This window comes from Nelumbo nucifera, chromosome 1 (assembly GCF_055504915.1).
Source record: "Nelumbo nucifera cultivar China Antique chromosome 1, China Antique-T2T, whole genome shotgun sequence".
NCBI lineage: Eukaryota > Viridiplantae > Streptophyta > Magnoliopsida > Proteales > Nelumbonaceae > Nelumbo > Nelumbo nucifera.
Genome location: NC_142649.1, coordinates 206,677,112 through 206,749,200, shown reverse-complemented (window position 1 = coordinate 206,749,200; position 72,089 = coordinate 206,677,112). Strand labels below are relative to the sequence as shown.

The following is a 72,089-nucleotide window of genomic DNA, read 5'->3' as shown; positions in this document are numbered from 1 at the left end:
GCAATGCAAGCTCTGGTTGACCATTCATCAAGTAGGAAAGAGCACGCCTTGCAAAGACAGTAGCCGAAGGCACGGACATCATGAGCACCAACTGCAATGTTGAAAAGAAACACAATTCAGAGATCAATGATCCAATAAATTTTAATCCACCAGAGAAAAATAAATCATGAAATTTAGAGGGGTAATCCAAAACACCTAAATCCAAATGGAGAAAGAGATTGATGCTAGAAAGGAAGCAGTCAAAAGAATCAAGATACAGAACATGTAAGACAATCCAGCGAACAAGAGAGAGCTGTGTTCTTCCTGTCGTTCCTGATCAGGGATCAGGTTGGTCATTGACAAGTGGTAGATAATACCAAGAAAAATGGGTATATTTTAAATAAGTTATATTGAATATTTGTCACATTATTCGCTGTGCTCATTGACAAGTGGAAGAGCTGTGTTCTTCCCATCTTAATATTTGTCACATTATTGTGTCTACAGGAAAAAGTAAATAGAATCAGGTTGTGGTGTCATTAAGTGCCATTGTTCTAGCTTCATGACTACAATTTTGAACTTCTACCCTTTGTACATGTAACAAATTGGTAACCTGAAAAATCTTAAACTGGATCCGGAGGTAATGACAAGACACAAATAAGAAAGAGATTCAATGACAAATAAATAAAATAGAATAAAATTCACCTCATGACACTGAAAGAAATGTAAAATATAAATACCTTTGAATAATAATCAATGGCACTCTTAAAATCCTTGTCTCTGAATGCAATATCCCCAAATTTCTTTGTATTCAACATCTCTTGCACTTGTTGAGTCCATTCTTGAAATGATAGCTTCATATTGGTACAACATTGCCACCAAACACCATGATATATGATTGTTAAGGCAAGAAAAACAATGAAATAATAAACAAACGTTTGAGAAGAATACAAAATTTTACCAAATCAAAAAAAAAAAAAAAAAACTCTGGCAACAACCATGTAAAGCAACTCCAAGAACAAATAATAAATAATGATAGCAGATTGTGTTTACAGCACAAAGGAGATGACAGGAATGTAGTCAATTTTACTCTATCAATTTTAAGGTCCATGATCATAATTTTTGTGTGTGAAGTGAAGCTTGTGAAAAGTTCCAAGTGTAGATTGGTTCTTACCTCATTTTCAGCACCCTCTTCATCCTTGTACCCCGTTTTTAGCAAAATATCATGCACAGCAGTAAGATCCATCCTTGCACATGCCTTTCCAAGTGGAGAAAGCATCGTTGGCAGTGGTGCTGTATTTTTTGACAAACCCATTAAAACATGTGATGCTACCTACAGATGCCCCAAAGGAGAACACATTAGGAAGTCTGAGATTTTAAACCAATATCACAAAAATACAGTGATTTAACTCAAGTTTCAGAAATATTAAAATTCTTACTTCTGTCTGCTTTTGAAGGGGCGCTACTGCTGAAAGAAGAAATTTTGTATTGGGTCGATCCCTTGCCTCAGATTGGAGACATCTTGAAGCAAGTTCAACCAGTTTGGTAGCATCTTCATTAGCATACTGCCCTTCTAAGGACGAATCCATCAACAACAATACATTTTTTCCCCTTATCAAGTCCAATGCCTGACAAAGAACAAATATTTAAAAGCTTCAAATAAATCAAAACAACACCAGTTACTGACTAGGAGAAGCTTATGACTTCAATGGAACAATTAGGAAAAGACAGGCATGCACTTCTTGAAAACCAAAACTATAAAGCACAGGATCATTCTTTTAATGGATAATTGAAAATCTTATTAAATTAGAAACAGAATTTATTTACAACATTCCAAAAAGCCCAATTCTTATTTACCAAATTTATGAATCACCTTGTAGTAGGACTTGAACATACAGGGCTACAACCTTCGTGTTAATAAAACAATGCTCTAACCAGTTGAGCTAACAGGGTTTTAAAATATTTTATTTCTCTGAGAAATTAGATATGATTTTATTTTTTTTCCCTTTCAAAAAGCAGCACCTTACTTCATTCAAGCACAGACCTTGCCTAACGCATTGTCCCTCGGCCTCTAGGAAATAGGAAGGACCCCCCAGTGCTTTAGTTGTGCTTCCAACTTTTAAAACACCACTCTGAAGTAGTTTCAAACTTCCACCGGAATTGAATTAATTCTGCTGAAGCTTTTCCACATTCATGGCAACAGAAGCAATTTTTCCCAGCTGGAGTTTAGGTTCAAACTTTGTTAACTTTTGGTCAAATTTCAACAAGCTTTACTGTTCAAATTGAATTATTACATAAATAGCATGTGTATTTCATCGAAACATGGAAACATGTCAAGTAAGATTTTGGGAAAAAAAAAACATAAGAATTTGTGTAAAAAAAAGTAAAATAAAAGAGGCAGGTTCCATGAGAAGACAGAGAAACAAAATGATCTGAACATCTCAGATCCCTGGTGTATGTGGATGGTTTTATAAATCGTCATCAGAACCAATACATGCAGAATGGCTTACTGCCATAAACCACTTTATACATTCTATGTTCTTATTTAAATAATTGTTAACTATGTAATAAGTCATGTGTATTGATGTCCGTGCAATATTCTTAGGATGTTTTGATAGTAGACAATAAACAATAAAACACAAAAAACTTATAACTATATCACTGCTTTCATATTTGTGAATAGAAGATCTGAACAGCATTCCAATCATCGAATCAATTAGACATTTCCCAGGCTCCTCCCACCAAACTTCGTTTATCAACTCTATCAGAACCTCCTCATTCACTACCTTCCACTTCAATAATGAATCTCATATCAGCCCATAAAAATTAACTCCCTACCATATTCACTGCAATTCGTAACCTTTCCTGAGTCCCCTCTTCTTACCCATCTTTATTTTTTTATCAACCAACCTATTGACTTTGATAATCAGATCACAATCTCCCCCCACTTCCTGAAGGCAAAGAAGCAAGCTTCCATTGAGAGAGAGATCACTAACCATTGCCGAGGTGTTAACAAAATTATGTAGATTGTAGCCACAAATTTTAGATGATTTGTCACTATTCAGCTACGTTTGGGGTCATGTAGAAATCCCTGCAAATTAGAAGCCAAGTAAGTTGTCCCAATCCCAATACAACCCCCATGCCTTGTTATCCTACTGCCCCAAAAAAGTACCTATGGTTAAAAAATATGAACCCTAGAATAATAACATGATAACTCCAATGAACCAATTGCTGAATCAATTTAAAAGTTAGTGTTTCACAAAACATTGTTTTTTTCATTCACATATTAAATGTCACAAACTAAAAAATGGTCACTTTACTAAAAACCTATGCTTTTTCAAAATGTAATGACTAAGCTTGGATCATCCACATTTTTTTGGTAATAAGGTCATCCACATTACCCCCCCCCCCTCCTATTCTCCTCCTTTTGTTTGACAACACTAGTACAAATGTATGGCATCAGAACAATTGGTTTGCAAATGTATGCAATAATGAACACTAAATTCAAAAGACATGATGCCCAAAAATAAAGAAATACTTTTTATTGAATTTGTTTCAGGTGAAGCTTTTAGCTGCGTCATTTTTTAGGGCTCATTTCTAAGCTAATGCAACAGCACAAGATTGGAGCAGCATTGTGTCAAAAATCAAAATATGAATCTCAAGAATAGATGGATCACAAAAAACACAGTCCTGACTCCTTAGAACCTTAACAGCAAAGGAAATAATACAGAGTAGAGTGCATCATACATGGCTTGGAGGGATGTGCTTTCCACTCAAAAGGTCCAAGAGAACTGTTCCATAGCTGTAGATAACACTCTCTGGGATAACTCTGCCTGCAGAAATTGACCCACTGAACCCAATTAACTGGACATTGTTCATAAATCACTATAAAATACTTCTCTAGAAACTATGACTGTATAGCATTAAAAGGGGAAAGAAAAATATTTAAAAAAAAAACTAAGGCTATAAGATGAACAAAACAAGTTAAGAAGTACCTCCTAAAAGATTTAACTAGACAATTACTTCATAAAGAAGTAGTGTAATTATAAAGATTGTTAAGACTTATAGGCACAAGTTTATTCTTTTCATCAGTTAAGACAATCAACAAAGTCAATATAATAAATTAATTCTGTAGAACACCCAAACCCATTATGAGATGATTGAAGGGGAGAAAGTACATATCCCATGACTGATACAAACATAAAACGACATCAGAAAAACAAATGTCACAAAACAAAAACAACCTTATCAAATGTATGCTGGGCCTGTGGCAATCAATACAAGCTCAAGTTGCCCCAACCCTGTCTTTGCAAGTGAATTGGCAACGATAATGACTGACCTAGGCACCAATCACTATCAAGAAGAGCCATTCAGCCAAGAAGTTGAAGCCCTCTGCTCCTCTAATATGAAGCCTAAAGAACCATGAGCCATCTGGAGACTGGCCAAGAGCCACCAAATCACCACTTAGGCCATGAATCAAAAAGCATAGGTCAGTTTAAAGTTGAGCCTATGAACTTTATGTTCTTTTCCTAATTTTTTCTCTAAATTTTAAAATTTTTTGATGTGGGATCTGGTCATTGTAAGTTATTAATTAGGTCATTATAAGGTCAATTTAAAGTTCCAACGTCATCAGTCAATAGGTTAGAAGTTATAGCGTTTTTCCTCTAAGCCACTGATCAGTAACAATTTCATAGCTATGGTGAAAAGTAATCTGAGCCACCCTAGTTACCTCTACACATATCTGTTATCTTTTCCCCTTAAGGAAGAATAAGACCATTATCCATTGTTACTTCAGGCTATCCGGGATAAATTGAGAAGGGTAGAATAGAATAGAAAATTGGAATTTTTTGCTCTTAGATATTGTGTTCTGTCCCTAGACCACACCTCTTCTTCTATTAGTTCCCCCTCTTTTACTATTTTGTTTTCTTATCTAGTTTTTTTTCCTCTTCAAGAAATTTGATCCAAATATTGATTGGAGCTGTAATTATATATTCCAAATGGCAACAACTTTGTTGATTTAATTCAGGTTGGGATAAGGCTCAGATGAAATTTCTTCCACCTTTTTTTTATTTTATTTAGTTTTTACAAAACCCTAAACTAGAAACTTTATCTGTATGGAAATTGTCCAACTTAGAAACCTCAGAAGACACTGTTAAAATCTCTTTCCATATCCACTACCCTCTATCTCATTCTGCCCCACATGCATGCTTCTTTCAGCCTGTTTTGTTTAATTCATCATATTTTTCAAGATATTAAAAAATCTTTCTTTTCTCACTCTTGAAAATTTTGCACAGGATATTTAGCATATTCTCTTCTTTGAAATCCTAAAATTTAAACCACTCCTTAGACTAGGCTAGTTGAGGTTTCCAAAGGTGGGAACTTGTTCTGGAGAAAAGGTCAAATGCACATCTAAGGGTCAGTTCGTTTGCTCTGAAGTCTGACATCTGAAAGTGTAATAATTATATTAAGAGGTATATTGGTATTGGTGAACTTTTCTTTCCTTTGAACTCCGGATGCAGAGAATGTTGTTCTGAATTCTGAATTCTGAAAACTATCAAATATCCATTTTGACCCCACATATGAGAGTTTTTGTTTGTCTTTTTGGGGGTATCAGTAAAACAAAAAGTTGTATGATTGCACTTTAAGAGATAAGAGGAAACGAACAACCAATTTTCTCTTAAAGTTAAAAGATTCCTCTTAACAGATAAGAGTTAAGAGGAAACGAACAGGCCCTAAGTAATCAAGTAGAGAAGATCAGGTTGGCACCTTGGGAACGCTTAGGAAATTGCATACAAATTCAAAAGGAATAACCTATAAATTTTGAGGAAGCATTACCTAATTCAAAAGGAATAACCTATTCTAGTTTACCATGCCTCTTTCACACTATTGTTTCCCATTCACATTCTTGTTTCCATCCTTAGATAATATACAACAACGAATCTAAGAATACTTGGAGAAGATTAAATTCATAATTTCATATATGAAAAGTATTTTTTCGTCAGTATATATGAAAAATGAATTCAGTCCAAGAAAAAATAGCATTCTATAACTATATTCAAATCAACCCAAAAGTTTCAATTAGGGGAAGGTATATACCAGTCCGCAAAAACTCTGGTGGAGTATATGCCAAGTTTGTACTGTAGCTTTTACCATCTCGACTATTCTTCATGAGGCCAAAACTAGATAAACAAGGGTCCCCATCCTAACACCATATAAAGTTAAGTTGGGAAATTAAATAGGTTAGATCACACCTAAAAAGATGTAGAAGAGCAACTGGTTTTAACAAAAGAAAAGGGGAACAAAAAGGAAACAACCATAGAAGAGCACAACATGATATGAAATCAAAGCATTTTACTTGCTAGAACAATCTGTAAACATTCTTAGGATCCTGAAACTGTTTTAATTTCAGAAACAAGTGGGAATTTTCATTTGCAAGGATGGTGATGTGATATTTGTGCATGAAGCACAAGAAATGTAAGCAGTCTTTCAGTATAATCCCCATAATGTGAGACAAAAATAAGAAGGAAAAGAGAGAAGACTAACAAAGTTTAGAAGGACATAGATCAGGATTGGGAAATTTCCAATATAAGAAACAAGTAAAGTTGGTAGTAGTTATCATAGATAGCCTCATATTAATAAAGCTCTGTAACTTCAAGAGAAGCCCTTGCCAAGCCCCAACATTTTCCTCGTACCTCGTCAAAGAGGACCCTGTAAGCATTCAGATCATGATATATTTTCCGGTTCTCCATATTGCAGTGATCAAGTGCTTGCGCAATATAATATGCAACCCTCACACGCATTTCCCATGGCAATGGCTGCTTATCCCCTACCAAGAAAACAGGCAAAATTTACAAATGGAAATGCAACAGCAAACAAAAAAAGAACAGACAGAGGTAAGAAGATAGAATTAGATACATGATTCATTTAGATCACCTAGAAACAAATTTCAGATGGCACAACAAACTGGTTTATTGCAAGTTGCAACTACGTGCTTCTTATATTTCTCAACTTGAAATCCCCATTAGTGAGTGATACAAGTATGCTAAAGTAGAATTATGTTAGTTGGGAAAGATGGTTTTGATAGTTACTCATAAAAAAAAGGAGTCCAAAACTCTGGATCTACTGCACTTGTGCAATTGCATTCAGCCCATTATGAGTGTCCCATTACACATGTGGCCTCATGTGCATGAGTATTTACACACGTGTAACAGGATACCTGTCATAGATAGAATGCAAGTACATGAAAGTTCAGCACAAACAAGTGCAACAGATCCCAACCCCCAAAACAGATGGTTTTGACTGGCATGGAACAAATTCTCCAAAGGCCATCTATCTTCTTCAAGTTAGGAAAAAAATTGTTTTTTTATTCATCCTCCATCTGCCAGGGGTATCATTTGAATGCAAAATTTTGAAAATGGCTTTATAAAATTTAAAGGGATCATCATAATTATTAACCAAATTCTAAATTTCCAAGTTCCAACTACTAAGTGTGTGTAAATGTGATATGCCTTACTAATAGCAATAACAAATCCAAATTAAATTTGGATCGATGAAAAGCACATCAAGTTAACCATCTTGGCACTAAAATTATATAATGTTATATTTGGCATTTAACACTACCAACACCACATCCAATAAGACTTGATAATACAGATGAGCCACTGGCATATTTATATGATACAAGTTCTTGTTTTCAATTTTCCATTGAGAACCAACCATTACACCGATTGCCAAAACCTCCATTCCACATTAAAACTAATCGCTTATTCTACATAACATGAAACTGAATTAACTTCCATGTTCCAGCATGAATAAGGTTTAACATATGCCAACATTAAAACCAATCATTAATTCATATAAAACATTTAAAAAATAGAAAAACTGAGACTGATGGTGTTCAGAAGAAATCATCTCCTGGATAAAAAGTAGGAAAAAAAATAGAGGCACGAGGCATACAATGGAAGAGGTGTTTAGACAACGTATCATTGGGCATGTATTCAGCTACTAGGAGGCGCTCATCTCCCTCAGCACAACACCCAATCAGATTTACCAATCTCTTATGTCGAACCTTCCCAACTCCCGCCGCTTCCGCCTGTGAATAGACAGATTTTAAAGACAAAATATATGAGAAATACAGGATTAATACTGAATGCACAGGGGAAAAAAAAAAAACAACAGAAGCAGCAGGTCAGATTCGGACGAATAAAGTAAATGAACCAGGAAACAAGTAAACTCACCACGAACTGCTGAGCGTCGGGCCATGACTGTTTGGAGAAGCGTTTCACAGCCACCAACCGATTGTTCTCAAGTTTCCCTCTGTAAACAACATTTGGAGCCTTCTCTCCACTCTCTGACACGATATAATTGCTACTAAATCCATTCGTCGCCGTTCGGAGCTCGGCCAGAGCAAACTCTTTAAATGCCGGGACTTGATCTTGCTCCGCCTGATCCCCATTAGCTTCACCAACAAACAAAGTCAATAACAAACACCAAGTATCAATAAAATAATCTCCAAAAAAATCAAAGAAAATAAAAAAAAAAAAAACAAAAAAACGAAGAAAAGGAGAACCTAGATCTGGTTTGTCAGCTTGTAAGGATTCTTCGTCAGGAGATTGAACATTGCTGGTCTTGGACTGTAAGCAGCCCATGTCTAGCTACATAGAAGGAGCTTTCTCTTAAACCCTAAACCACCATTGACGATTCACGAAATGTTCTGAAGCTCTGCAACAGCAACGAAAATTCTCTGAAGATTTCGGGTGAATGCAAGCTCTCTTCTCTCTCTGCAGTATACTAGTCAGCCCTTCTGCAGTTGCAGCAACAGCAGCAGCGTAGCAAAGAAGAACCTGAGAAAGTCGGAGAGAGAGCAAGAAAGTAAAAAAAGATTAAAAGAAAGAGAGAGACCAAAAGGCGAGTGAAAAAACTAGTCGGACTCGGAAGTAAAAAGGTTCTCGAGAGAGTACGGAAGAGAAGAGAGAGGGAGGGATCACATTCACATGATAAGTGGACGATGGAGAAGAGCACGTGATCGACGGGAACGGACGGAGATGGGGGAGTTGTGGTGTTTCGAAAAGTGGGAAATGAAACTCTGCAGTGTGTGTGTAATCTGCTGCAGCTTTTACTGTACAGTACATCTTTACTTTACTGTTCACAGGAGGAAATTGAATGAACAAATGACGACGAGATGCTCTCGGGTGTATTACACTATTCATGGTCCCATTGTTTGCCACACCAACTAACGTTTTTTGATGCGCAGGTGCCCCAGACATCTGGCTCACATGAATTGTGGGTACCACTCCGCCCGCCCCCAGGCCCCACCTAGGTTCCCGGCGCATTACTCATTACTCAAGTCTAGCACTTTAAGTCAACCAATCTGATTAAATACCCTCTTTGATTATAGTGTTCAAGATCCGTGCCCCTTTTATCCATCGTTCGAATAAATAACATGAGACGTGTTACACGATATGGTATGGTATTGGTATTAAGGGTGAAAGTCGGGCGGGTCAAGCCGGGTTTATGGTCAATCGAAGCCTAATCTTAAAATTTGGATTTTAGTTTCGAGTTTAAGGTAAGTTTGATCTTCTCAATTCGAGCCAGTTTATATTATAATTTGCTATATTTGAGTTGGATTCAAGTTTGGATTGGTTAATGAATTTATTTTAAAATTATATATATATATATATATATATATATGAATGTATGTAGTTGAATTAAATCTCAACCCAAGTCCAGTCCAAAAACCAAAATCCAACCCTAGATTGGTTCGAGCTCGATTTAGGCTGCCCAAATTACACCACTATATGATACAGTTGTCAACAAGTTGGATGTGGCATGTGTTTTGCTCGATCCAATCTCAGTCCAAAGCAATTTCAAACTGACCCAATTCCGTGACGAGGGACTAGCAGACCCGACCCGGCTGCCTCTCAATTCATACTGCATATACTACTCAATATTTCAAAGCTGCAATCTCAACGGGTCGGGTTCTATCCCAATAGGGTCAGGTCAGTGCAGATTTGTCACTTAACGCGATCCACACATTCCTAACTGGTTTTTCTAAAATTACAGATTTATCACTTTGGCATGACCATTAAAGCTTTGTTTGGTTTTAAGGAAAAAATAGGAAAACCTTTACAGTATAGGTTTAAAACCACTGTACTTTATTATACGAGAATGAACTGGCAAATATCTCTAGCTATGCAGTTTCGGACTTTCGCTGATGTGCCCTATGCAAATAGGCTGATACTGACTGATAGAGTGCACCGATTAGGTTATTTGATACTCACTGAGATGATGCAAGCACTTTAGAATTTGCAAACAAGAAGACAAAAGTCAATACAGGGACAATTTTGTCTTGAAATATTTAATTTTCTTTTCGCTTACATAATTTGCCATTTTTTTAAACGTATCTGATTTTGCCAATTAAGTAAACTTTAATTTATACATTTCAATATTGTTATCAAAATTCTAGATGAAATAAATGACTAAAATCAAATCATTTTGGATGAATTTTCAAAATTTTAACTGAAATGGAATAATAGATCCATCAAAAAATATTTGATATTTCGTGTTAATAATGCAAAACCAGAATTTTGCAAAATTTCACTTCACCAACAATACTCCAAACCACTGTTCCATAATGACATCCTTGCAACCAGCAAGGGACTGTTTGATAACAATCTATGATGCCAGAAGGATATGATACCGAAAATGAAAAAAAAAAAAAAAAAACTTTTTTCAGCAATTTTTTATGAATACCATCTCATCGATTACTGCTTTGTTAGGAGTCTATTGATGGTTATAGGCTTTTTTGAGTATCGTATCTACCTAAATTTATAGCCAAACCCTAAAGCTGCCCTAAGAATCCAAAATACGATCCATGGGGCATTAGGTTTGACCCATTTTTTTATGTTGCAGAGGATATGGACCCCTAGTGCAATAGACCTTCACCGACAAATAGGGGTGGATTTGAGTGTTAGGCTCGAGCTCAATTCAAGGTAGAGACTTGAGTTCGAGTTCGGCTCGGTTCAAAGCTAGCAAGTTTGACCTTCATTTGGTTCAAGTTCGACTGCAAGCCAAGTTTTTTTTTTAAAAAATAAAAATTACACATATAAAAATATTTTATATTTTACATACAAAAATTAAGAATTATAGAAAATATTTATTATTATACATATAAAAAATAAAAAACATATATATAAATGTTTTTATTTTACATACAAAAAAATAAGAATTATAAAAATTATTTACTATTATACATAAAAAGTAAAAATATTATATATAAAATGTTACTATATTTATATATTTATATGTATATGTATGTATATAATAAAAAATTATTTATTTATTATAGTAGGCTTGATTAGGCTCGCAAATTTCACGAGCCGAGCTTCACTGTGCTCGAACTCGGCTTGATTAACAAATGAGCCTATATATCAGATTTGAATTCAGCTCGAAGTAGGGCTGTTCATAAGAATGCCCAACCCGACCAAACCGACCAACCCGGACCGACCCAACCCGAGTCGGCCGGGTTTTCATCAGTATCGGTCGATTTCGGGTTGGGCAAATATATAAACCAATATATTGGGTTGCTTTCGGTTTTCTTGTGTGAAAACCGAAACCAACCCGACCCGAACCAAACTAGTCTTCTACTAGTTCGGTAGTTCCTAGTTTGAGTAGTTTCCTATTTAACTATAACTAGTCTTCTACTAGAACTAAAAAGCCTATTAGGCAATTACAATTTGAATAGGCAATCTATCCTAATTTCTAACTTTCTATAATCTTTTACACCAAATAGGCAACCCATTAGGCAATTACAATTAGAATTCAATTAGGTGTCCTTTTGTACAGGAGCAAAACCGAAACCGACCTAACCCAACTCAAACCGACCAGGTCGGTTTGGCCTATCAGTGGGGTGGTTTCGGTTTCCACCTCAGGTAACCCAACCAGGTCGGGTCAGTTGGGAAAACCCCAATAAACCGACCCAACCCGATCCATGAACACCCCTAACTCGAAGCTTGGTTTTAATCAAATTGAGCTCGAATAGCTTGTGAGAAACTTGGCTCGTAGTCAACCCTACCCACAAACCATAATCATACGTAATGAATGGGTCAAGTAATGGTCTTCAGATGGCAACCAACTTACTTTTCCACGTCAGTTCAATTATATGGTAAGTATCAACCCGGCACTTCATCCCCCCTCCCCCATTCTTTATATAATTGCTTTAAAAAACATAAAGAAAATAAAATGGCTATTATTATATGTAAAACCGTGGATGAGAGGACCCACCCCAATTAAATAGAGGTCTGAATAAATCATGTCAGCCCTCCACCCCGGCAAAACAAGAATCATTCAAATGCAATACAAGTTTCAAAAATAAAATAACTTTTGCCTTGCATGATTATTTGATTAATATTATAACTACAATCATTGTCATTAAAGGAGAATCATTAGGAGAAATAGTAATAAAGAAGCTAATGGTGGTAGAAAAAAAAGAGGTTAATGTTGAACAAAGAAAAAAGAGGTCATAATGAAGAGACTTTGGGACAAGATAGGGGTATTGATAGAGCCTTATATCAAGTATAAAAATAGGTCAAAAAGGGATCATGGATAGATTAGTTGGTCTTTTCTTTATGTTTTTCTCATTTGTTTATAAAATATTAGGGTTCCAAATGATGTATAATTATCTAGGGTATTTATTTTAGTGAGAGGTTGGTTCCATCTGAAGCCTTAGTGCACCTTTAAAGGAGTTTAGTGGGATCCATTTGCTTTGGTAATGCTCAGCCATGATCACTACCTTACCCATTTGCTTTGGTTAAGCCATGCTCACTTCCAAATTTGCTTGAGTTTTATAGGTTTTTTTGTTGGTTCTTTGGCACATAAAGCCTTTTTTTTTTCTTTACTTTCTTATTTTAAATAGAATTGATGGTTGAGTCCTTTTTTTTACCACTGACTCAGCTCACCTCACAGCCAAAGAAGCTAAGTTCTTTCTGGTTGACTCTGGTTGGGTGGGTGGATGATCCTTTTGACTACTAATGAAGCATTTGAACTTCAATCTTTCCTATTTTGGTTTATATTGATAGCTAATTAGAATGGCTTTCATTTCCATAGGTAAATCCGTAAATCATCTCACCTTCATAAGATTCTTTTGATAAAACGCATTCTAACACATGGCCTAGGGTTTTTCCACACCCCCTCAGTTGATCCTTTGCATTCTATCAACAGCCAAAGTTCTTTGCCTCTGGTATACAATTACCCATCCACACTGAGCTACTTCAATTCAATAGTAATCTACAAAACAATGCAATGACTAAGGTTGCCCTATTGGTATTAGAACAAACCATTAACAATGATCCACATTAACCCTGTAATTAATTTGAAGGTTAATGTAAAAGTTCATGGTTTATTTCTTGGATATAATTTCCTCCCTGTTAAACCTTCCATGCATGGGTGTTAGAGTTATAAGCAATTTTGAATAGCAGAAGAGGCCAAATGTGATTAAATAAGAATAATATATAATGTTCTTCAATTTACACACAAAAGCTTTGTTATGCATTTGTTTTCTTTGTCATAGTAGACTTAATTAGGAGTGCAAGTCGGGCATCTGATTTGAACAATTTAGGCTGCATTGTTGGTCTTGGACCCTTGAGCCAAGCCTCCTCAAAATTAACAATCACTTAACAAGCCTGCCCAAATTGCACCCCTAATTTTGATTTTATTTTCCCTAACCACCTCTAATAGATCTACTTAAATAGTGGTTTTTTCATAACAATGTGTAATGTATTATTTATGGACTTTCTTGTTGTGCAAATGGAAGGTCTAGATTGGATGCAATGGTGGTCATCGTCGTGTAGTTTAGGCTCAGTTTGGAAGGAGTATAAATACAAATGTGTACAGTGCAAATATATACAAAATATAAGGTTTTGTACTCTACACATTTTGTATTTATACTCCTTCCAAACAGAGCCTTAGGCTATGTTTGGTTGCAGTGCAATTATATTTGTACTAGTACAAATGCATGGAAGTGTAAATGAAAAGAATGCAAATTCTGATTTAATTTTGTTTTGGGTTTTACTTTATTCTGGTTCAGGTCTTATTTTACTTCATTTGTATTGCAGTCAAACAAAATAAGGTAAATTTTGAAATAAAAAAATCATAATTTTCACCAAAATCATTTGCACTACCATGATTTTGCATCAATGCAAATAAATTTGCATTAAAACCAAATGCAATGCAAATTTATTGATGAAGCTGATTGAATCCCAAGGAATAAATACAAAGTATGCCGAAAAAGTTGCTTGATTTCACATACAATTTTGATTGACAACATCTCTCTACAGGGGCGGGCAGGGGGTGGTAGAGGGAGCCATGGCCCCTCATGCCTTTAAAATCCCCACAATTTCTATTTACATCAAAGCACCCGACATCCGATCTATCCAATTATCTTGGATTCAGATGATGTATTTATGTAATCGAATCAGATTTGGATGTTGCAATCTACATCCGATTAATAATCGGATCGGATTCGGAATTGGCCACATTTTAATATATAATATTTATATATGAATTCATGTATAAAATAAATTCAGTATGTTATATTTACATTAATTTATTATATATAAAAGTTGAAAAGTAATTAATTTTTTAGTTATTCTGATATTTAAAAAAAATTAAAGTAAAGTCAGATTAAACCAGAATCCAATCCGAATCCATTAAGATTCAAATTTGAATTCGAGCTCTTCCATCATATTCAAATGTGGGGTTTTAGTAATCGAATCGGATACAGATTTTGCTAAATCTGATCCAAATCCGATCCTAATGAAGGGTGATTTGGCTTGACCTAGCGAGAATGGGACATGTGGACACGACCTGACTAAGGAATGACAGCTCAGCCTAGCAAGCCTAGTTCGCAACTTTGAGCTCGGGTATTCAGCCACCTCGGCCCAAAACTCACCACAACGTCGGGGCACCTCGGCATCCAATCCAGTTCGGAACTAAAGAATCGAAGTATCAGCTCGGGGCTAATAACCCGAATCGGCACGTAACCGACTCCAGAGGTCTCTCCAATGGATTCCGAATCTCTCGAGATCACGATGAGCTAACGGATCCCAAGTTATTCGGGATCATGATGAGCTAACAAACCTCGACTTTTCCGAGATCACGATAAGGACTCATCTCAGCTCCGCCAGAGTCGGAAGTGAAACGATAAGCCTTATCTACGTAGTGCTCATTCGGAAGCGGAACGAACCCTATCTCTACATCCCGGAGATCCCGGAGCTCTTTCATGAGATCCACGACTACTCTAGTATATAAAGGCGGGAACCTCAAGGCAAAGGTACGCATGATTACTCTACTCTCTAGCTCTCTAGCTCTCAAGCTCTCAAACTCTCAAGCATTCAGCTTGCATTACAATGTACTAGCTTAAGCATCGGAGTGACCTCACTGGGTTAGCCACCCCGGGTTCTCTGATCCACTATCTTGCAGATAGATCCAGCTCGCTGCTCGATTGGAAGCCAGATCGCCCTCCAGCTGGGAGTAGTTAGATCGCCCTCGGGTAAATTCCTAGGTTATATAGTCAACCGACATGGCATCGAAGCCAACCCGGATAAAATAAAAGTCATCATAAATATGAGACCACCCCGCAAAATAAAAGAGGTTCAGAGGCTGACTGGCCGGATAGCCACCCTAAGCCGCTTCATGTCCAAGTCGGCAGATCGCTGCTTACCCTTTTTTAAAGCCATAAAAAAGTGTAAGGACTTCGAATGGACTGAAAAATGCCAGCTCGCCTTCGACGAGCTGAAAAGATACTTAGGTGCCGCCCCAGTTTTAACTCGACCTGAGAAAGGGGACGTATTAAAGTTGTACCTCTCCGCGAGTGACGAGGTGGTCATCTTAGTACTAATCAAAGGAGTAGATCGGGTCCAACGACCCATTTACTATGTTAGTAAAGTTTTGTCGAACGCAGAAACTAGGTACCCGGAGATCATGAAATTAGCGTGTGCGCTAATCATCGCAGCTCGCAAGTTTCACCCATACTTCCAGCCCACACTATCATCGTCCTCACCAACAAACCTCTGAGGCAGATTCTGCTCAAACCCGAGGTGTCTGGCAGATTGACAAAGTGGTTTATCGAACTAAGCGAGTACGATGTTCGGTATGAACCTCGGATGGAAATCAAAGCCCAATCTTTGTCCAATTTTGTAGCGGAATGCACATTTAGTACCGCGACCCCTGAGCTGGCCGAGCTCGAACACACGATGAGAGCTGACCTGGGATGAGGAGCCTTGGATTCTCCATGTCGACGGCTCGTCCAACTAGTAGGGAAGTGGTGCAGGATTGATTCTGTACGGCCCGAACGAGGTGAAGCTGGAATACGCTCTCTGGTTCAGATTTGTGGCATCAAACAACGAGGCAGAGTACGAAGCATTGGTCGTCAGGTTAACCCTAGCAAGGGAAATGAAAGCAAAGCACCTCGTCATATGCAGCGACTCATAGCTAGTAGTCAATCAAATCACCGGTGAGTACGAAGCCCGTGACCCCACCATGGATGCTTACTTGGCCAAAGTCAGAGAGATCCTGTGCGGCTTCATCTCCTACTTCATCAGACAGATTCCGAGGTCCAAGAACGCTGAGGCCGACGCCTTGTCTTGATTAGCCAGCACAAATAGTAACACCATGCGGACTGTGTACATAGAGGACTTACCTCGAACTAGCATTCTCGGGGGGGCAGAAGAGGTCGCTCCCGTAGCACAAGTGGAACCGAGTTGGATCGACCCACTCGTAAGTTATTTGCATCACGGGACCCTACCTGTAGAACGCAATGTGACCCAAAGGGTAGAGCGCTAGTCAGCTAAGTACGTCCTTATAGACGAACAGTTGTACAGAAGGTCTTTTATGCTCCCCTACCTGCGCTGCTTGCAACCCTCAGAGGCTGAGTATGTACTCCGCGACACCCATGAAGGCTTGTGTGGTGGACACTTGGGGGGCAGAGCTCTCGCATAGAAAGTGTTGCGGCAAGGCTATTAATAGCCCACGATGAAGGTAGATGCACTCGAGCTTGTCAAGAAGTGCGGCAGGTTCCAGAGACACGCCAACATTCACCATCAACTTGATGCTGACCTGAAATACCTCACTAGCCCATGGCCCTTTCCCGCCAGTAACAGGACAGAGAAGGTTCTTGGTCATAGCAGTTGACTACTTTACAAAAGTGGGTGGAAGCTGAACCTTTGGTAACGATCACAACCCGCAACATATAGAGTTTCTTTTGGAAAAACATAGTATGTCACTTCGGGCTACCTCAGGTACTCACCTCCGATAATGGAAAGCAGTTCGAGGATATCAAGTTTCAAAACTGGTGTGCCGAAATGGGAATTCAGCAAAAATTCACCTCGATGGCACACCCACAGGCGAACGGGAAAGCAGAAGTCACTAACAGAGCGATACTTTGCAAACTGAAAGCTCGCTTAGCTCAAGCCAAGGGGTTGTGGGTAGACGAAATGCCCAATGTCCTTTGGGCCTACCGAACTACCGTTAAGACCACCACAGGTGAAACCCCTTTCAACTTCACTACGGCACAGAAGTGGTGATCCCAACAAAAATCAAGGTGCCCACACTACGCTTGGAGGCTTATGACAAGAAGACGAATGATGATGAGCTCCATACCAACCTAGACCTGGTAGAAGAGGTACGAGATCTGGCTTACATTCAGACTACAGCTTACCAACAAAGAGTAGCTCGGTACTATAACGCCCGGGTCAAAAAGCGACACTTCCGCGTCGATGACATAGTTCTTCAGAAGGTTATGGTACCTGAGTCTGGCATTGGTAAGCTCGGACCGAATTGGGAAGGTCCATACTGAGTAAGACGGCTGTTTGGGGAAGGCACGTATGAGCTCGAGACTTTGGAAAGGAAGAAGGTACCTCGAGCATGGAATATGACAACCTGAGAAGATACTACTTGTGACCACCGAACTGGTAAAAAAGGATCACCGAACTGGAGAGAGGACTGCAAGTCACTCATAGAAGCCTAAGGGCCATGGTGCCGAGCTGACATAAGACCTCGACACTACGACAAGTCCTAGTAGCCTCTTTGGCATAGGCAGATAAGTCCTAGTCGCCTCTTCGACATAGGCGGACAAGTCCTAGTCGCCTCTTCAACATAGGCAGACCAGTTTTCACGCCTGATGCATAGACAGTTCGAGTACAAACCCTACAACGTCTAGCCCACCTAAGTGTATAACAACAGGTTAATCCCATTTAAAGTCAGGCCCGATGGCTTGGCACTAAGGGATAACCAACACCTAAGCGAGTAGCCCGTGTGCGGACAGGTCGGGTATATACCCTACAATGTTCGCCCACCTCGGCATACAACGATACGAAGTTATCCCTACTTGGAGTCCAGCTCGTTAGCTCGACAATTCGGGGTAACCTACACTTGAAAAAAATTCACTCTTACTTGGTCTAGTTCGCCAGTTCGGGAGTTATCTACATTTAGAAGAAAAAAAAAAAAGAAGAAATTCTTGCACAAAGATTGCAAAAAACATTTGTATTTCATTGATATGGAGTTTCGAATACAAAAAAAAAATTACAATAGACTGAGCTCGGTGTATTATAGAAGGGGGTCCAAGAAAAGAAGCATCTAGTCACTTCGGGGCTCCTCATCCTTGCTGGAGGCTTCGACAAGAGGATCTGTCTCCATGCGACTCTCACCAGCACCGGTCTCCTCATCTTCATCAAGCAGGTCGCCATCACTTTCTACTTCAGAGTCTGGATCCTGGGTAGCTTCGACGGTCATCTCCTCTATGATCCTCGAAGTGGTTATGACACTGAGGTTGAGCTAGAGGAACTCACGTCAGGTCAGCCACCTGCTAAGTTTGAATCCTTTGCGGTAGTTCGCCATCCCTACCTTGACCATCTCTTTCCGGTACTCCGCTGAGGACTTGTACTCTTCAACAGCCTTAGCCTTGGCCTCCTCCATTGCCTGAAGAAGTAGCTCGGTTCGCTCCTTCACAAGAGCCTCAAGGTTCTCCACCTCCCTCTTTAGTGCCACCTCTCGCTCCTCGAGCTCCCTCTTCAAGGCCGCCTCACGCTCCTCGAGCTCCTTCTTCTCCGACATCAGCAATGTGAGTAGCTCCTTCTTAGCTCGCGCATTGTTCTTCAACTGGCTATTTACGTTGCGGGCTAAGTTCAGCTCGGCGTGAGCTTTCCGGGAAGACTCCTCAGCTCAGAGGGTCCGCTTCAAGTTCACCTCGGACTAATAAGCCAAGGCATGGATGGTGGAATTCACCTGCCAAGAGAAGAAAACAAGCGTCCGTATACAAAAATACAAGACAGATTAAAGAAGACAAGCCCGAGAACTTACCACTATGCAGTGAGTAGCTGCTCGGGCTCTGAGCTGAGCAACTAGCAGTTCAGCTCAACTAGCAACCTCCTCAGCAAATATTGCACCCTTGCTCTTGAGAAGGCCGAATTTCGGAAACAAGATACTCCGAACTGCGTTGCCGTTGCCCGAAGAAGCGGCGGCTGCCGGGACGGGCTCCGAAGACATAGCCTCCTCGGGCATGCGGGGCGGGGAGGGATTGCCCAAGTCCTCTTCGACTAGATCTATTACTGGAGGTTGATTAGTAGTTGGCTGCTCAGGCACAGGAACGACAGTTGGTGGGTGCTCAACGCGAGCCCTCTTGGTGGCTCTCTTCTTCTTCCCCTTCTTCATGCTCCCGAAGAGTTCGTTGGTGGGGATGTCCATGATAGCTGCGATAAAAAAAAATGAGCTATCAGATACAGTACCGAAGTAAAACAAAGAGAAAATACAGCAAACAATGACCTACTAGGACTCAGACTGGCCTGCACGAGCTTCTCCTCGGTTACGAAGTCTTCGAACTTCAGGCCGAGCTCCGCCCAAGATCGGAGTGCCTCCCTTGTCTTCAGGTCCAACCTAACATCGGGGTCCTGGATGGCTACCGTCCAATGAGTCGGGAAAGGCCACCCCTCAGTGTTGCGGACCACGAAATAGCGCCTCTTCCAGGCTAGGACCTTGTTCGGGAGCTCGTGCAAAAGTTTGAAGCCAGAACGAGGTGACAGATAGTAAGTTCGCCTGTGCTCGGGCAGAACACAAGACGAATTCTTCTTTATGTAAAGGATAGAAGAAAAAATGTCAAGGTCAAGGGGAAGATTGTAGTTGTGGAAAAGTGAAATGGTCCCTACGACATTGCGGATGGAGTTTGGGTGTCACTGATTTATGGTGATATTGAACAATTTTATGATCTCGACTATGAGAGGGTGAAGTGAAAGGCGAAGACCAGCTGCAAGCTGTTCCTCAAAGATCACGATCTTGTTGTGACCGTGTTCCCAAGGGAAGTTACCTAAAGGGATGTTATAGACGAGGTCGTTGGGAAGTCTGTATCGGGATACTAGGGTTAGGAGCCTGTCCGCCGTCATTGTCGATGGGCCAAAGTTATCTGGCAGCCGGCCTTGATGTGAGGTGGAAGCCAGGTTACCTGAGGCCTCTCACTCCCACCGAGGTGAGTTCACCTCGGGAGGACCGTGGACCACATCCTGGCTCGAAGTAACCTCCTCGGTGGGACGAGGATCTACAATCCAACCCACCTCGGCTCCAGCGGATTCACTGCTCCCATTTAAGAGACTATCGGAACTAAAACTAGACATGCTGGAAAGACGCGGAATCGAAAAGAAAAAGCAAAGGAGGACTCACCAAAAGAAAGACCGAAGAAAGGAAGGCGACCTCGGAGAGACACCAAACTAAAAGACTCGAGCGCGACCTCAGATTGTGGATCTGCGAACTTGTGGCAATGGAAATGAGCCCCTTGGCCCCTATTTATAGCCAGTGTATCCAGGAATCAACGATTGAGATCAACACGATCCAACGGCTCCTAAGAAAATCGGTTGCACGACCCCCGAGGTTGAAATCGATTTAGCGCGTGTTTTGGCGTCCGCGGAGTTTATAAAACGGTGTGATGTCCGCGGGTAACTTAGACGTGACCTGGGTTACTCCTGGTTGAGCTGGGTGGTCAAACAGGTCCGACCAACGATTCGCCCGTCAAGCCGCCTAGACCTTGTGCCAAATCCACCTGGACTCGTCATGAACTCCCCGCGCCGGGTTGAGACCCCTGGCTCGGGGAGTGGGGGGCAATTGATGAAGGGTGATTTGGCTCGACCTAGCGAGAAGGGGACACGTGGACACGACCTGACTAAGGAATGACAGCTTAGCCTAGAAAGCCTAGTTCGCAATGTTTGAGCTTGGGTATTCAGCCACCTCGGCCCAAAACTCACCTCGGCGTCGGGGCACCTCAGTATCCAATCTAGTTCAGAACTAAAGAATCGAAGTATCAGCTCGGGGCTAACAAACCGAATCACCACGTAACTGACTCCAGAGGTCTCTCCAACGGATCCCAAATCTCTCGAGATCACGATGAGCTAATGGATCCCAAGTTATTCAGGATCACGATGAGCTAACAGACCCGACTTTTCCAAGCTCACAATAAGGACTCATCCCGGTTCCGCTAGAGTCGGAAGTGAAACAATAAGCCTTATCTACGTAGTGCTCCTTCGGAAGTGGAACAAACCCTATCTCCACACCCCGGAGATCCCGGAGCTCTTTCGTGAGATCCATGACTAATCCAATATATAAAGGCGGGAACCTCAAGGCATAGGTCCGCGTGATTACTCTACTCTCTAGCTCTCTAACTCTCAAGCTCTCAAGCTCTCAAGCATTCAGCTCGCATTACAACGTACTAACTTAAGCATCGAAGCGACTTCATCGGGTTAGCCACCCCGGGTTCTATGATCCACTGTCTTGCAGATAAATCCAACTCGCTGCTCGATTGAAAGCTAGATCGCCCTCCAGCTGGGAGTAGTCAGATCGCACAACAACAGATCCAATTACAATCTTATTTTACATCCCACTTATATTTTAGCCCATCCATCCATATTTATTAACTTTTACCCCCTCAATCAAAGTTCATTAATCGTGGGACAAAATTTGTTGTTATTTCATTTTTGCATTTGCATGTAAAAAGATAATGCTAAGGCAATATATCTAACGTGGCTAAATGGTAAACAAGCTTTTTGAAATGCAACAAGTCCATGCAACTCTTGGATTAAACACAAATTTAGGCATGGGTCTTTCCTCGTACGTATGGTGAGGCATCCAAAAGTTGCATAGTCTCTTTGCGTATTCACATTTCTCAATACTTATAAGTTATTATTTAGGCATGGGTCTCTTTGCTATTCACACAGGGTGCCTCACATGCACATCCTACCATGCATTGGGAATATGTCCTGTACTTATAAGTTATTATTTATGGGAGATGTTCTCAATGTATGGTGGATGTGCCTGTGAGGCGCCCATGTGTGAGGAGCAGATCCTGTTCCGTTTTGTTTTCTACTTGAGGCAAATTTGGCCTCTTTTGTTGGCGCTTCAAGATGTCTTGAACCATTCTTAATGGTTCTTTTGGTTGCTAAGAAATAGTGGGATGAGAAGGGATGAGATGAGAAAGGAAAATTTTATTTTCTAATCATTTTTGGTCACTATGTTTGTTTGATGAGACCCACTATCCTATATAATCTGCTTCCAGCATTTGGTTGATGAGAGTTGACAGATCCAAGAGCATATCTACAGGAGAAGTTTATGTTGTTAGGACAAATAAATCATGAAAAAAATTAAATTCATGTTTGATCTATAACAAAACACTTTCGGTTTAGTAGATCTATACAGTGAACAGGGGTTTATAGCAACAAAAAAATAAAAGGGTTTTAGATCTGGCAACCCAATAACAAAGGGTTAGTAAATGGAGAAGATATGGGAAGAAGAATAGGATGAGAACTCTAGTCTCTAGAGACAAACCCATGCTCCTTGTCTGCTAAGCACCTAAAACACATGGAAGAAAAAATGTTCTTGATAAAAAAATGCAAAAAAAAAAAAACAAACATGAATGATGTGTGAAAAAATCCTATCTCCTTGCCATATGAGAAGACAAAGACAATATCTTGTCCCCTTGTTATCTGAGATCTGACATCAAAGTTGATGGGGGAAGAGAAACGTATTTTTGATGGAATAAAACACCAAATAACGTGAAAGGGGATATAACTACTTAACGGAGGCCGTAAACCTTGCTGGACATGAGATAAAGTGGTCGAAGTTTAGACCGTTGCATAGGTAGGCGATGAGAACAATCCACCCTCGACAAAATTTTCTTACACTCGTTATGCAACTTTTGTTTCTCATTGAGGTCGCACCTATTTGGTGAGACCACGTGTCCCTTATTTTGAGAATATTAATCCCATCTCATCACATCATATCTCTCGAAACAAAATAGAAATATTTGGCTTATCCACGTCGCACGAACCAAACTGACTATAGAGATGTTTTGTCTTGTGAGAATTATGTCAACTAAGTTTTGTCGTTTAGGTTAAAAAATAAATTTGTTTTGTTTTTCTATAAAGATCCTTACGCATATAGGGACCATGCTAATTTGTATTTTAATAGGACCAAAATGGCATCAAATATCAATTGATTTGACCGAACAACAAGTCGATATTTCTGCCTCCTCTTCTAAACCAGTTTAACTGAATTCTTTTCAAATTACTTTTATGAATACTTCCTATACTCCAAAAAATTAATTTATTTTTCTTTATTGTTTGTTCCACCCTCCCAAGCAAAGTCAAATGCAAGTAGATTATAAATAATGGAAATCTTATCTATTTTTCAGAATAGATGTATCATAGGGGTGCAAGTTCAATACGCAATTTGAATTCCTTATTGATTGTCAAATGTTGATATTGACATTGAAATTTGAGGGAGATGCTTTATTGGTTATCAAAACTATGATGGACACTGCCTCATCTTCTCTGTAAAACTTTGTATTTTGTATTATTTTGTATGTATTTGTATTGTATATATTTCTCAATGATAAGTACGGAAGATGATGAGACATCATCCGGAGATATTAGATGTGCTGTGAGGCATTATGGGGCACCCCTTATAGGATGCAAATCTGAACTTAATATTCCCAATACATAGCCACAATATCCTATGAGGTTGGTGTGAGTCACGCTCTGAGTACTAAATCCAAATTCGTTGCGTTTTAGAAGTGAGTACACAAACCCAACAAACTATGGATTGTTAGGCCCGGCCCATGATCATCCACCCCCAAAGTCCAATGCAGTAATCATGACATGTACCAATGTGTGTGACCCATCTAAGCTATTTTGCCGAAAGCAATGAACAATTTGGCTAATCCAGCGAGGCTAATCCAAACGATGTGACTAATAAATCAATTCATTGACTTAAACCATCCAAATTAGTGTTCAGAAATCAAACCAATAATCTAGGTGTCTATCAAGTTCAATGTTTCAGACCAATAAGGAACTTGCCAAATTCAATCCAACAAGGATTTGGGTGGTCCAAATGATTTGCCAAGTTCAATCAAATTGTCTAAGGCCGGGCCTCCCATACAGAATTGAATCCATTGAATTGGGGCATTCAATTTGGGGTGTTAAGATCAATCCATTGATCAAAGTTTTAGGCTGTTTGGTACCATGCTAAGTTCAAGTAGTATTTCAGTGTCAATAGACTCGATTCAATAGAATACTCTAGCTCTTGGCGAGATCACACCTACCTGCACCCTCAGGGTGCATTGGAAACATTTCCTGAAGTTTCTCTAGTGGGAGATATTTTCAATATATGGTTGGGATATGCTGTGGAGCACAGATGTGAATTCATTCCTGTGTCTCCTATTTTATTTGCTAATTAATTCACAATTATTTCTAAGTCATATATCTTTCTTTTCTTTTCTCTCTCTTCACATTTTCTTTATCTTTCTTTTCTTGGAGATTGAATGTCGTAACACCAACCTGCTTGACTTTGGTGATATGAGAAGTTTTCTAAATGGGACCCAATTAATATATCCTCCTTTCCCCATCTTTTTTTTTCTTCTTCCTTTTTTCCCCTTGATTTTTCCTTAGAAAGGGGGATAAATGGAATAGAGTAACCCACCTCTCATAGCATTTTTGGGCATTCATTAGGTAGGGTTAAGGAGTCGTTGATTTATCAAAAAAAAAAAAAAAGTTGATGGACTTCTGGATGACTTTGATGCTAATAATTAATGTGCTCCACATCCCAGTAAAAAGCTCTATTTGTTTGTACTGTAAGGGCCAGTTTGCTTTGATGGGTGCCTATTCTGATTCCAATTGTTTGGTTGGGCAAAATTACAATCCTATTCCCATTCATGCTGGAATGACATTCCCCCATTTGAGGGAATGACTATTCCCTTTCCTCCCTTGGGAATGAAATTCCATTTCAACTGATTTTAATTATCATTTTGATTCTTATCTGAACCAAACAGACTATGGGAATAGACCATTTTGATTCTGAGCCAAACAGACCCTAATTTCAATTACACAATTTGCACTAGTAGAAACTTATGGGAGTGCAAGTTTTGCTTCATTTTTGTTTCAAGTTTAGCGTTTTAGGCCATAATTGGTTCATTGTTCTGGGCCGCATTCTTTTAATTCTTGCTCATTTTAGGCAAGAATGAATAACATTAGAGCATTTGGTTGCAAAATTCTTGCCATTGGCCATATTCTTTTTAGAATGAAAAATTAACCCATAACACAAAAATTGAGGTAGCTTGCAACATAAAAAATAATCATGCCCCATCTTGCTCATTTTCATTCTTTGAAGAAACTCTATGCCTATAAAATTATCGCCATAGATGTTTACTAGCGGACTACCGTGGATACTCACTTCGGCAAACATTGACTGTTGGCCATCCACTAGTAAACATTTATGTAGACTATGCCAATAGGTTTGGAGACTTAGGCTGACAGTTTATAATTATCATCACATTTTTTTTTGAAGAATGAAAATGAGTAACATGGGACACTTGTTAGTATGAAAATAATTTATTTCTAGGGAAAAAAAGTTTGGTTCATAGCATTATTTTCTCATTCTGCCTATTTTTACCTCTTCTCCATTTTAAAATTTCATCTTGGGTAAGATTGAGAAAGAATGAGAATTGAACCAAACATGGCCTTACTTTGCAAAATTAGTTAGAAGCTAATTTCAAAAGAATTGGGACTTGCTCCACACAGAGCGCTCCTCACACCGACTTCACTGCCCCATCCCACCATGTATTGGGAACATGTCCCATGAATAACAATACGAGGTGCATGAGATGTTCTTGAAGTACAGCTGGGATGCATTGTGAAGTTGGTGTGAGGAGCGCTCTGTGAGGAGCAGATCCGGACTTGTTTGAAAACTGGGTACAAAAACAAAAAAGACGTCCTAGTTACCTTAATTATGAGTTCAGGAGCATATAGCAGTTTTCCAAACACCTACTTTCCATTCTACACAAAAATAGTTGCTAGATCATTATTGGCACTCCGGATCTGCTACTCACAAATTGTTCCTAGATTCCTACTGACACAACACCATGGCGGTGTATTAGGAACATCTCCCCATATAACAAGGGAGATATTCTCAATGCACAACTGTAATGTCTTATGGGTAGGGATGTGAGAACAGCTTGTGGGTAGCAGATCCGAGCCCTATTATTGGTTCACCATCCTTATGAAATTTCCTCCATTTACACAAGTGGGTTTGACTCAACAGACCTAACTGATTCAGTAGGGGTCTGAATTTTAATCTGAGTTCGATCCTGCACTCTATAACTTCAATGATAGAACAGATCCCAAGCTATGTGGTATCACGCCAATGGCCTACAACATTCCCAACGATCCCATTCCCACCTTTTCTTTCAAACCAAACACAGACTGAGGGGAGAGAATTATGTTTGGTTTGAAGGAAAGGTAGGAAAAGGAAGGAAAAGGTAGTGAAACCCATACAAGGTTTGTAAAGGTTTCTCTACCTTTCCTTTTTTTTTTTCTATTTTTCCCTTCAAACCAAACACAGCCTAAAAGAGAGCAGGTGTAATTGTGATTGAATGAGCTCATAAACCAACTTTGGGTTTAAATGGATCTGAGCCCAATCAAAATCAGTTGGGCCACTGGATCTGGGCCTTCGTAGTTTATTAAAACCTACTATAGGCACCTCTTGTCCCAAACTTGGGCCAGGATTGTTCGTGTAGCTGGCAGCTTGGACTTGGGAAGACCTTCTCCTAGTCCTAGCTCAAACTCGGCCATAATAAATACTTCTAAGCAGAACCCAAAGGTGGTCTTTGAGTTGGTTCATTGGTTATAAAGATAGAATTCACTTTTGCTAGGACACTAAGTATGTAACAGGTCTAAAACAGAAAATCTACCCCAATGGTTCCACCAAAAAGTTACTTCATCTAATTCGGTGAGGTCATAGCAATATATCAAAGGTTTTGATTTGGTTGTTTCAGTGCAGGGCTATGATACTATAGTCAAGGTTTTTAAAATTGAACAGGACAACGAATTGATCAAGTTTTTGGATTAAATGGTCTAACCATTCAAACCAAACAGACGGTCCATTCTGACAAAAAATAAAAAAAAATAAAAAATGGCCAAAACCGTTAGTTGGTTCAAACGGTTTGACCACCTGGGTCAGCAATGTATTGATCAAATAAATAGTTCTAGGATAAAACAGAACTGGTCACCTGACTAATTCTCGGTTTTTCTGCTCCGGTCCGGTTTTGAAAACCATGACCATAATAGCAAATGTGGGTTGGTAAATATAACCAATTAGAGCAGCCACCTATTAATGATTAATCAAGAAGGCCCTGCACAGAAAGCCAAGAAGCTGTATTTGGTGAAAACTTCGAATAGTCAAAAAAAAAGGTCATTTAGCTCGTTCATAATTGAGCAGTGGTTTGGATGTTCAGAGAGCCCATTATTTTTACCAACCACAGTTTTTGACATTCCCGTATTGGGCCCAATTTAAAATACTAGAAGCCACGTCTCGGAAACCGCTCAATCAATGCAGCTCAACTTAAGAGCCCATTTATTAAGTTGGCCCATTTAAGAACAATACTAGACAGATTCAATTTGAATCAAGTAAGTTGGAGATCATGATCCCTTTGAATCCCTTTGAGGAAGATCGTAATAATTAATAGTCTTGTGCCAAGCACAGGTTTCTTATGACTTATCTAGTAGTTATTATTATTAAAAGATCACCATGCTTTATATTTACTTTTCAAAGTACATAAAGTATTAAAAAATTATTGAAGATTCAGTGCTTGTATATAGCATATAAACACTTGTTGTACATCTTGCACGCGTTATTTTATATATTGGATATAACATGTTGATGGTGGTCTGTATTTTAAGGAGCAAGATAAATATATTAAATAAAACGAAGTTAAAAAAAAATAATGGCACCATATCTAAGTTATTGTATAATATTTCTTCACTCTTGGAATCTTTTTAGGTAATTCAGGCAAATCACAATTATTGTTTACTTGTTATTATACATGTTGGCCTAATAAACAATCTCACTAACTTAATGCATATATATATATATATATATATATATATATATATATATATATGGGATATTATCTAAAAGTCACCACAACTTTTTTATATTTCTCTAAAACTCATTATGACTTTTCAAACTCTCTAGAGGATTCCTTGTTAGTGAGTTTTATTATCCAAAATTCACATTTCATTAAAATTTTCTTAGATCACTGTTAGTGATCATTAATGGAAATTGTCCATATAAACATTTAAGTATTTTACATGACTAAACTATCTCTGAATGACCAGCCAAACTTATTAAACATGTTTATGACAAAATTACCCGTAATGGGGTAATCGTGGGTCAGGCCAGGTCAGCTGAGCTTCAGTCAGGTTGTGAACCTATGATAACTACAGCTTAGAACCGGCCCAACCTGGTTGAGAAGTCACGATGAATTTAAGAGAAATGCTAAAAACTCATGGTGAGTTTTAGTCTTTTAGATAATATTCGTATATCTATTAAATACATAAGGATATCTTTTTAGCATTTCTATTAAACTCACCATAACTTTTCAAAGCGTTCAGAGAACCCCATGTCAGTGACTTTTTTTTTCCAAATCTCACCATCCGTTAGAGTACTGTTAGTATTCGTTGACAGGAGTTGTTCACGTCAGCATAAGTGCAATTTTTATGACCAAACTGCCCCTGAATGGCATGTCAACCACTAAGCCTTATTAAGCATAGTTTTATATCAACCTAATTTTTATTCAATACACCTTTGTTCTACGGACATCTAATAGAAGTAGACGTTGGGTTGGGTCCTATGGAGTCACGTGTCCTCTTCTTAACCATAAATTTTTTCTTGATCTCCGTTCTTGTTGCATTTGAAATTAAAAGGGACAAAGTGACAGTTGTATTGTGCAAGTATATATGAAGCATCAGATGAGTTTGATTTGAAAAAAAAAAAAAATAGCATTCCTTTATTAAAGTTGTGCTTTATTTTCCATTACAACAGAACAAAAGGTATAATAGTAATCAACCAATATCCTTTGGTTTATTTAAGATCAACTTACTGACATTGGGTTCCTCGGAGATTTTAAAAAGTTATGGTGAATTTAAGAGAAATTCTGAAAAATCATGATTGTAGACAACCCCTAAATGAAATCCCATCAGATAAGCACATCTAGTTATCATTAAAAGATCTCTACGACTTAGGCTTCCTTATTTGATAAAGGACTTAAAGCATAAAAATGATTAAATACATTAATCCTTATATATTGTATAAATTAGAGTCATTTTGGCCATGGGTTCATTATTTTATTTTCCAAGACTACTTCCTTAGGGCTTCTCAGTGACTAAATCAATAAAACATAGCAATTGCGGTTTTTAATTTAAAGTAAAGGCTGGTCTATTCATTATTGGAGGGTTGCAAGAAAGTGTTAGAACCATAGTTGCGACAGATACAAACTCTTCATGTGTAGCAGTGGGTGCAAATGGTGTCCACTCTTTCAAAGCATGGAAAGAACGGATCAAATTAAAAGAAAAAATTCTCCTCTTTCTTTCCTTTTTTTTCCTTTCTTTTGAATGAATCTGAATAACCAGTTGCATTTAAATATATGTGAATTGCATACATGCTTACAATAACATATAGCAGCTTTAAGAAATATGCTACAAATATTGTGGAGTTGGTTTTATGACATTTTAGAGTAAGAACCAACTGTAGTTATCAGTGTTCCAATCAGTCGTTGGGATTTTATTCCGAATATTTGTCAAGTATGAATTCTAGATATGATGATCTTTAATTGAAGTCCTTTTCTGAATCTGGATTCATCTATACTCACAAAACAATAAACATAATCAACGGGTCCATTTGTCAATATTCAATGGGCCGGGCCCGGTTTTTTCGCTTTCTCAGCTTTAAATATTATACGTTAGACCTAATTAGTGGGTTAGTGGATTAGCGACAGACCCCACTGACACAACCTCAAAAACCTTTTCACAGTTTGAACTTGTGCCTCTTCGATAGAAGAAACGTGCAGCCGCCTTGGGGGCCTCCTCTTTGCACAAGTCAATGTGGTGGGTGAGGTGGCCCCGTCATAAATCCATTATGTTTTTTAGGAGGATGGATTGAGATTTAGTGCTTTGAATTTTCCATAGCTCCACTAGAGCTCTGTGACACAAAATGCACACATATTTATTTAAAATGAAAGTATTTTATTGCAAAAAAAAAAGAAAAAAAAAAAGGAGAGAATCCATCTACTGTTTATGATACTTTGAAGGGCTCAAGATGATTTCATGGGCTTTATCTTACATATTTATATTTGCTTTAAGCAAAGCCTGAAACTGGTTGTAAAAGAATCCAATACTTCATTAATTTTGGTCTGCAGAAGTCATGGCCGAATGGGTGTAAAAGATTAAGTGCAAAGAAATTAACAAAGTGAATGCTTTCTTCCTTCTTGCTCTTGCAGTTACAATTTGAAGAGAATATGATTTAACAGACAAAGGATATGTACTCATTCTAAACATAGCTGGTTACAAAACACATATATGCACCAAAAGGAAAGTTTAGGATTGCAGATGGGCTGGCTAGACATGGGTTTGAGAAGCTAGGTTATAGAGGCTACTGTTTTGTACTCAATGGGCTGGGCCTCAAAGCCCAACATATTAATCTAACTTGACTCATCTCTTATATATGCTAGTAGAAAGTAGAGACATGAAAAGAGGAACAAGTTTTTTTTTTTTTTTTTTCTACACCTTTTCATTGAGCGCCTAGCTCACTGATCACTTCATCCTCTATCTTTATGTTAATCATGTCTCGAAGATAAAGCACAGCAGCTAGTAAATGCTCTGCCTTGAAGCTTCATTTTGCTAAAAAAATTCAAGTAGATGTAACCAAATTGGTACAATGAGAGTCCCTTCAACACAATAAATAAATAGAAATAGAAAGAAAGAAAAGAAGCAATGGTGACTGTGCCCTTGGTGTCTCAATTGCTATGTGTTGTAATATTGGGGACCCATGCCCTCCACACTTCATATAGCTTATCCTCTTAGCTTTAATGTGGGGTGGGGACCCACCAAAATGGTAGGTCCCAATCCTCCATAGTGGCGCTCTGGCACCTTTGTTACACATGGCCTTTGATGATCATTGCACTGTCCTAAAACAAATGCACAGAAAAAAAGGCATTTTGTTGTTACTTGCCACAAGGCTGTTGCTCTAGAACTATCTTTGAAAATGGGGTAATGTATCTAGTGAGCTTTTTTTTTTTTTACTGATAAAGATGTAGTGAGCTCCAAAAGGCCTACTAAGACTCCTTTTTATTAATTAACATATGGGGCCATATAATCCTAAATCCCTTTATTTAGGGTTTTACTTAGTGGAGAGAGAGAGAGAGAGCGCCTTTTTATTAATTAACATATGGGGAAAAATCTCTGGGGTAGGGCACCTAGATCCTTTTGGTAGAGAGTACTTGTCTTATCATAGCCACATGGAGGGGTTGTTTGTAATGATGAAACAAGGACTTGTACATGTCCAATGTCCGGTCTGCTACAGCTCCATCCACCCACCACTACTTTGTAAAGCTTTATCAACTAAATGTTTGAAGTAGTTCTTCGCTTGGAATTTGAGGAGTCCGAGAGAAAATATAATACTAATAGGGCAAACTCAGAATTTACCCATTTTACTCTTAGTTTTAGGGAATGCCTCCGCCCTCCATGTATGTAGCTCAGAATCCTCAGATTTAGGGCCGGGTGGAATGATAGAATGAGACTCGGATCTCAGCCAGGACAAGGGCTTGAGCCTGACCTATGTCAAAGCATACAGGATCTAGTGTCATTTGACTAAAGCCCTAAATGCCCAACAACAGTTGGCAGGGCCCAAAACTTGTTTAATTCCTCACTGGACTTTTGTTTTCATAGAACTGCGGTCGAATATGGATTCTGGATTCCGTATTCCAAATGCTGTTGAGACTTGGATCCAGCTAAACGCACGCATGGTCCATGGGTGATGGGTCCATGTGTCGGGCATCATCCGTTCACATTGTCACGAGAGAGAGAGAAGGGTAGAAGAATAAAAACAAGATGATTTACTATTCTTGCCCACGGGTTTATATAGACCAATAAAAAGACACTATAAATATTTAGGGTTCGTTTGACAAGTCTTTTTGGGAAGATCTTCTGGTAGCTCTGACAATTAAAAGACGTATTAGACTTTTGTATGAAGATCTGAGCAGTCTAAAGCTAATTTGGTAGTATCATGTCTTTTTGTACGAGAATAAAATGTGAAAGACGCGAAAACTTCAGTTGGAGCTTCCCGAAATCAGCCCAAAATGGGCTTCTCGTGTCTTTTCAGCGCTCCGTCTTTTGGCGGCTAAATCTTCCACGAACCAAACGGGAATAGACCAAAAGTTGGTCTGCCTGGCTTGTAAACAACCAAAAGATCGCACAGAAAGACACGTCAAACAGGCCCTTAGTTTAAAAGAAAATATTTAACAAATCACAACCATATACTCTGCAAATTGAGGGCAAATTCCCATTAAACTTCAAGAGGATCTTATATCTATCCAATGTGCAATCCTTGAAAATTAGATAGATCAAAATTTGATGCATGGAAGTAAAATTGTCTCTCAAAATTTTGGGGGAGATCAAATTTTGAGCCGAAGACTTCTCTAGAAGTTAAAAAAAATACATGTATGATGAAGTCTAAACAACACAAGGTGAACAAATGTAATTTGAATTAGTATAGCAAGCTGTGGAACCAATGATAACATCAAACGGGCCCTTAGTTTAAAAGAAAATATTTAACAAATCACAACCATATACTCTGCAAATTGAGGGCAAATTCCCATTAAACTTCAAGAGGATCTTATATCTATCCAATGTGCAATCCTTGAAAATTAGATAGATCAAAATTTGATGCATGGAAGTAAAATTGTCTCTCAAAATTTTGGGGGAGATCAAATTTTGAGCCGAAGACTTCTCTAGAAGTTAAAAAAATACATGTATGATGAAGTCTAAACAACACAAGGTGAACAAATGTAATTTGAATTAGTATAGCAAGCTGTGGAACCAATGATAACATCAAACGGGCCCTTAGTTTAAAAGAAAATATTTAACAAATCACAACCATATACTCTGCAAATTGAGGGCAAATTCCCATTAAACTTCAAGAGGATCTTATATCTATCCAATGTGCGATCCTTGAAAATTAGATAGATCAAAATTTGATGCATGGAAGTAAAATTGTCTCTCAAAATTTTGGGGGAGATCAAATTTTGAGCCGAAGACTTCTCTAGAAGTTAAAAAAAATACATGTACGATGAAGTCTAAACAACACAAGGTGAACAAATGTAATTTGAATTAGTATAGCAAGCTGTGGAACCAATGATAACATCCCAGTCCATTGATAAAATACATGAGACCCACAACAAGAGGTTGAATGGTTATAAGCCCATGTATTAAAAGATTGGTTGGGGTATATCATTGATCCCACAGCCTGTTGAACATATATTGCACTCAGCTAATCCTATCTCATATAAATGAGTTGGAAGCTAAAAGAATAATTTTGAAAGGGAATATCATACACTAGAATGATATTTTGATATTGATAAACTTTAAGGCCATAGGTAGCATGGAATCATTGACACATCAATTGTAAAAGAATGAGATGGAAATGGCAAAAAAGTTGGCTTTAGTAGAAAAGTTTCTTTTAGGTTGTCTTTGGTTTGATAGATAACAAGAAAAACACAAAGTTGATGGAAAATTCTTAAGATCTTTCACAAAATTCCTTAAACAGTTTTCCTTCTTCAACCTTCCGTGTCTCTCTTATTTTATATCAAAACAAACATAGCCTTATGAGAAATATGAAAGGAACAAAATGACAATTTTTAACAATAAACAACCAAACTGGCTAGACTAGAGGATTCCACACTAATGGCTTTGATAGTTTCACCAAGTATAGGTAGAAATAGGATACGTGTATGGGCGGTGTAGTGTTTTCAGGGAGAGAGTCATTGTATCTCGGGCTTGGGGCAAGGTGGGCTATGTCCTTTTCCTGCTTTGTTAGTGCTTTCTTAAGGGGCGTTCTACAACATGAATGTTTTTTATTTGCTTACCACATCAGTAAAAAAAAAAAATTGTTCTTGAAATCTGCTTTTGTTTTCAAAAAGAAACAAGTTGGTTTTGTTTCAAAAAATAGTACATGCTTTTGGAACCAACAAAATATTGGTTTTTAAAATAAAAAACAAAATTTTTAGTATAGAAATTAGATGATTTCTGGAACAAGATGTTGAATAATCAGATGAGAACATGTTTTTGAAACCAGATACAAGAACATGTGTTTTTTGTTTCAGTTTTGAAAACAGAAAACAATACCCAACCACAAACATGTTTTTTGTTTTCAAAAACAATATGTTTTCAAACCAGATGGTTTTGATTTATTTTAGGAACTAACAACAAGAAAAACAATTCATGTTGTAGAATGCCCCCCTTAAATAATAAAACTTTAGGTGGCCACCCATCCACCTAGAGTAAAATTTGGGATAAAAAAAGGTATGAGTGTAGGCAATGATACTTTTGGCATAACAATTATGTATACAATATGAGATGGCAAACAAAAAATAATAATAAATTTTATATAAGTATAATTAAAAAAATTATATAATTATACATGATATAAAATAAATCTTGATAGATTCGGATTTTAATAAGACCAAACAGAGTAAAATTTGTATATGAGTCCATTATTAAATGAAGCTGGCTTGCTGGTAAAGGTCTTTGACGAGAAAGGTTTAGCTGAACACTTTAGCTGTTCAGCGGGGCTGTGGAACTAATGATAAGGTTCTACACCAGTATTTAAATACATGGGGCCTGCATCTTTACAGTGGGGCCCATGAATTTATTACGGGCATGGAACCCCACAATTGATTCCACAGCTTGCTGAACAGCTAAAGCGTTAAGATATAAACATACACACTTAACATGATTGTATCAAACTATTGCTATGTGCCACCCATAACAAATCTTTGAGAAAATGCATAAATTTTAGGAAAATGGATTGGTAGTCCAACTACAGTGCATTTTGAATATTTTCTACATGTTAATCAAAATCTCAATCAATCACGTTAAAAATATTTCACCTTAAAAAGGTAAAAGATTCAATTATGACATGTTATTGCTAGCTCAAGTTTTTTTTTTTTTTTTTTTTTTTTTTTTTGTTGCTTCAAATGCAATTCATGCAACAATTTTTTTGCCACAAATTAGCTGCATTTAATGCTCAACACAGGGTGTGTCATTCAGCACCAAGAAAGACATTCACCATTCACTACTGTACCAAAAAGGAAATGGCATTTCAAATGTCAAATGGCTCCAAAAGACCTATTATGGCATATTGGTACTTGGTAGGACCACAATAGACCTAACAAAAGTATAAGCTGCACAAAGAGAACTAGTACTATTACATTACCAGCAAAAGAGATGGACCAGTATGGATGTTTGGCACCAAGGCCACTCATAGTTGATGGCCGATTGTTTTAAATGGAATATGCAACATTGGTGCATCAGGACAAACAATAAATAGAGCAAACAAACATGGTTTTCAAAGGTTAACGGCATAGTTGAGGCGTAATGACCTAAAAGGATGAAGCGTAAGCTTCAAAAATTAAGAAAAAAACTAAAGTTTATAAAATATTAGAATAACATATAATATATCAAGTTAGAACGGTAAAAGGTATAAATATTCATAAAATATAAATAAGTTCTAGCTTATAAGCATTAGGTAAAATAATAACTAATTAACTAACAATTATAAACATTTTATATTTCACGTTTCAAAATGCAAAGTTTTCAAATTATTCAAATGTCCAATTTAGAAGAAAATAAACATATGAAGAATCATCCATGTAATTGATATTAGATTTATGGCCAACAGTTCAGAAGAAATGAAACAACTCATGTGTCCATGCAAAAAAAAAACAATAAAAAAGAAATAAATCCATTAAGAAAAGAAATGAGAAAAATAACACACATGGGATCTTAGGTTTAGAAATAATAAAGAAAAAAATCGCACTTGATTTATCTAGGAAGAAAATAAGAACTTGATTGGCTTTTTTTTTGCATTGAACTCTTCTAAAACACTAAGAGAAATTAATAGAACTTGATTTAGCTATTGGATTTTCATTTTTACTCCTTTTATTTGGTAAAAAATTATTGAAGTATTTCTTTCATATATTTTAAACTATACAAATGTATAAAATATATAATTTTTTTGCATTAAATCATTAAATATCATTGATACTTAGGCTTACGCCTTTTTATGCCTTATGCCTTATGCCTTATCTTAAGGCATACTCCTCATGCTTCAAGGCTTTAAGTCTTTTAAAATAATTCAAACAAATGGAACCACTGTTAAGACTTAAGATATCATATACCATAGGCTTAAGCCTTGGAATTCGGTAAAATAACTCCAAATTCCATGCACATGTTATATTGTTATTTGGTGTCAACTAGACACCACATAGGCAAAAAGGTGAAAGTGTTGACATTTTCTCCAAAAATGACTCTAAGAGAATATAAGACATTAAGTTTTGGTTGAAAATGCTCAACCAAACAAGAAAAAGTGAGGGAGAACAAAACATTTATATGATGCTACTATGACAGAAATGCCTTAGAGAAAACCAATAAGAAATTTGGTTGATATGTTTGACCCAATAAGAAATTTAATTACACAGAGGGCCTCCTGCCAAACGCCATTAGGTCTGTGATTACTAAAACCAACCGGGTTTATCAGGTCCAACCTGATAATTATACTGGAAGAGCCTTAACTTGGTAATTTGACAAACGAACGCAATCAATCCTTTTAATAACTAGGACTTCAAAACCAGATCCAAATGTTGGATCATTGAAATTTATACATGTCAAATTTTCATCACAATTTCTTCATTTTTTTTATAAGAAAAAAATAATACTGAACATCGGGATTCGGGAGATGCAAATGACACTAAGGCTATGTTTAGTTTGAAGGAAAAGGGAGGAAAGGAAAGAAAAGACAGGAAAATCAATACAAGGTTTGTAAAGGTTTCCTACCTTTTCCTACATTTTCCTTCAAACCAAACATAGCCTGGCCTAAAAAGGATTATTCTTTAACCATCGAAATCAAATTAAAATACACGAACTTCTCAAATGTAACTGATGGCAGGAGGAACACAAAGAAGAGACGTGTAAGCACATTCACTCTTCAGGGATCTCTCTCTATTATCTATTGTACAAAGTAATTAATGTGGTAGGCCATGTTATTCTGATAATTCTGTTGTATTATTTGTTGTGAGGATGACATGAAATTGATTCATTGTATGGAAACATGTTCCATAGTTGTGTCATGTATTAATCCACAGGAGACACAGAATATAATTAATCAGAAAAAACAGTAGCCATGAACTTCCCTACTACCCATATGGCCGGGGTTCATATGTTTTGAATATACATTTTTATGTGTTTGGTGTATAATGATGACAAATGGTTTATTCCACAGCACTAAATAGGAGAGAAGATGACTAGACTAATAAGTGTGTATAAAAGGCATCCAATACCTCAATAATTGTGAATCCATTGTCAAATGGATGCAACATTGATTTGGTTTAATGCTTTTCTTCTCTATTCTCCAACTTATAATTGAAGAGAATCTGATTTACTAGACAAACCACATATATTCTACTTCCATTGAATAAACCTCATTCTGTTTTCCTTTTGGCAAGCAAATAAAACCGGTCTTCGTTGTTCTTGAGATTGATACATCATTTTCATGTCAATCATACTGATGCCTTCCACCTATTCATCCCCAGTTCTGGGTTCTGAAACATCAGGGCTTGGAATTTTTATGTAAACTCTTACAGTAACTCTTCAATACAAATGGGGTATACTGCCCTAATTATTTCTTTTTTTTTTGGCATTACATAGACAGGGGAATCAGGGTGGGGCAGACTTAATGGATCAAAGTATATACAGGATTGGATTGAATCTGATCCATCTGTAATGTATTTGTATTGGATTGGATCAGATTGAACCAATATCTGATCCATTGATAGAAGATAAGAATACAGGTGCCAATAGACCAGGTTTGGATTGGAACCAATTTAAATTAAAATCAATTTGAACAGATTGGACAATCCAACTATTGAATTGGACTGGTCCAAAATGGCCCAGAGTTTTCATTGGATTGCATTGGACCTGGATTTGTAACAGAACTCATATTGGACCTGATTGGATTGGACCAAATCCTGTCTAATGGACACCCCTATTTATTATGTGCACTTGAACCAGATGGGTTTCTCTTCTCGGACTGGCTTTTGGCTTCCCTAACTTAAGTAGCACAAAAAGCCTGTTGAGGAAGCAGTACCAAACGTGGCCTTAAAGACTTGACCAAATCTGCTCTACTTCTACAACTCCAAATTAAGAAAACAAAAAAAAAGTCTCAGTTTGCAATACTCGTTCAAGGGTGGACTGATCAGCAACCCAGTAGCTGATACTAGGGGTGTCAATTGGACTGGATTTGGTCTAATCCGATCCAGTCCAATGTGAGTCCATTATAAATGGATCAGGTCCAATCCAATCCAATGAATGTTTTGGACCAATTTGGACTGGTCCAATTCAATGTCTGGACCATCCAATCTGTTCAAATTCATTTTGATTTAGATTGGTTTCAACCCAAATCCAGTCCATTGACCCCTATTCTTATCTGATATCAATGGATCAGATATTGGCTTAATCCAACCCAATCCAATATAAATTTGTTTTGGACGGAAATATTTTGGATCAGATTGGTCCAATCCAGTATGCCTTGTTGGTCTGTCCAATCCATCCAAATTGATTTTGGACTGGACGGGTCCAATCCAATGATATATAGCCAACATCTTAGTTCGAACCCATTCAATGTTAGGTCGTGATCAGCTGGGTGTCAAAGTAGGTGCTGTAACTTCAAACCTAAGCCTTCCAAAGGCCATATGATAATGAGATTTAATGCAACTAATACATGTGGCCATTAGCTCATAATTAAACTAGTGCCTTTTGCACCTTGGCCCCTATTTTGTGGCTTATAACTATCCAAGATGTCTTCGAATACATTTTAATTAAAGAGTTTGATGCTCTTAAGCAACCAAAGTTATATGTTAATCAATTTGAGGTTGTTAAGCAACCAAAATTAGTATGATGCAACGCTAAAAATAAGGAAGCAAAGAGTTTAGGCAATGTGGGGAATTAATATAAAAATTAAATTATATTTTAATCAATTTGAAGTTGTTAAGCAACCAATGCTAAAACTAAGGAAGCAAAGAGTTTTGGCAATGTGGGGAATTGATATAAAAATCAAATTATATTTTAACCAATTTGAAGTTCTTAAGCAACCAATGCTAAAACTAAGGAAGAAAGAGTTTAGGCAATGCAGGGAATTGATATAAAATTTGAAAACAGAAGACAGATAGATGGGTCCCAGGATAGATTGTAACTGGTATAAAGCTGACATGGATAAATCATTGGTGCTGCCAACCTTAAGGAACCCCAACTAGATGGATGTTTTGGATTTGACTAAATCAACCTTCCACTTGGCACAACTATAGTTTTACGTTAATGAGTTAAGAAAGATTTAATTAATTATTGCCCAAACTAAACATCCTTTGCCTCTTGTTTCAACTGTAAAATATTGAAGGATGGGATTCTCCTATTGTCATATATCTGGATGATGACCACCTCTGTTTAGCCACGTAGAGAGATGGTACTGTCCACCCTTGAATAAGTTTGAACTCTTTAATTAATAAGCCAATCCCATTATTGGAGCCTCTCAGCCTCGTGTTTGTTAATGAAAAAAGAAGCCTAAAAAGAAGAAAAGGATTTACTCTCCCATTGAAAGACTGACAATTAGCATCACGTGGAGTCCTTTTAGGTTGTTATTGGAACTGATTGGAGTTCCAATGTAAAATTACAGTCAAATTTTTGTGTTTCAGATCACTAGTAAAATAATAAATGCTTCTCTAACTAGGGCTAGGAGTCTTTGTTGTTTAAGTAACTAGAGATAAGTCAGTCTGTATAATTTATTTTTTTGTGGACAGGTTCTGGAAGAATTTCAAAAGTATGGAGCTTTTCTTTCCTGAAAAATGTTCAAAGTAGGTACCAAGTTCAGACATGACTACAAGTTTAATTGCAGACCCATCATGCATCTAAAGGGTTCCACCCATCACACATCTGCCCCAGGAAAAGGAATAGATTAAGAAGAAAAGAAAATCAGCCCCAACACTTGTCAGACCTGGAGAGTCTCACTGATGGATGATTCGGAGAGCTGATTAATAGTAGCATCTGATAATGCTGCTTTTCTTTCATGTTGAGTATGTTTGGTCCGAATTCCTTGGATGCGTACATGTGCAGCCCGCAACAAGATCTATACGCCATTATTTTGGGTTTTATGGGTTGATAATTGGGTTTTTCTCTTTGTGTGGTATATTATAATATTCCCAAGGTGTGATGCTGTGAACCTGTTTGTGTAAAAGCAACAAAGGACCTTTTGAAATTACTATTGTCTTTGGCTATCTACATAACATAATGCGACGGTTGCGACAAAGTAGCCGCTTGAAATTGAATCCAGTGCCCCATCATCTTTATTCCATTTAGAACGTGTCTTCTGGTTGGCAATTACTCCACAAAGGAACCAACCATGATTCGAATAAAAATGTACCAAGTTGGATGATTTAATTAAGGTGCTTAAAATTGTGAGAAACTGGAAAGCCCATTTACAGCTTTTGTTTGTGAGCAACCAAGAACAGCCACAATTGAAGCACCCATAATTGCAAATTTGTTCTTTCCCTACTTCTACACCAGTTTTTTCAATTGGGTTCATGAGTAAATAAGAGGTCCATCTCCCAATTGAAAACCGCATATTGCCATATCCAGAGGGAACTAGAAAGATTAGTACTAAAGGACCCATTTACTCTACTATAGAAATATGAAAGAGAAGACCCCTCCTAGTAAAAGCAAGCAAGCGACTACAGTAGCAAAGTATTTAGAGAAACCAACAAAACACTTTTCATGTTCAATGTAACAAGCTGAAAGATGACAATGATCCATCGACTACAGCTGTCTATCTCCATTAACAAGTAGAAAGTCATGATGCCTCCCTTTGTGATTCAAACTATACATATAAAAGAAGATTTGCTTATCAAACAGTTGCAGGCGCATTCACTGCTTTTATTCCACTATCAGTCAGTCTGCAAGAGCGCACACACACACACAGAAGAAGAAGAAGAAGAAGAAGAAGAAGAAGAAGAAAGTGGCTACAGAGGAAACTTAATTTAGATGACCCTACCAAATTTGACCTCCTTCTATAACCTGTGGTAACTGTTAACCTGGGAGAACACAAAAGGGAACTGTAGACTACCGTCTGTCAGGTTACTGTAGATAGTGGTTTATGTCATAATATATAAAGTTTGTGCAGGTTGATTTTCATGGCCATCTCCCTCCTTTATGACATCATTTCTCACTGCTGCCATCTTATGACGTAACACGCCATTACCAAATTAAGCAATCATTTGATAAGAACAAATCTTCAATTAGGTAAAGGATGAAGCTAGCGGGTGATGATATATATCTCAGAAAGATACTTGGGGTGTAATTATCAAAGAGTGTAGATGAATCTATATTCATCTGTTTCATGGTTGATACAATCAAAGAATTGACGCATGATAACATGTTTGATCGGAAAAAAGTTATACCCATCAGACAAATAGTGGTTCCAGCACCACAGAAAGAAGTAACCAATTGAAATTTTGAAACATATATGGTGGTTAATTAATTACCATGGACCTGAGTAGACCGTCAGTAGTAGCTTGTTTCTGTGGATGGTTTCCCGGTCGGTCGGTCGTCGACGAGCTCGGTTGGACATTAAGGAAGGTGACGTTTCATTTTCTCAGAAAGTGGGATCTGACACGCCAACACGATAATTTGATTTGACAAAAATCCGAAAAAGCTGGTGACTTTGGAAACATGGCTGCAGATGATAAGCCGCTTTTGCATAGAAAATTAAAGATATTCTTTTCTGCTTATACTAAATGGAGATAATCACAAAATGGAGTGAAAATCTAATTTGGATCGATCCATCGGCTGCTGTTGATAAGTCGAGCATCAATTGAATACGAGCAGCTGCTTTTCATTGTCCCACTCGGTGATAGCAACCGCCCTGTGCAAATAGCTCCAGTGATTGATTTAAAGTGTCACCTACCAGTTTGAATTTTATTCCTCTACTACTTACACACAGGACATGAGAAGACACGAATATTGTTCCATATCCCATTTGAGCTCATCAAATTCTGCTGCATTTTGATTCTTCAGCGCTTTGATTTAGACTTGTCTGAGTCCCCACTACGTACAACCGTCTACTGGTGCTCTCTCTCTCTCTCTCTCTCTTTCTCTTTCTTTCTCTGCATCAAAGTAGAGAGAGATGTCACTGTGTATATGGGTTTGAAAGAAGTATTGCTAGCCCCAACCAGATTTTCAAGTCAAGCTGAGATTTCCGCCACTTGAAGAAAGGATGAAGAAGTCACCTTTCTTCTCTGGTTCGAACGTGAGTGGACGACTCCTTCTCACGATCAACTAGTAGGGCAGGGAGCTGAAAAAGGGGTTTTTGGTAGGAGATAAGTATATTATGTGTGGTAGGATTCATATTGGAACCGAGCTATGATGTCCCTGGTCATTCAACAGCAGATTGATAGAGGACAAACGTTCAAGAAAGTCACCGTTAGAGTGCTAACAGTAATAAATGTTTGCAGCATGGATTTAGGTGCACTTGGACTTGTTCAGCCCGCTAGATCATGGAGCTGACATGGCAACAGTATATTTATCTGATAAGAGTACAGTAGGAACATTTTTACCCATTGGTGTAGGCTGAACCACCGGCCATACAATTTATCCATACACCAAGGTTATCCATTTGAGGGCATATAGCCACTCACACTAACAAGTATTACATCTAAGTAATGAGGTGTTGGAGTCTAGATTTTCCACCAAAAAAGGTAACTAATAAAGAAGAAATAAATATAAGCAAAGGGAACCATGAGTCGGCCATGTGTTCTAGTCTAGCTTACCACCAACAGCAAAAAAATAGAAAATACGGAATGACTTCTGAAACAATGGATACAGTGTGGCTATTTGTGTAGGACCCCATATGCACAAGACATGAATAACATGCTGTAATTCCATCGATTACTGGACCCATGGTGTCGGAATTTGTATAAGTTCGTACCTATGTTCGCCGGTGGGTTCATCATTTGGAACTTGTATACTCATTACAAGAAAGAAAAATGGGCAAAGCCGGTGGTTCATCATGACCGCCGGCATAAAGGTAAGCCGCCGACGGCTTTTATTTAACCACCGACTCATTAAGATACTAATACATGAAAAATGCTCATACTCGTATATAAGGATTGACCCACAATTTAATCATTCAAATTTCCACATATTAAGATACTAATATATATAGAAAAATACTTGTATATAAGTATTGACCCACAATTTATTAATGGTTCAGACTTTGTATCAAACCCTGCAATCCAACTCTTGCTTATAAGTATTGTATTGTACGCGTAAAACAAGTTCCCCATTTTTGGCTCAAAAGTCTCAATGCAAAAAAGAAGAGGGGACCCAAAATTTGTCCCCATAAAAGGTGAAGAGGGGTAAAAATTTTTGCACCCCTTCCCTTCTACATTGCCTTTCACATCCAAACAAATGGAGACTAACTATTTACTTTGACATTTCACACATAATATTGTCCTTATCCAAGCACATATTTATTAGTGTAACAAAGCTTATGCAAGGCTGTATAGGAGAGACCTGACAAGTTTGACAGGAGGGGACCGGATCTCTATTCAATTAGATGCCACGTCAATCTTAGGGAAGCCCTAGGTGAGTTTTATCAATACACAACAGCTAGCTGTAGTCCTCTTGTTTAACTTTTCTTTGTAAAAGTAAGCCATGGAACATTTTTCTTTCTCGATCGCCAGCTGGTTAGTTTGGACCTTCCTAGGGTTCATTTGGGACCCAAGAAGACAAGTGTCCATCATATGCGGGTTCAAAACACTTTTGTTAACAGGCTTACAGCAATTTCTTAATTTCTTAACTTTAGGGGGACTGGTTTGAGCACGTCTCATTTTCTGATGATAAGCAACCTCACTGTTCATGGAGAGCATTTGACAAGAATCTGGTATTATTGGTGGAAGCAAATTTGGTCTGATAGAGTGCCCAAGTTAGTTAACCAATCAGTTAATACGAGAGATGATTAACATGCTTTCCCTGGTTGATGTTTTATCTCAGGTATCTTGAGTGTTGTATATTTACTGAACAAAAATACAAGCAAATTAAAACAGAAGTCAGCAAAAACCCTAGAAAATACCCAAATTTCTTTAGAATTGTTATTGCAATCTGGAAATTAATTTATATTATCTGAAAATAGGGATCAAGCTAGGATTAATTATGGACTCCCCAATACGTATTAGTGTGAAACCATGACATTCTTGTCAAACGGATCATAATTTATTGGTTACATATTAAAGAAAAATTAGAAAACACACCTTTTAAAAGACACCAAGAATATTTTTTTTGTGTTGGAAGAAAAGTGAATTGGCATATTAGAATGCATGAGGAAGATGTCTTGGCAACTTGGGGTGCAACAAAAAGTGAAGAAAAGGTGATCTAATGAAGAAATATTGAGATGTATCTCTGCTCTATTTCAAATTTCAGCCCAGCCATGCACATTAAAGAGAGATCTAGAAAACCCAATTTTCTCACAGAGACAATGGGTATAAAAATGGAATCTGTATTGCAAAATAATTGAGGAAAAGATGGGGATCAAAAGGGATCGATGCAGAACAAAACATGTAAAGTAATGAGATAGTTCGACTATTCTCAAGGATAACTTCAATTCCTCTCCTCTACTTTAACTAGATTAATTTCCATTTTATTTATATAAAAATAAATGACTAAAGCAATGGCCAATTCAAATTCAATTGCTTTCAGAAAAAAAAAAGGTAACAATTAGAATTAATAGAAAGAAATGGTTATATATGGAATGAGCTAGTCAAAAGACTATTAACACTAAGAAACCATTAAGAGGCTAGTTTTAAATAATCCATCAATATCTAACCAACCCAACGACAGACAATGTGGATATTTGACAGAGATAGTATCTTAGCTTTCGTCCATATATACAACACGTTCCATTCTCCACTCCCAACAAATTGCATCTTCTAATTACATTTTTTTCTCTGTTAAAATTGGCCATGTGGGCCTTCTTTCTTTCTTGTGTCTAATCTGCACCGTCCACTCAACCCTCTCAGCATCTATTTAAACAGTCCTCTCACCTCTCTTCTTTCTCCAAACTTAATTATTCTCTTCTTTGCTCAGCACCATCATCGTCACCTCTCCTTCTCTAGCTATCTTTCTCATATTTGCTTAGAATTTCAAGCTAGTCTCTGTTCCCAGGGGCCACGCACCAATGGCATGGTTTGAAGTATCTAAGAAGGTTAGTAGCGGTTCTGATCATGATTCATGACAACAAAATTAACAGACTTTTCTCTGCTGTTTCTGTGTTTTATCTTCTTCTGCCATAGAAACACAGTCATATATCTTCCACGTTTCTGTAGCTCTCGTACTCCTTACTGTGTTTATATATATATATATATATACTGCTTGATTATTGGCTCAATCTTGTTAATAGTGGAAGGTTACAGGCTGCTGGTTAATTTCTCTGAAACTTGTTAAAGCAATATATGCTTATGATTCTTACATGCATTACTCTTAAAGTTTCTGAGACATGCATTACTGTAAGTACTGTGCTCATCAGTTATTATCTTTTCAAAAAAAAAAAAAAAATTGCAGGCTAAGATCAATGAATTGGGAGAAGTAGAGGGTAGAAAGATGGAAGAAGAGCAGGAAGAATACACTCTTGATGGGACTGTGGATCTACATGGGAGGCCTGCAATCCGAGAGAAAACTGGGCAATGGGCTGCTGGAATTTTGTTACTTGGTAATCTCCAAAGCTAAGAATATTATAAGGAAAAAATATCAAATATTAGTGTTTGTTCTTCATCTTCTTGGTTCCTTCTTTGAAATTCTTCCCAACTAGTTTTTCCAAACCATTTTTTTTATAAAAGATATGATGATACATGGACAGAATGCATCTTCATCCTCTCCCTCCCACGAAGGAAAAGTAGTCGAATCTTGCTTCTGTGCTTATATATATATATATATATATCCATAACGCATTTATGTTTCTTTCTCTTTAGCTTTTAATTTTAATTTTTTTTTTTTGATAGGCGAGCTCTGTACTTGCATTAGATAATAGCTTCTTCCACATGAAACCAAAAATAAAAAAAAATAAATAAAAGAAAGAAAAGCTTCTTCCATTCTAGCTTCTTGTACAGTGTCTTCATGTCTTTGCCATATCGATGAAAGACACATACAACAAAAAAATAAAGGGATTGTTTGGCAAACCAACATGTGTTAAAGCTCCATTTCTCCATGGGCTTTAGAAAGCTACACGACACACAGACACTGCTCAGAGAGAGAGAGAGAGAGAGGCACACATGCAACTAGTAATCTTTCTCTCCCTTTAATTTGACAAGAGCTTTTGGTCGTTATATATACAGTCACCTGTAGTGTTAACTCCATAAGTACCAATTATAACCAGAAATCGGTGATTATATGAAAGCTTATGATTCGACCTGCTTCATATCAATCACATCGCCTTCTTTTTTTCAATAATAAACATCAGATGGGTCGGCGTTGATGAAATCACTATGTCACTCTATCATTGTGTTAGAAACATGAAAAGGGGACCTCCCAAATCAGTACACATGGTCCAAAACATGCAAGTGTGGGTGACACAGCGAGACACGTCACCATCTGGTCCCACTTGAGAGTTCTCATAGGCTCACCATCTCTCTGCTTGACTGACTGATAGTGTGATACTCACCATTTGATGTATCATCATTGGCCCCAGTTGCCTTGGGTACTGTGTGACACTGGGGACCCGCTGAAGCCTGAATGGTCTGGAGTCCCTAAACATGCGGCTTGTCCTAGGATGAGAAGATCATGCATGAGCATGACTCATTTCATTTTAACTTTGGCCTCCGCTCCGGCCAAAGTTCCATAAAATCGCCTCGGAAGTTCCACTTCCAACACGAGATGCAATAAATTATGGCAATGACTTTGGGGATAGCCCCTCTTTTAGTGGGACCCATCTGATGGTTAGTCTTAATTATTTTCCACGTGGCAAATCAGAGCTCCCCAAATCAGAATTACGTGTCTTATTTGCAGACCCAAGACATTTCAACAAAACCAGGAATTGACACAGAACAACAGGAGGGGGAGGGGGAGGGGGGGATGCCTTGATGAATTAAAGATCCTTATTCCCTACAGGCTACAGCCTAGCCACACGATATTTACCAAAATGACCCGCATACATTTTATAATCTCTCCCCCTTTTCAAGAATCAAGACGGTGCACCAACCAGGCAACCAAAAGATGATGTAGCCCGTCAAGTCTGATCAAAGTATCAAACAAACAAACCCCTAGACTTTTTAGAGCAAAAAAGCCATCTGCAAGTCTGCATTCATGTCCTAATTGTCCTTTCACGTTTGACCCATGACATGAAAGTTTGGTCTGGTAGGCGAGATATTATTTCCATGTTTGGATCCTTTCGTTTTCTGGCTGCCCTGGTTCCTGCAACTCTGCAGGGAGTTAATTAATTTGTCTCCACTTTACTATGTTACTATTCTATTTCACCTCCCGCGAAAAATGGTTAATTTGCTTCCAAAATCCAAACTAGTTTGCTTTCTCAGGCAAGAACACAAGAATGCCTTATGATCTAAGTCTCGCCCTTGTGTGATTTAATTTAAGGACTCTGTAACGTCCGAGCATTAATTTGCTTCCTTAAATATTAAGAACTATCTACTAAATCAAAGCTTGTAAGGCTATTTATGTCGTGTAGTATTCTTTTATTTTTGACACAGTGAATCAAGGGCTGGCTACACTGGCTTTCTTCGGAGTTGGAGTGAACCTGGTGTTGTTCTTGACAAGGGTGTTACAACAGGATAACGCTGATGCAGCAAACAATGTTAGCAAATGGACTGGAACTGTTTACATCTTCTCTCTAGTTGGTGCATTCCTTAGTGACTCCTACTGGGGAAGATACAAAACATGTGCTATCTTTCAAGTTATCTTTGTCTTGGTAAGTGTAACAACTATTTCACAATCAATTTCCTGTTTGCCTAGGACTTTGATGGCTAACTAATCAGCCGGCCAACCCATGGCTCAGTTGAGTTGACCCATTTCGTTCTTTGGCTAGTTTGATCTTGACTCAACTGAACTAGGAAATAGGAATCTATATTGCTCTGGTTTCAATCTGGACCTGTAGAGGCTTGACTCTATGAATCGTTGTAGTTATTCTGTTAGATAACAAAACACTTTGGTGATCAATAACTTGGAAACTATACATCAACAACAAATAACAGAGGAAAGGATATATCTTTGCTCTGTTCTAATTGTCTCATAATTAATCATTTTTGCAATGGAGTTCATTATATCCTGATAGAAGTGTGTTTGTTTGAATGGCAGGGTTTGGTATCGTTATCACTGTCATCATACCTTTTCTTGGTAAAGCCTACTGGTTGTGGAAATGAGCAGAACCCATGTGGATCCCACTCCGCTTTTCATATTGGTTTATTTTACGTATCCATCTACCTGATAGCCCTGGGAAATGGAGGGTACCAACCTAACATTGCTACCTTTGGGGCAGATCAATTTGATGAGGGAGATCCTAGGGAAGGGCACTCCAAGGTTGCATTCTTTAGTTACTTCTACTTAGCCTTGAACCTTGGCTCCCTTTTCTCAAATACCATATTGGGGTATTTTGAGGATGAAGGAATGTGGACTTTGGGCTTTTGGGTTTCTGGTGGATCTGCCTTTGTAGCATTGGTTTTGTTCCTCATTGGCACCCCAAGGTATAGGCATTTCAAACCTAGTGGAAACCCTCTCTCTAGGTTTTGCCAAGTAATTATTGCGGCGTCGAAGAAATGGAGGGCTGAATTGCCACCAAGTGGAGACGATCTATATGAAGTAGATGGGAAGCAATGTGTCATCGCTGGGGGCAGAAAGATGCTCCACACTGAAGGATTCAGGTAAATTAAGATCTGTTGGTTTATATATATGGCTTGCATTTATATCTCTTTATCTTTGTTGTCTAAATTAAAATGGCTCAATTTGTTAATGAGGAATCTAGTATGTCAAGCACTCTATTTTAGTTTAAAAATTAATGATCGGGTTCGGCAGTATTTAAAGGAAAAATGAAGAGCATAACAGCTCTGAGAAATAAATCATCTTAAAATTACAATTGTTTTGGGGTTGGAAAAGAAAAAGAAGATCAAAGTATAGTTTCTCTAGGAAAACTGAAAGTGTGGCATCCTACTGCAATTCGTGTTCATTCTCATCAGTCCAGTCCATTGCTCGCAAATTGTAATGGCTATGTATGTCACTGCAAGTGCACTTGCCATTTAGTTATGCAAACCCAATTTTAATTATCTTTCAAGTAAGCACTTTAACAGACATAGGACTTATCCTGGTAGTTTTACATTGAATATCAATCTGTTAACAATGCTAACTGGTGTTCTTGTAATGCATGTGATACCAGATTTTTGGACAGAGCAGCGATCATCACATCAAAGGACACTGCCCTTCAGAACCAAGGTCTTAGCACTCCATGGAATCTCTGCACAATAACACAAGTTGAAGAAGTTAAATGCATACTGAGACTTCTCCCAATTTGGCTATGCACAATAATCTACTCAGTAGTCTTCACTCAAATGGCTTCTCTCTTTGTTGAACAAGGTGCAGCCATGAAGACTACCATTGCAAACTTCCGGATTCCCCCTGCAAGCATGTCTAGCTTTGACATTCTGAGTGTCGCCGCCTTCATTTTCATTTACAGGCGAATTCTTGATCCTCTGGTTTGTAGACTAAGAAAGACAACTGGTAAAGGGCTTACAGAGCTTCAGAGGATGGGTGTTGGGCTCGTTATAGCAATAATGGCAATGATTTCGGCAGGAATCGTGGAGTGTTATAGGTTGAAGTATGCAAAGAAAGATTGCACACACTGTGAAGGTTCAAGTTCTTTAAGCATCTTCTGGCAAATCCCTCAGTATGTACTCATAGGAGCCTCTGAGGTGTTCATGTATGTGGGTCAATTAGTGTTCTTCAATGGGCAGGCGCCTGATGGATTGAAGAGCTTTGGAAGTGCACTTTGCATGACATCCATTTCACTTGGGAATTATGTGAGTAGCTTGCTTGTGAGCATTGTCATGAAAATCTCTACTGAAGATGATATGCCAGGATGGATTCCAGGAAATCTCAACAAGGGCCATCTAGACAGGTTTTACTTCCTCTTAGCTGTTTTGACAACAGCAGACTTCATTGTGTATGTAGCGTGCGCCAAGTGGTACAAATATATCAAGCTGGAGGGGAAATTCGTAGACATGGACGATGAAGATGAGAATGAGAATAGCTGCAGTGTCTAGTCTGCAATGTCAAGGCGCCATTTTACATGACTGATTAAATAAAAGGGAGGTGGGGGTGTTGGGTCGATTGTATGGATGTAATTATAGAAACCCACGTTGACTCAGCTCTTCCCAATCCCACCTATCCCAAGCAATGGAATTGTGGTTAAAAATAGTCTCAAAGAGCTGAAAGAGATCAGTGATACTGATTAAGGCTCTTCTTTTTGGACTAGCTTTAAACATGTTTCCATTGCTAGGCCTAATGGGCATATGCTTGTACGGAGTTTCAACATAACAAAGAGCTAGTCTTTCATTTGTTTGTTTCATGCCTTTACAGAGTAGCTCTCAAAATTATTGTTCTTACATTCTGAAATCAATATAAATGTAATGATCTCCCATCAGAAACTGATATGACCAAACTGGAAGTTCAAGATCACCAAACAGAGCCACTCCCATGGTGGTGCACGCTGCAGATAAGACAGCACCCCAGACTGATACTTGTAAGGAATTCTTTCTACCAAGAAAGGCCCTCCGTACCAAAGAATTCTATTTTTCACTCTTTAAGATTATTGGGTATCTTCGGTAGGACCTACATCATAAACTCCTGTGTGGCTTCTGCATTTGCCAAGCATGGTGCTGCTATGAAGATCATAACAGCAATTCTTAAGGCTTCTCTATCAATTATCATGCATGTCTACCTTTGTGGCAGTATCTGCAAAAGATGCGTTTTCTGCTCCTTTTACAGGCTGACAGCTTTTGAACAATACTATATACACTTTATCTGTTCATCTTACAGGCTGACAGCTTGTGAAGAAAACCATAGACACTCTATCTGTTCCTTTTACTTTACAGATGGGCACTAAATGTTCAGCTCCAGCCCTCCTAAACGGGCACTGAATGTTAAGACTTAGGCTTCTCACCCTATTACCTTTTTATTCCTGACGAGTATGTTTTAAGAAAATCCTTCACATACATAAATGACCAAACCGAGGGAACATACAGGGTCACTTAGTGTTATGTTCTGTTACTCTTTAGCATAATGAAATCGTATTTTCTCCTCACATAGCGCACTTCACACCAACCTCCCAACATATCGCAGCCATGCATTGGGAACATCTTCCCATAAATGACAACATTAAGTATGGGAGATATTCTCGATGCATGGCTGAAAACACCGAGTTTGGTGAGAGGCACGCTCTGTGAGAAGCAAACCTGAGCTCTAATATAATGGCATCATTATATCGTGTAAAGACACGTATGAATTTCAGTACAGAACACGGTAAAAATAAAATCTCGTTCTCATGTTAGAAAGATCTTCCATTTGTCTTTAATAACTAATAAAGTGAATCACTAAGATTATAGAAAGGTAATGTTTCATTTGAGTAACAAACAATCAAGAATAAGTCTCAATTAAGAAATAGCTGCCTCTTCAAGGTAGACAGCTTAACCTTTGACCTTTCGCACTTGAATGTGATGTGTAGATTCTTGGCGCCAGATTGGCTGTCTTCCACTTTGGACAATAGTAACGTGCTCTCCCGCCTTCAGCAGATTCTTATTCTGGTGGAAAAGAATTTCAATAATAGATTAACCATAAAGAAAAATTAATTTAGTAAAAATATTCACGGGTGAAAAGCAGCAAACTATAACCGAGTACCAGCAAAAGATTTAGTGCTCGAGAGAAGGTTTCCTCTGCATCATCCGATAACTGCATGTATATGGGTAATACACCTTGATAAAGTGCTAACCTCTGCTTGATTCTTTCTCTGCATCAACAGAATTGAATAAAAAGAAACTCAATCTCTAACTTGTCCATTAAAGTAGGAAAATATAAAAGCACAGTTCACCTAGGACTGGAGATAGGTAGATGCCATTTTTAACCACTTCCAAGGAGATACCAACAAAGCCAGTTCCATATGAGTCGAAAGAACAATACAGTACAGACGCTACAATTTGCAAAAGGAGAGATCTGCATCAGATATTGATTCTGTTTTATCTTCATGGCGACACCACTGGTGAAATTTTGGTGTGTCTATATGGATAAACCAGATCTAGGCTCCCAAACAGTTAGGTTATAACCCACGTATATTTACCACAACAAACCTAATTGATCTGACAGGCCAGCCAGTAACCATAAGAGAGGAATCGCAGATATTTTAGTCAAAATCTGAGCTGATGGAGGCAATTATTGGTAGAATTGAAAGCATGTGGAAGAGCTGGACTGCTTGTTTGAGTCCATTATCTTTTCAGCCTTTTCTTGTATAGAAACTGAATGTACATCATCTGTGCATATTGAAATAGGCACATTTTGGTATATGTGGTTGAGGGACCCTCTCTCTCCCCCACTTTTCTTTTCACAGAATTATAATACAACTTGTCAACTTCATTATCATCTTTCAAAAGAAAAAAAAAAAAAAAAAAAAAAACACTGCCCAACCATAAGCAAATTATAGTGGAGATTTGGAAAGAATATCAAGCATTGTGGTCTGTTGTTATGGGCCCGGGAATAGGATCTCGTCACGGGTCGGTCCACGGGTGATTTGTTGCAAAACCTATTCCCTTGTTCCTCCCCTTTCTTGCAAAACCTATCTTGGCTTCCTAAGGGTGATTTGTCCAAGAGATCACCTAATTCTCCTTTTACTCTCTTTCTTGACTGAAATTCCATATTCTCTCATTCAATAATGGTGTCTCCTTAAATAGGAGATTACAAGAGTCCTAGTCCTAGGGAGTCTCCTTGCTGAATAGGGAGACTTCCAACTCTATCTTGATAAGATAAGATAAGTTAATTCTAATCTGATAAGATAAGATAATCTAATCAACTAATAAGATAAGATAAGAACAGAACTAGATAAGTAAGAACAGATCTCCTACTTCTAACAGACTTCTAACAGAACTCGGTTCCTATCTCTAATAGATAAGTAAGAACAGAACTAGATAAGTAAGAACAGAACTCCTACTTCTAACAGACTTCTAACAGAACTCAGTTCCTATCTCTAATAGATAAGTAAGAACAAAACTAGATAAGTAAGAACAGAACTGGAATAAGTAAACTATTGGCGAGCTGGCAAGAAGAGCTGACGTGGCAAGATAAGCTGCTGTGTGGGCCCCCCTCACTGCTGCTGCCGGCAGCGGTAATTCTTCCCACGAATGCATCCACAACATTACTCCCCTCTTGGACTTCGAGCTTGTCCTCAAGCTCGAATTCAGGATGGGTGTCGGGAATCACCGTCAAAGGAATTCCGGATAGGTGGAATGACTTTGCCCTCCTGGATCAGGTTCCAATGAAGGGGGTTCATCCTCATCTTCCTCTTGTTTCACCAGGAGGCAGGAAAAGTCTCTTGCACTTGTGCCCTGCTGAGTAGAGTTCATCGCAATTAAAACATTGCCCCCTCGCCCTGCGTTCTTCCATCTCAGCCCTGGACAAGTGCTTAATAGGGGTGTAACGACGCTGCTCCCCACACTGGATGCTGATCTGGAATTGGTGCTCGTCTGTGGCTTCCGTTCTTGGCTGGCTGCTGGATATGGAGCCATTCCGAGTGGTTCCGGGGATGCCCATGCTGATGGAGGTCGCCCCATACTGAAGGTTTCGTGGCTGAGTTGTAGTTTGCGTTCGAAGGCGTGTGCTAGGTTCATGGCTGTGGCCAGGTTGGGAGGGTGTTGCATCTCCACGTCCACTCTTAGGGGTTCTGCTAGCCCCGCGGTGAACATATTGGCTTGCTGATCTGCGCGAACCGAGGTTGCTCTGGCGAGAAGGGTTTGGAACTGGCGTTGGTATTCTGCCACAGTTCCAGTTTGCTTGAGGTTGATTAACTCGCCCAGCGGGTTGCTTGTCAACGGTGGTCCGAACCTAAGGAGACATATGATTTAAACTGCCCCCAATTGAGCCCGGGTTCTTCTTGCTCCAGTCAGTAGAACCAGAGCTGCGCCTCTTCTGATAGGTGGAAGGCGGCCAGACTGACCTTATCTTTGTCATCAGTGCGCTGATTACGGAAGAACTGTTCGCAGTGATACAGCCATCCTAACGGGTCTCTGGTGCCGTTGTAAGATGGGAATTCCAGCCGGCTATACTTGGGGATAACTGCGGCTGTCGGGGAAGCGATCTGCTGTTCGCTGGACGTCTCTGCCCAGTCCGGACGGCGACTGTTTGTGGTGGCGGTTCCCTCAGAACTTCTGTCCTTGTTGGAGAGGAACGCTTCCAGCAGGCGTCGCAGCTCCCGGACATCATCCTTGACTTCACGAACCTCCATGCTGGTTTCTGCGAGCCTATGTTCCAATTCGTGGACCCTGGAAGACAGCGGCTCCTGTTTTCCCATGACGGTAGGCTCTGATACCAAGTTGTTATGGGCCCGGGAATAGGATCTCGTCACGGGTCGGTCCACGGGGAAAACCTCCTGTTTTCCCTTGTTCCTCCCCTTTCTTGCAAAACCTATCTTGGCTTCCTAAGGGTGATTTGTCCAAGAGATCACCTAATTGTCCTTTTACTCTCTTTCTTGACTGAAATTCCATATTCTCTCATTCAATAATGGTGTCTCCTTAAATAGGAGATTACAAGAGTCCTAGTCCTAGGGAGTCTCCTTGCTGAATAGGGAGACTTCCAACTCTATCTTGATAAGATAAGATAAGTTAATCCTAATCTGATAAGATAAGATAATCTAATCAACTAATAAGATAAGATAAGAACAGAACTAGATAAGTAAGAACAGATCTCCTACTTCTAACAGACTTCTAACAGAACTCGGTTCCTATCTCTAATAGATAAGTAAGAACAGAACTAGATAAGTAAGAACAGAACTCCTACTTCTAACAGACTTCTAACAGAACTCAGTTCCTATCTCTAATAGATAAGTAAGAACAGAACTGGAATAAGTAAACTATTGGCGAGCTGGCAAGAAGAGCTGACGTGGCAAGATAAGCTGCTGTGTGGGCCCCCCTCACTGCTGCTGCCGGCGGCAGTAATTCTTCCCACGAATGCATCCACAACATCTGTGGCTGGGATACAGAACCAGTCTGGTAAGCGTGTGAAAAGGAATTTACAAAGAACCTCGAACCAATGAATTATTGTATTTGTTTTTCAATTTCTGGTTAACTAATACGAATTATTTCTCCTGAGTCAGCCTCCTGGGACAGTACTACTGGTTGGGGCTGACAAATCCTACTAACTAAAGCCAATTTACAGGCCTGATTTTAAAGCACTGAAATGAACATTTTGATAAGCTAAAGCTAAATGGTTCATGTCGGTTTTGCTTGCAACCATCTAGTTGATAACCTAACACTTAATTGATCCATCATTTAGGCACATGGAGATGAATATTGAATAAACTTACTCATAGACTAACAATTGCATGTGTCAGTTTATTTGCATTAGGCTTTGATCTTAAGGAATTTTAACATGTAGCAGAGATACATATCAAGACTCAAAGGATGAGACTGATCATTCATTTTTTATTTTCCTTTTCTTAGATTATATGGAGTTGGGTCAATTGTTTTTTTTTTTTTAATGTATATTCTCAAGCTACAAGATTCCAACAATAGTTGATGGAATCCTTTTTGCATAAGTCATTGTAATCATTTACAAAATCACTTGTTACCTATAAAAAATTAGTTACAGATCCTCTGCACAAAATTGTAAAATAAAAAAAAAAAAACAAACAAAGCAAAACAATTCATAATGCACACACAAGTACATGCATAAACATAAAAGTAGACACATCGTGTATGTAAATTAGATCTGTATCAGAACCGGATAAGGGTGGAATCCAAACACAATCAGATTAAAAATGCCCAGAAGTAGTGCAGAAAGCAGTGGGCAAGATTTGTTCCTGGGTGTCGGTGAATGAGGAATTTAAAAAACAGAATGTATCTCTTTTGTTTTGCACTAAATCATGGATGAACTTGTAATCTGTTTTGGACCCAGGCAGAATTAGTGGTCTGGGCCTTGTTGTAATTTTCTCTTTATTCTGAATAAATTACCTTACCTTTTTCCAAAAAAAAAAAAGAATACAATCAGATTAAAAATGAAATTGAAATTCATCTCAAATCCTATCCACCATAAATATGTTTAGCCAAGATATTGCCAGTTTTAGTGATTTTGAAAGGGAGAAACTTACTCATTTGTGAAAGCAAAGATTGTAGCAGAAGGCCGGTAGTGGCTTAACAGCACAGCCATAGATCCTGTTCTTGTGAAGACAACAATGGGTGTTCGAAGTGTATTTGCCATTGTGGTTGCATGGAAAGCAAACATTGCACTCATATGGTTCTGATACTACAGTGAAAGTTAAAGATATCAGAAAGTTCCTACAGAAAGAAAAAAACAGAAAAGAAATTTGACATAAAAAGTGTTGTGCCATGCTGCCAATTGATAGCAATGTTCCAAGTTTCAATTCTCATTAAGCCCATCAGAATAAATTTCATTCATTCAAAACAACTTGTGAACATGAATGGGGTAGCCCGCCTTACCTTTATATCATGACCAACATGCGCCTGAAGGGAAAAAGAATGAATAGTAGTTTTGTCCGGTAAACTCGATTCAGTTCTCAATGCCACAGTGTGCATTACTTTAACAGCTTTTAGTGGATACCTGAAGCCATTATCATAATAACCGATCAAATAAAAGAAAAAGGCATACTAGATATTCCTTTAAAAAGGGAAAAATAATTCAGTTCTCAATGCCACAGTGTGCATTACTTTAACAGCTTTTAGTGGATACCTGAAGCCACTATCATAATAACCGATCAAATAAAAGAAAAAGGCATGCTATATATTCCTTTGAAAAGGGAAAAATACTTCCCAAAAAACATCATGCCTCTCCCAACCCTCCCCCCCCCCTCTCCAAACAAAAAAGATTTATTAATGTAATTCATCGGTAATGGGGAAAAAACAAATCTGATCAAGTTTAGAAACACAATTAGATATAAAGCTGGCAAGGCCATTGCTCAGCAGAACTAGATTAAATTATGAGGGACCCTAGTGGTTTATCAAAGGACGAATAAACCAGAACCTGACAAAATCAATTTAAAGTAGAAAATCTAGTGATTTGCCCCTATAATGTTCTCAGTACTTTGTTTTTTGTTGTGCTGAGAGGCACAACAAGGTAGTGCTGCATGCTGATTGTGCTTACTCAATGTGCTCACTTAGTGTGTTTACCAGTTCCAGACTAGGGATAAAAAAAGGAAGCAGACAAGAAGGCAGTGGTGCATGGACTCTCTTAAATGGATGAAGTGTCCATGTTGGACATTTGTCAGATGTTATGGATTCTTGAAGGACACTTCTATGTGATGTGACACTTTTATTTTTCTCCTTACTTAGCATAAATGGACAATTATACACAGAATGAATGCCATTTTTCCTATAAATGCTAGGTTTATACTTTTCTATGGATGTGCCTGCAAGTCCTTGTTTTTTGTTTTGCCAAGTATGGCTCTAAACACGTGTACATTGATTATCATGTTCATATCCATGCAACACTACAAGAAGGTATTCACAGGATTGGGAGTCCAAACATGGCTATCTGCTTTAGAGGGATCAATGAAGACAATGTCCAAAAGCTGAAGATCATATAGCTGACTCTGGAAAAGGACATTGGGAAATGAAATGGTCTTGTTTTTTATTCATAGAAAAAGTAAATAGACTCAGATATAAATCTTCGAAGGATGGTTTCCTCACCATAGCTAGAATTTAGTCTTGTTCCTTTATGACACGTCAAATCTGGTATGGGTGAGAACACACTTCAAATAGCTGAAAAAGACTTCCGAGGTGAAGTATAGCTCGACAAGACCAGCATCACGTCCATTGCCCAATAAATCATCAACCATTTTAATCATGATATACCACAGCTTATTCAAATCTACAGAGAAGCATCAAAGCCATCTAACCAGGAGGGAGGAATTCCTAAAAACCAAACCCCAAACCCAATCCACTCTCTTCTTTCCTTCTGAATATTTCCAATTTATTAGGTGATCCTTTTAGTTTGTCCTTGTTACCATAAGAAAACTCTCATTATTTTCTTCAATCTTTTCACAATTAGCATTGGGATTTTGGATATGAACAAGAAGTAGATGGGAAGGTTAGCAAAGGTTGACCATTTTAGTGTGATTATCCCTCCTAAAGAAACGCAATTCCTCTTCCAGGTAGCAAATTTCTTGGTAAACTTGTCAAAAACTGGATTGCAGAAATTACAAAAACTAAGATTATCTCCAAATGAAAATCCAAGGCAATATTAAATGGATTGATTTAAATTCTAGTTATAAGCATATACATGATAGCTCAATAATACTATGGACATACCGATTTATGTTATTGAGAAAGGACCAAAGTTTTTTATTATATTGTTGGGTATGATCCATGAAGAATTCCCTTCCATTGTCATTATTAATACGATTGTTGGCATAAGAATCTATTATAATTCTGCCTCATATAGATGTATTAAAGAAGAAAGAAAAAGAAGACTAGAAATCTTACGGTAGGTGGAGAAAGGACGAAGAAAGCAGAGATGAGATGTTTGCAAGGAAGAATACTTCCATTTCCCTAGCAGGACAAGGGGTGAACAGCGACCAATGTATTGCAGAGTAACTTAAAAGGATGTAATGTAACAGGGGGCTGCTGTGTATGGGCTCTTACATAGTAACTTGGGGTAACAAGGAACTCTTTGTGTATATTCTTTTAAACAATTAAAGAAAACTTTTATCATTTATCCATGACCTAAAAAGAACTTCCATTTCCCTATCTACCTGTGGTTTGCTTCTAACTGCTGAGAAATGTTTTCTTCTCTTCTTCTTAGAGGATCTCCCAAAATTTTTGGGTGTTTTGTCCCTTTTTCTTTCTTTTCTTCTTCCTTTTAGTCCTCTCCATGCATAGCTCTCTCCTTTTTATCTCTTTTGATCCCTCACTAGTACATTAGTAGCATTAGGAAGCACGGGCCTCTTCTAGGGAGGCTTTATAGAGTGGGGGTGATTATGTAACTACCCTTCTCAAAAAGAGTGATGCCTGGCTTCCCACTAAAATAGAGGGAAAGCCAAGCATGGGACTGCTCAATGTGGTCTCATACATTTAAAGTAGCCCTTAAGCAGGTCAAATTGACTAATCTATTTTTTATTTAAGAGACTAGGACATGTGAGCTTTCTATCTGGCCTATTCATTTTAATTAAGGCCAGATGCAGTTGGATAGTCCTCTCTATGATAAACTTTTTTTTTGAAGAGTAAGAATAAAATTTTATTAAATCAAAAACAAGATACAAGCTGATTAGTCAATTTGACCTGCTTAAGGGCTACTTTAAATGTATGGGACCACATTGAGCAGTCCCATGCTTGGCTTTCCCTCTATTTTAGTGGGAAGCCAGGCATCACTCTTTTTGAGAAGGCACCCATCCAACTTCAGTTTAGACTAACTGATTCACATTGCAATTTTGAATCTCTAACAGTTCCCAAAAGTTATCAACAAAATTTGAAAATCTGATTTGTTCAAATTCTGGTAGAGTGATGACCCAGCCTGTGACTAGTTTGCCAACTGAAGCCACAACCTCTTCAGTCCTTTCCTTTACTTCAAACAAACAGCAAAGGGGATACATCTCCAGACAAATTAAAATACTCTTTCAAGAGTAGATGTGAGCTCTTTCTATCTGGCCTATTCAAGAGTAGATGACTCCAATACGAAGTTATTAGTATAGAGTTTGAGTAGATGAAAAAACAGGTCTGAAAGGAGAACATAAAGAGTTTGAGAAGATAAATGCAAGACCCATGCTGCATTCAACTTGTTTTATTAAAGAGTGAAGAAATAACATGAATAATTACAATCCTGCCCCTATAAGAACCAATGGCAGATTTATAATAATAAGGTAAAATTCTTCTTACATCACAACAAAGATCAAAGCATGATCTATCAATGGCTGCTACAAGAAATCCATAAAAGAATCAAAATGCAAACAAAGAAAAAACAAGGGTTGAAACTGTTAACATGTAGAAAATAATAGGTGGTATAGCAAGAAATGTAAACCACAAGTACTTACTTTCCATGTGCAGTTTCCCCAGAAAGCATCACTGCATCAGCACCTTCTCGTACTGCAATTGCAATGTCAGATACTTCTGCCCTTGTTGGTGTTGGATGATTTATCATGCTTTCCAACATGTTTGTTGCTACTATCACCGGTTTCTGCATGCTGTGGCACCTTCTAATGATCTCTTCCTGTTCAAACAGTTACTTGAGATCTACTAATTTTTTTAAACAGAATACAGTTCTAATACTGGTATTCAATAATTCAGTATATGGGCCTTCACAAGACAGTGCAACACCATGTGATTGGATTGTGACAAGGTGATAATAGTGATCCATGGAAGATGATTACGCTTGGACTGTGACATTAGTTCATAAATGTTGCAATATTTTTTGTCCACCATTATCTTCTGCTAAAACATGAAGAATTGTGTGCAGATGTACACAAAAAAGAATACAAAAAAACACACAAGATGGACAGCCAAATAAAAGAAAGAAAAACAGACAACCTCATTATCAAGCTTTATATCCTTTACAATGGTAATGACACCCCGCAGTAAGGTCAGGCCTTGAAAACTGAGAATTGCTAAATCATTGACCATAGAATAGTAGTTTCCTCCTGTTAGAATTGTTAGAATTAGTTAACAGGGGCATTATTGTCTTTTTCATGTTGTTTTTCTCTCTTATGTCTGTTGTAACTTACCTAAGGGTATTATAGTCATTTCAGCTTTAGTAGAATGCTAATACAACCTGGGTCGACAGTAAGGAGAGAAGATTAGATTTCTCCTTGCTAGTCTTCCTCTTTCTTCTCTTTCCCTTCTCTTTCTTTCTCCTATCCTTTTCTTTACCTTTTCTTTTCTTTATTAAAGTTGGAACACCCAAGTTTCAAAATATCAATGTATCAGCCCATATCGGCCGTTACGTATTGTATCGGGAGCTTCCCAATACGCCCCTACAGAGGGTGTATTGGGGTTTTGACGGGTTCAGGGAGTGCACGGACCTTAAACCGGCCCCTCTGAATTGGATTTGAAAAAAAAAAAAAAAAACTAAGAAAATTACCAATACTGCCTGATACACCTCTACCGGCATATCGAGCGTATCGATATTTTGATCCTTGGGAACACCTCCCTTAATGCACCTCAACACAACCAGATATTTGGAAAGAACTACCTTGTTCTCATCAAACAAGTATGCCATCCCCAAGAAATTCTCCTGTCTTTTTCCATTTAATGCTATTAGCAAAGTACCCTCAATCACAAGGTATTAGAAATGTATAGAAGCCACTCCAAGGCCAAGACAAAAGCCATCACCTCTACTTTAGGTGAACCTGCCTCACCATCTACATTAGGTAAAACTGCCTCACTAGACACTAATTGAGTCATTAAAATTCAGATATTATTCCCTTCTCTGTCAGAAACACAACTAAAACTTCTGGAGGGGCATAATTCCTGATTCAGCACATCAAACCATAAAATGAGCCTTCACCATACTCTGACACCAGGGGCACTAATGTGAGCTACAGAAGTTGGCGATGAATGCGGAAAAGAGGATAGTATTTTGTTCCAAACACCACCAAAAAAGGGCAATGTTCTCTGAAAAAAGTCAATTCCTACAATGTCTCCATTGGACTTTGAAGTTAGACACCTCCAAAGCATCACATGCCATGCCCAATTACCTAATCAAGAAGTCCCATAAAGTGCATACTTTGACAAATGCAAATACGAAGTAACCAAGTGATTCTCCATCTATCAAGAGATAACACAACCAGTGAGTTATATACTTAAACTCAACCCACCTCCTCTGAAGAAGATAGGCACTCACCTAACCACAGGCAGTGTTCCCTAAAAAGAGCAATGGAAAATCAACAACTCATTTTGGCTAGGAATATGCCAAGCAAGGGAGAAGATCTCATACAATGAAATAGCAAAGTAAAAGATAAATTTACATTTTAAAGTCCTAATCTGTGGTCAATTTTTTGGGCTAAAGAAAAACATCTTTAAGGAGCTCAATTGGTAGAAAATGCTACCATCATTCACTGATCACTCTAAAGACTTACCCCCCCCCCCTAGTAAACTAAACATAGGTCTGAAGTTTTCACATTTTTGTAACAATTGAATAAACATCATTTATTATTCTACTTGTGGGAAGGCAAACCAACAGTGGCTTTGTTTTCAGGACCAATAGGAGTGGGGGACTCATTGAGAACGGAGGTGATGGCTTGCTTCAAGGTGTAAGATATGCAAAACAGTTGGGGTTATACCAAATTGAGATTGAGGGAGACTCTAAATTGTTGATCGAGTGGCTGCAATCTGGTAAGTTGGGAGCCCGGATTTATAGACAGCCCATAAGGGAAATCCACAATACAACAAGGGAGATCGGTACATGCTTCAAATGGACAAGGAGATCAGCTAATGGTTTAGCTGACACGTTGGCTAAACAAGGGACTGTGAGGGAGAGTATGTTCTGGGCAGTTTTTTAAGAAAGATAACTGGGGCTCAACACCTACTTGGGGGTTGACAGCTGTACTTAAATCTGGAAAGTTATTTTAAAGTTATTTAATGAAGTTACCGTTTCCAATCAAAAAAAAAAAGGCAATCCAACAGTGGGGTTTACTTCAAAGAATAATGTATCTAGGAGGAAGGAAGAAGAAAGAAGGTGCAGAAAAGCTCTGATAGAGATTTTGAGGACACAACACATCTCTGCAAAGCTTACGCAAGGGAAGGGTAATGTATATGTGTGGAGAGCCTTAGGTCTCTTCTATTTATAGAGAAGGTCCCCAAACAGAATAGGAAATCATGTAATATAAGAGGGAACCTTCCCCAAAATGGAAAATTCTGTTATTTGGTTAGATCTGGGAAAGAGAGTTCACAAGTAGAGTTTTGCCACGTGTCACTACAGAGATTCTAGGGTTTGGGTTTCTGCCCTTCTCCAAATGAATTCAGGGGTGTGGGTTCCTGCTTTCTCAAAACATGGGCTGAGATGCAAGCCCATTGCAACTGTGACCTGTGCTACAATTGCAATGAAAAATTTGGGCTAGGCAACCATTGTAAGTCCCAACATATCTACTTGCTGCAAGTGGATGAAGGGGATGAGGACATATCTAGACCCGATGCACCAGAGGAACAGGAATGGGGGAATCTCATGGGACTAACAACCCCTGATATATCATTACAAGCAATGCATGGGCAGTCCATGTCTCAAATGATGCAGGTGGAAGGGATGTCAAATGGGCCGTCAGGTCCCAGTACTAGTGGATAGTCACTGAATTTTATCACAGTTGAGCACCTAACAAATAAAGGGAAAAAAAATAAGAAATATGCCCCACTTATCAAAATAATAATAATAAGAAGAAGAACTTTGCCTTCTCTTCCTCCTCCTGAGGAGGTTTATACCACCTTGTGCTCACAGAGGCTTACGCCTCTTGTGTTCTGAAATGCACCTCCAGGTAGTGGAATGCTTCATGTCACAACTCCATGTTTTATAACTTTGATGAGAGATGAAATTTCATCATTAAAGCAAAAAGACCGAAAGGCAGCACACCAATGGAGCCAAGGACACCGACCATGAAGGCATGAATAGTATTTCTAAGAATTGACAGGTAGAATATACATTATATATTAGAGGGTTCTTGGAAAAACATGAGCTATTGATGCAAATAAAATGCAAATGCCAACAAGTGATATATAACTTGCCATGACAATCAAATATACCTGCAATAAAGGAACTTCCTCAATTGGAAGTTCAGCTCCAAGGTCTCCACGAGCTACCATTGCCTGTCAAAATTAGATGCAACGAAGTGAAGGGAGTAAACTAGTTAAGAGATTGCCACCATCTTTTGAAATAATTACATAAAATAGATCTTTGATAAGGCAATAAGATTTTTACCAACAATTAAATTTCTTGCATACATTATAGACATGATTATAACATAGCATTTTGGTGTAGAAATACTTAATAGTTTTTGAGAAACTTGACTTACAGGGGTAATTTGAACATCCTATGTTAGTCAAAATACATTTAAAATTTAGTATGTTTTATTGTATAGTTTGTATATCTGACCATGTTTTTCTAATGTTTTTGGCATGTTTTCATATGCTTTGGTTACAGAATTGATTATAATGGTATGTTTCAAATTTTTCCAATATATTGTAATATTCCAGGCAACATGTTGTAGACAGTCTTTTCCACCATAAAGAAAATGACAGACTAAGGCTTACTTTTTGCTTGAAATCTATAACAAAAGCATGATTCATGCACCTCAACCATCTCCCCCCCCCCCCCAACCTTTATTTTATCTATTAAAAAGGGACAGGGCTAGTAACAACTTTATTGTCAGAAACTCATTATGATTGTCATAATTATGAAATACCTTTGTCTGATGCAACAAAAAAGTGTGATTCATGAATTCATGAGTATATTTCAAAATACCATTAGCATTTTCTAAAGTCAATACAATGTTTAGCAATTCTTTATCAGTGGCATTACATATCCATTGTTTCTAGTATGCCCATAATGTTATTACTGAACATGCCATATTCAACACTAACAAATTAATCCTGAAAATTCAATTCCATGCAATTCCAGCTGTGTATGGTGACAACATATCTTCATTATTTTTCACCTCATCTATTTTAGCAATCAACGTGCTAAAATAAGCAAATTTAGTCTTCAAGATCAACAAGTTCTACCTAATCTCTATGTCATAGAATGATAGTAGATCAAGTTTGATTTTAAAACATGAGAATAACTTACACCATCAGATGCTGAAATTATTGAATGAAGATTTAGAATAGAATCTGCGCTTTCTATTTTAACTATCACATGAATATCCGCATTGCAACCTACAACATAGAGTATTTGTGATTCCTTTTATCCAGAACAGCAATAAATGCACCAAAACTAGAAAAGAATGACAACAAAAAGAGTAAGAAACTCACATTTTAGATAATCTTTCAATTCATGAACCACTTTAGCATCTTTCACAAAAGAAACAGCATAGAAATCAACTTTATTGTCCACCCCAAACTTGATATCCTCCCAGTCTTTCTCTGCAGAAATTGATGTTAGATACATTTAACACAAAGCAGCCACAAAAAGAAGAATTAAATTGGGGATGGATATAATCTACTACAGGTAATAGAAGATAAGAAATTACCTGTTATAGATGGCAAAGTTGCACTTTTTCCACGAACATTTAAATGACGCCTTGATTTCAGCTCTCCACCATCAATAACTTCACATTTGACCAAATCCTTTGTTTTTGATTTTACTGCTAATGACATCATTCCTCCTATAACAGACAAAATAACTTGTTAACTTTGATTTGAGCATGATACTTGACATCTCATGCAGAATTGCTAAGAGTTTCTGCACTTACCATCTACCAGTAGTGTATCCCCAACTTCCACATCATTCACAAAATCATCATAGTTTACACTAACAGTATTTTCTGTGCTAACTCCTCTTTGAATAGTAAAATTGAACTCTTGTCCCTCCTTAAGCAGGATAGGTTGAGGCACATCTCCACTTCTAACCTCAGGACCCTATATAAAGAAATTAAACATGCCAAATAAATCATTGTTTTTTTTTCAAAAAGTGAGAATAAAAATGAATTAAAAGCAATGGACACAAAAATAAAATCAGAAAAGAAAAATGCTTGAGAAAGATTTTAATGTAGTAGATTCAGGGAAAGAAAAGTGCCAAAGGAGAAGTGCAACTCCAATAATTAGGTCCTTTAGTACACATTGTTTGATTATTTCAACATAGCAAATATAATAGATTGTTGTGACAAAGCTCCACATCCCAACGGTTTTTCAATCGCTTTTTAACATGAACGTTGGCATGTGACTAAAGAAGATTTAAAAAGAGTTTCCAATGAATTTCATGAAAGAGGCAAAGTGGTAAAAGGCACAAATGCTACTTTTATATCATTGATTCCAAAAGTTCCTAGAGCAGCCTCTACAAATAATTTCAGACCCATTTGTCGCACAACACAAGTTTATATAAAATTGTGACTAAGCTTTTATCAACAAGATTAAAAGAGGTTTCTCACCTTCTAACCTCTCAAGAGCAAAGAGCTTTTGTAAGGAACTGCAAGATTCCAGACCAGATTTTGATAGCAAATGGAGCAGTCAAGGACTTTAGAAAATTGGGAAAGAAGGGTTTTTGCATACAAATTGGAGTTAGAAAAGGATTATGACCATGTGGATTGAGAGTTTCTGAAATGGGTAATAAATAAGATGGGTTTTAGGAGCAGTCTACTCATTTTTCTATCCTAACAAATGAAGCTCCCAAAATTTCTTTAAGGCTTCTAGAAGTTTGAGGCAAAGAGATCCCCCATCCCCCATGCTTTTCTTCCTAGTAGTGGAGGTGATGAAGTGTAGCTTTATAGGCATTGAGTTGCATCAAAATGAGATCAACAAGTGTGCTGCAATGTTGGGATGCGAGATTAGGAGTTAGCCTCTTAAATATTTGGGCCAACTCCTATTCTCAAAAAAGTTGCTTGCATGACAAAGAATTATATTTCAAAGGGGGAAGGTTAAATCTCATTAAATTCACTTTTTCAAATCTTTTACTTCCTATATATTATCCAGGCTCCTGTTAAGGTGATACAAAGAATAGAAAAAATCCTTAGGGACTTTTTGTAGGATATTGGTGATGGTGAAAAAGATCATCTTATGAGATGGAAAGGGATTGTAAAATTAAGGAAGAGGGAGGGCTGGGAATTGGGAGGCTAAATAAAAGAATAAGGCCTTGTTAGGAAAATGGCTGTGGAGATTTCCAAAGGATATGGTCAGAAAACAACTTATTTGGGAGAACCTAGGAGTAGCTCCAATAGTTAAGTAGACTAAGTAGCTCCAATATGGATATGGCATTGGGAAGAGTGGAATGGAAGAACAGGATTCATGTAGCCAACACCATATAGTTGGACAAGACCAGGGGTGGAGCCAGGGGAGCCATGCCCCCCCCCCATGGTTCAGAAAATCTCCACTGTAATACAACTTTTCATGTAAATTTTCCCCTCCCCCCATTCTCCATCTCAATGGTTGCTCCCCCGTGGGCCCATCCATACTTCATTTATGTTTTGGTCCCCCTTATAACAATTTCCTAGCTCTGCCCCTGGACAAGACTTAGTTGAGTTGTTGTCATAAACATACTCAATCTACGTGAAGATACCAGTTAGCAGGGTACAATGATAGGGGTAAAACAAGGAATAAGAGCTTGCATTTCAAATTATGAAAAGAAAACAACAGGATAGTTATTAACTATTCGAATTAATAATTCATCATATGTCAACATTGCAGCACACTTGTTTTAAAAGCACAAGTGTGAGGGAAATAATGTGTTCTCCCAAGTGTTTTAAAAGCACAAGGTGCAAATAAGTGCAAGGGGATTTTTGTGCCCAAGGTGCAAGACACGAGGCACAAAATTAAAAAAAAAATACAAAACAAAAAACAAAAAACAAAAAATCAAAATGTAAAAAACAAAAATGAAATATAATATTAATTAAAAATGCATAGTTAAATTTCAAAAGAAATTAAATTTTTAAAAGCCTATTGGCTGAAATTAAATGTTTAAAAGCCTATTGGCTGAAATTAAAATACATAAACATAACATATAAAACATGTTCAAAGTAAAAATGTAGAAATAAAGTCAAACATAGCATACAAAACGTATTTAAACACTTAACAAACCAAACATGTGAAACTTTCAATATCTTTGATTTTTTTTCCCAATTGCATTACTTGTGAAACTTTCAATATCTTTGATTTTTTTTCCCAATTGCATTACTTCAAGTAGTTAATGTCATGTTAAACATTTTGGGTTGTTAATTCTACAAGTAGTTAATGTCATGTTAAACATTTTGGGTTGTTAAACATTTTTTTTCCCAAACCAAGTCCGGTTTCTAATACAGTCTAGGCCATTCTATCAGGTTTAATCCAATTAGAAAGCCCAAATATCATATCATATCATTATATATATATATACATACACATTCGGTTTATGGTTTGGTTTGGTTTCTAAAATTCAGAAAACCGAAATTTGAAATTATCCCAAGTCAAACCAGACTGTTTCTAAGTCCAGAGCAGACCAAACCAATCAGTTTTGTTCGGTTCGGTTTGGCAGTCTGGACTGTAAAATCACCCCTAATTGCTCCAAATGTGTGGACCTTTTTTTCAAATGTGCAAGTACAGACTTGAAAACCCACAGACATCTTCAAATTAAGAGTGATTAAATGATTATCTAAAATGCAGTAGCTATGACTAACAAACATACCTTTGTATCAAGCATTATGGCAACAACCTTGTCTTCAAACTGAGCATTGTATTCTTTGACCAAATCAATAGTTTTCTGATGTGATGCATGGTCACCATGGGACATATTCAGTCGTGCCACATTCATTCCAGCTTCAGCCAATTTCCATATCATTTCACGTGTATTTGTAGAGGGACCTATTGTGCATACTATTTTTGTTTTTCTTCGAGTATCTGAAGTTTCCACTCCCGAACTATAATCACTTGGGTGAAACTCAATAGAAGAGATGATGTTATCCTGAATTTTTTTCAAAGACTCTCAGGTTACAGATAGATAACAGAATTACTGAAACTAATAAACACAACTACTGATAGATGAATTGGCAAAGGTTAAAAACGATGAAACTAACAAACACAATTACTGATATGTGTTCAGGAATGTAATGCATACAAACTGAAAGTTAGAAAAACTATTTTGATTGTTCAGAAATGAAATTTGACAGGAGGGAGAAAGTTATCGCATATTTAAACAGCTACTATAAAAGTAGGTGTGTTAAACACTTAAACCATGAAAAACAGTTTAATCATACAAAACATAGAATAATATCAAAACAAATGCCTTCTAGCATAAATGCATAACATAATAGAAGGTAAAACCAAAACCATTTTGAAAACTTTCAATCTGACACGTATCTGATCTTGTTTGTTTACCAATCATTCGTTAGGAAAAAGGTCATTCTTGTTAAATATTTTGAGCTGGTCTAATTCATGTAGAAATACCCATCTAGCAGGTGACATGGCATAAATATTTAAGTGATGTTGTGAACTGAATTAACCAAAGCATTTTGATGATTTGGCATCCATATCTGTTACAGAACAACAGTATAACACTAACAGAAGGGAGAAGCCTATATGCCATACTTCTTCCAAGTTCCAAGTTATGTTCGTATATGTGGTCTTCAGTGCAACACAAGATTATTGTCTACCATGAAAATGTTGGTATACTTCTTCTAAGTTATATTGAACCAGAGCTCAACCTTCCAGTAATTGGACTAAAGATTCTTGAATAATTTTTTTCAGCAACACAAGAGTAAAGACGAGAGAATATGAAAACAGAGAATGATCTTGATTTGTACTCTCTGATTTTTACAATGGTTATACAAACATATACACAAGGAAGGGAACTTAATCAAAACGATATAATCCACTTTATCTTTGTTTTTTTTTTATAAGTGAAAACAACAGAGATCCTGTCCTACTGATGACTCGCAACAAAACCAAAGCTGCAAAACTTGTTTTATATTTATAACCTGCTAATTGCAAATATTAAAAAACAGAAAGTATGAGCTCAGCATTGAAAATCTTTCGGTCCGTATTATTCTCATTAAGTTCCACCTTTTCAATAACATAGAAACAGAGATCGCGCAGAACGGAGGGAAAAAGAACATAGCAGGTTCTCTAAAAGTTAATGCCTGATAGTTGTCAGACAAACAAGAAGAAAGCTTCCAAATCCAACACAAATGAACCGAATGAGCACTTACAACACCCGGAAGGCCATCCACCGATGCCGAATCTACTATTTGGTTCTTCTCCTTGATCTTCATCAATTTTACAGATAAAACGCCCCGACCAGGATATCCCGCTCTTCTTCTACTTGTGGTTTCATGTGAAAATCCGCTCAGATTCCTCGACGAAGCGAGTCGATTGCAACCGGCCCCGCTTCCGCTCTTCAACAGAGACATTCTCGTTTGCAGATTAATCTCCGCCGCCGATGCTGCGGCTCCGGAGACGGATGCCATTATCGATCGAAACAGAGAAACAGAAACTGGAAGAATAGTGGAAGAGAGCGAGAGAGAAGGTCCCCTGTTTTTCTTGCTTATTACGACTTTATGCGGAAGAAGAAAATGAAGAAAAACCTAGTTGCAGCAGTCAAGGAAAGTAGGAAACAATGTACACACTGAACGAAGTAGTTACTAACGTTTTAACACATGACCGTTGTTTAATAACATAGCGTTGCAAAGTCGGCATATTCCACGTTCGATCGGAATCCTGATAAATATCTAATAATACGACAGGATTCCGATCCACATGCAAATGAACAGGTTCTACGGTTGTTTAACAGATCCCGAAATGTTCTCTATAACGCCTCATGGCTCCATTTAGCGTTTACCGTCGTGTCTGGCTCGAGACAGTAAGTCAGCTCGGCTGTCCTAGTGTGCGTGTGAGGCGCGTGTGAAGCATCCTGTGTGAGGAGCAGATCCGGTCTCAAACGGTCGTTAGTACTACTTATAGTTAGTACTTACACTATTTGGTAGTTAGTAGTTAGTACTACTCAATCACGGATTTACCACAAATGTTTCAATGTTGTAATTTCAAAGCTTTGCACTATTTCATGAGTTCATCTCAACGCAAATTCACCAGACAAATGATGGTTTTATCCAGTGCTTCAAACCTCATTGATCCAACCAGTTGAACCGCTTGAACCATCATCCGATCAAGATTCTAGATCCAATTTGAGTAAAACCCAAAGAAGGTAAAAAAATCATTGACTTTGTCAAAAAAGGTTTGACTTGGATAGTTGGATTGTTGACCTGTTCAACCCGGTGACCGAGTTGTGAGTTGCATACTAACTGTATATGCAAATTTCAAGATGCCATAACCTTGCACTCCTATATCCGATTTGAGGTGATTTTTTATTTTGGGTGCCCCATTATTTTTTCCAAAAGAAAAACTTTTTTGGCCTCAAATTGCAATTTCTAATATTTTTTATAGATAAAAAAAATTAAAACTGAATTAAAAATATATAAATTAAATATAAAATATTTCATATATTACATATAAAACATAATTATACATTATTTATTGATAAAATACATGTTTATACATACTTACACACATACACAAATTTGGATTA

At 37.9% G+C, this 72,089-nt stretch overlaps 3 protein-coding genes across 5 annotated transcripts in view; 1 reads left to right on the top strand and 2 right to left on the bottom strand.

Moving 5' to 3' along the window:
- BSK2 (BR-signaling kinase 2) overlaps window positions 1-9,081 on the bottom strand; it is a 9,642-nt gene extending 561 nt beyond the window's left edge. The window contains exons 1-11 of one of the 2 annotated variants that reach the window (XM_010276989.3): window positions 8,964-9,081; window positions 8,546-8,819; window positions 8,214-8,434; window positions 7,933-8,068; window positions 6,669-6,802; window positions 6,073-6,178; window positions 3,724-3,809; window positions 1,416-1,604; window positions 1,151-1,309; window positions 717-830; window positions 1-91 (exon numbers count right to left, since the gene is read on the bottom strand). The exon at window positions 1-91 is cut by the window's left edge and continues 561 nt beyond it. In XM_010276989.3, coding sequence (XP_010275291.1) covers window positions 1-91; window positions 717-830; window positions 1,151-1,309; window positions 1,416-1,604; window positions 3,724-3,809; window positions 6,073-6,178; window positions 6,669-6,802; window positions 7,933-8,068; window positions 8,214-8,434; window positions 8,546-8,624 — 1,315 coding nt within the window. In that variant the 5' untranslated portion in view covers window positions 8,625-8,819; window positions 8,964-9,081. The remainder of the gene's footprint in view (window positions 92-716; window positions 831-1,150; window positions 1,310-1,415; window positions 1,605-3,723; window positions 3,810-6,072; window positions 6,179-6,668; window positions 6,803-7,932; window positions 8,069-8,213; window positions 8,435-8,545; window positions 8,820-8,963) is intronic. The other variant, XM_088895964.1, reaches the window with a different exon arrangement.
- Window positions 9,082-45,750: 36,669 nt separating this feature from the next.
- Window positions 45,751-51,264, top strand: LOC104610399 (protein NRT1/ PTR FAMILY 7.3-like). The gene is made up of 5 exons (XM_010276990.3): window positions 45,751-45,909; window positions 46,266-46,413; window positions 48,401-48,618; window positions 49,005-49,567; window positions 50,077-51,264. The coding sequence occupies exons 1-5, from the start codon at window positions 45,883-45,885 to the stop codon at window positions 50,957-50,959; spliced, it is 1,839 nt and encodes a 612-aa protein (XP_010275292.1). The 5' UTR covers window positions 45,751-45,882; the 3' UTR covers window positions 50,960-51,264.
- Window positions 51,265-52,218: 954 nt separating this feature from the next.
- Window positions 52,219-71,131, bottom strand: PKP3 (plastidial pyruvate kinase 3). 2 transcript variants are annotated; one of them, XM_010276992.2, is made up of 12 exons: window positions 70,717-71,131; window positions 69,198-69,473; window positions 66,298-66,463; window positions 66,076-66,210; window positions 65,858-65,968; window positions 65,673-65,761; window positions 64,631-64,693; window positions 60,937-61,112; window positions 57,392-57,512; window positions 57,043-57,191; window positions 52,593-52,701; window positions 52,219-52,495 (listed from the first exon to the last, which is right to left on the bottom strand). In XM_010276992.2, exons 1-12 carry the CDS (start codon window positions 70,972-70,974, stop codon window positions 52,382-52,384), a joined length of 1,767 nt encoding a protein of 588 aa, XP_010275294.1. In that variant the 5' UTR covers window positions 70,975-71,131; the 3' UTR covers window positions 52,219-52,381. The 2 variants fall into 2 exon arrangements, with proteins under 2 accessions (XP_010275294.1, XP_010275293.1); XM_010276991.3 differs by having other exon boundaries at window positions 57,043-57,197; window positions 70,717-71,129.
- Window positions 71,132-72,089: the final 958 nt, after the last annotated feature.

Excerpts from the sequence above, each read along its gene's own strand:
- LOC104610399 (XM_010276990.3), top strand. The coding sequence starts at position 45,883 with ATGGCATGGTTTGAAGTATCTAAGAAG. Across the intron at positions 45,910-46,265 it reads GGTTTGAAGTATCTAAGAAG|GCTAAGATCAATGAATTGGG; the intron begins GTTAGTAGCGGT and ends AAAAAATTGCAG. Across the intron at positions 48,619-49,004 it reads TTCAAGTTATCTTTGTCTTG|GGTTTGGTATCGTTATCACT; the intron begins GTAAGTGTAACA and ends TTTGAATGGCAG.
- PKP3 (XM_010276991.3), bottom strand. The coding sequence starts at position 70,974 with ATGGCATCCGTCTCCGGAGCCGCAGCATCGGCGGCGGAGATTAATCTG. Across the intron at positions 66,211-66,297 it reads GGATACACTACTGGTAGATG|GAGGAATGATGTCATTAGCA; the intron begins GTAAGTGCAGAA and ends TGTCTGTTATAG. Across the intron at positions 52,702-57,042 it reads ATCTTTGCTTTCACAAATGA|AGAAAGAATCAAGCAGAGGT; the intron begins GTAAGTTTCTCC and ends CTGTTGATGCAG.